The sequence below is a fragment of the Solanum lycopersicum genome, chromosome 5 (genome assembly GCF_036512215.1).
Source record: "Solanum lycopersicum chromosome 5, SLM_r2.1".
In the NCBI taxonomy this organism is placed as follows: Eukaryota; Viridiplantae; Streptophyta; class Magnoliopsida; order Solanales; family Solanaceae; genus Solanum; species Solanum lycopersicum.
Window position 1 is genome coordinate 26678641 of NC_090804.1, and position 72089 is coordinate 26750729.

At 38.4% G+C, this 72089-nt stretch overlaps 1 long non-coding RNA gene across 1 annotated transcript; it reads right to left on the reverse strand.

Moving 5' to 3' along the window:
- Positions 1 to 8223: 8223 nt before the first annotated feature.
- LOC101249917 (uncharacterized) lies at positions 8224 to 26260 on the reverse strand. The gene is made up of 2 exons (XR_741502.4): positions 25764 to 26260; positions 8224 to 8795 (listed from the first exon to the last, which is right to left on the reverse strand). It is a non-coding gene; the product is annotated as an uncharacterized lncRNA (long non-coding RNA).
- Positions 26261 to 72089: the final 45829 nt, after the last annotated feature.

Below are 72089 nucleotides of genomic sequence, written 5' to 3' on the forward strand. Positions count from 1 at the left end.
GCCAAAGACTGCTTTTCGAACGAGGTATGGGCATTACGAATTTGTAGTGATGTCCTTTGGTCTTACGAATGCCCCTGCTGCGTTCATGAGCTTGATGAACGGGATTTTTAAGCCATATTTGGACCTCTTCGTGATCGTATTTATTGATGATATATTGGTATACTCAAAGAGCAAGAAGGAACATGAAGAGCATTTGAGAATGGTATTGGAAATGTTAAGGGAGAAAAAGCTTTATGCCAAGTTCTGTAAGTGTGAGTTTTGGCTAGATGCGGTGTCCTTCTTGGGGCACGTGGTTTCTAAGGATGGAGTGATGGTGGATCCTTCTAAGATTGAGACAGTGAAGAATTGGGTAAGACCCACTAATGTGTCAGAAATAAGGAGCTTTGTTGGGTTAGCTAGCTACTACCGCCGATTTGTCAAGGGATTCTCTTCTATTGCTTCCCAATTGACGAACTTGACTAAGCAGAATGTCCCATTTGTATGGTCGGATGAATGTGAGGAAAGCTTTCAGAAGCTCAAGACTTTGTTGACTACCGCACCTATCCTTACCTTGCCAGTAGAGGGTAAGAACTTCATTGTTTATTGTGATGCATCCTATTCTGGTTTGGGTGCAGTACTAATGCAAGAGAAGAGTGTGATTGCTTATGCTTCAAGACAATTAAAAGTGCATGAACGTAACTATACCACTCATGATTTGGAATTGGCCGCGGTAGTGTTTGCATTAAAACAATGGAGACACTATTTATATGGAGTTAAGTGTGAGATCTATACGGATGATCGTAGCCTTCAGTATGTCTTTACTCAGAAAGATTTGAACTTAAGACAGAGGAGATGGATGGAGTTACTAAAGGACTACGATATCACTATCTTGTATCATCCGGGGAAGGCGAATGTTGTAGCGGATGCTTTAAGTAGAAAGGCGGGAAGCATGGGAAGTCTAGCTCACTTGCAAGCTTCTAGACGCCCATTGGCTAGAGAGGTTCAGACTCTAGCTAATGACTTGATGAGATTAGAAGTAAATGAGAAGGGAGGATTGTTGGCTTCTGTGGAGGCAAGATCTTCCTTTCTTGACAAAATTAAGGGAAGACAGTCTGATGATGAGAAACTGCGCAGAATTCAAGATAAGGTATTGCGAGGAGAGGCTAAGGAAGCACAAATCGATGAGGAAGGTGTTTTGAGGATCAAGGGAAGGGTATGTGTACCCCGCGTCGATGATTTGATCAGCACAATTCTGACAGAGGCTCATAGTTCAAGGTATTCTATACATCCGGGTGCAACCAAGATGTATCGTGACCTAAAACAACACTTTTGGTGGAGTAGAATGAAGCGTGACATTGTGGATTTTATTGCCAAATGTCCAAACTGTCAACAAGTAAAGTATGAACACCAAAGGCCCGGAGGAACACCTCAGACAATGCCCATTCCGGAATGGAAGTGGGAAAGAATTGCAATGGATTTTGTGGTTGGTCTTCCGAAAACAATGGGTAAGTATGACTCCATTTGGGTGATTGTTGATAGGTTAACTAAATCTGCTCATTTCATTCCGGTCAAGGTGACTTACAATGCAGAAAAGTTAGCCAAACTTTACATCTCGGAAGTGGTGCGATTGCATGGGGTTCCACTATCCATCATATCAGATAGAGGTACGCAGTTTACTTCTAAGTTTTGGAAAACATTGCATGCGGAATTGGGTACTAGGTTGGACCTTAGTACTGCGTTCCATCCTCAGACCGATGGTCAGTCTGAGCGAACGATTCAAGTGTTGGAGGATATGCTTCGTGCGTGTGTGATAGAGTTTGGTGGTCATTGGGATAGCTTCTTACCCTTAGCGGAGTTTTCATAAAATAATAGCTATCACTCAAGCATTGATATGGCTCCATTTGAAGCATTGTATGGTAGGAGATGTAGGTCTCCCATTGGTTGGTTTGATGCATTTGAGGTTAGACCTTGGGGCACTGATCTCTTGAGAGATTCGATGGAAAAGTGAGGTCTATTCAAGAAAAGCTTCTAGCGGCGCAAAGTAGACAAAAAGAATATGCAGATCGAAAGGTTAGAGACTTAGAGTTCATGGAAGGTGAACAAGTCTTGTTGAAAGTTTCACCAATGAAAGGGGTGATGCGGTTTGGAAAAAGGGGTAAACTAAGTCCAACGTACATTGAACCATTTGAAGTACTTAAGCGAGTAGGAGAGGTGGCTTATGAGTTAGCCTTGCCTCCAGGGCTGTCCGGAGTACATCCGGTATTCCATGTGTCGATGTTGAAAAGATACCATGGGGATGGAAACTACATTATCCGTTGGGATTCCGTTTTGCTTGATGAGAACTTGTCTTATGAGGAGGAGCCTGTTGCTATTTTAGATAGAGAAGTTCGCAAGTTGAGGTCAAGAGAGATTGCATCCATCAAGGTGCAATGGAAGAATCGACCGGTTGAAGAAGCCACTTGGGAGAAAGAGGCGGATATGCGAGAAAGATACCCACATCTGTTTAAAGATTCCGGTACTCCTTTTCGCCCTTGTTTTCCTTCTTTTGATCGTTCGGGGACGAACGATGGGTAAATTGGTATCTAATGTAACGACCCGTTTAGTCGTTTTGAGCAACAGACTTCAATTCTGGAAAAACTGGCAGAAGCGACGGACCCCACGACGGAACGTCATGGGCACGACGGACCGTCGCAGGGTCTCGTTTCAAAACACTTAGGAAATCTGAAATTGGGTACTGAAAATCGACTCTCTGAACTTTGTGACGGAATGGCAGGACGGACCGTCACAGGCACGACGGCCCGTCACAGGTTGCGCAAATCCCAGGCAGAATCGGATTTCTGGTTAAGTTTTAAGGGACGTTTTTGACTGTTCTTGCCTTAATTATAAAGTTCGTGGGTTTATATTAATAACTCAAATTCTTGGGGGTTAAAAGAGGTAACCCTAAGTTAATTAGTGGGGTATTATTGCCATCTTTTATTCTTAATTATATACTAATTAGGGTAAAAGAAAGAGGGTTTGAATAAGAAAATTGAAAGAACAAGAAGGGAGAGAGAGAAACGATCGAGAAGAGGAGGAAAACACCAAGCTTTGAGGATTAACTTTCTTGATTTCAATTCTTCGGTGGAGGTAGGTTATGGTTTCTCTTATGATATTCGTAGTAAACTCTTAATAGAGAATGATATGTATTGATAATATTGTAAACCCTGCTATATGCTTATTTGTATGCTTGCATGAATATGATTATGTGATTGTGATAAGATAAGCATGATGAAAATATTGAATCCCAAATCTTGAAAAGAAACTTTAATATACATTATTAAGGATGATGCCTTGGTATAGAAGAAGGCTTGATGAATTAAAGCAATGGGATTGATGATGCCTTGGTATAGAAGAAGGCTTGATGAATTAAAGTAATGGGATTGATGATGCCTTGGTATAGAGAAGGCTTGATGATTTACAGAATGATATTAGTGGATCAGAGTGTCACGTACCGACACATGTAGGGGATCGGGTGTCACGAACCAACACGTAGAATTAGGGGATCGGGTGTCATGAACCGACACGTAGAATTAGGGGATCGGGTGTCACGAACCGACATGTAGAATTAGGGGATCGGGTGTCACGAACCGACACGTAGAATTAGGGGATCGGGTGTCACGAACCGACACGTAGAATTAGGGGATCGGGTGTCACGAACCGACACGTAGAATTAGGGGATCGGGTGTCACGAACCGACACGTAGATTTAGGGGATCGGGTGTCACGAACCGACACGTAGATTTAGGGGATCGGAGTGTCACGTACCGACACAAGAGGAATAATGAATATGAGGGATCGGAGTGTCACGTACCGACACAAGAGAATTAAAGATAATGAATCTTGAAAGATGTTAATATACTCAATCTAACGAACATGATTCCCAAATGAGTATGGTATTGGGGCTTGAGTCCTCATGTGTGAACTTGACGGTAATTGTTAATGATATAGTGCTTGTTGTTGCTACATGTTGAGTATCATAGTTGATTTTATGATATTACTTGATATATACTGTTTTCTATTTTGAGTTGGCCGATGATATCTACTCAGTACCCGTGTTTTGTACTGACCCCTAATTTTATGTTTTTCTTCTTGTTATTTGTGGAGTACAGCAAACGTGCCGTCGTCCTCAACTCGACAGTAATTCTAGCCAGTCTTCGTCACACCGGATCTTCAGGGTGAGCTAACGCTTCTAGCTTGGACTGGATCTTCTCCTTCATGTCTTGATGCCTTGAACTTCCGGCACGGACTAGCTTCTTATGTATTTTTAGCTTCTTAGAAACTCTTAGAATTAGTAGATGTTCTTGTGATGATGACTTTCAGGTTTTGGGAATAATAGATGTTGAATATTGATAGTTATTGAATTGGTTTTATTAATGAGTTTAAGTCTTCCGCATTATTTTCTGTTGTTATTACATTGAAATGTTAAGGTTTAGATTGGTTGGTTCGCTCACATAGGAGGGTAAGTGTGGGTGCCAGTCGCAACCCGGTTTGGGTCGTGACATAAAAATAATGGATTATAAAATTTGAAAATTACATCATTCATTCTCTCAAGACATAAATCATTTAGAGAGCCACTAAAAGGATTAAACTCAAAATTGGTAAAATTCATAACATGACTAAGAGGATCTTTGCAATAAAGTTGTGACTGTTTACAACATATACCACTATGTTTATGTTCATTAACATGTGTTCCCTTCATGCCTTCTACTACAAAAACAAGCTTCAACCAAATCTTGGAAACCAACACGGCTTTAAACTGATTCTCTACACCACACCAAATTCATCTCTGACCAGGTATGCTATAATACAACTTCCTCGATGTTTTGTCTTTTTCCCATCACCGTTCCATCACCTTCCCAATAATGACTTTGTATTCTAAACATTAAAATTCTTCAAGTCAATCTTCTAGGTTTCATATTGAGCCTCCAACACTCGCACCAGATCATACATATACACTACTTTCAAAATTCGTTGCCCCTTGGTACATTTAACAATTACTGAGTCCACATATCAGTTTTTCTTTGTTGATGCAACAATTTTTATCCTTCATCTTAAAATATTACAAATAATAACCCACGACCATATTTTTTGGATCAGGTTTCTTTGTTGATGCAACAATTTTTATTCTTCATCTTAAAATATTACAAATAATAACCCACGACCATATTTTTTGGATCAGGTTACTTTAACCATGCTCACTTGTGCAACTTTATGTACATTTCAAGTTGTACAGGACATTAAGAAGTACTTTTTGTAATTTTTTTTATAAGAACTTTACTTTTCCCATGATTGTGTTGAGAATTGATTCAAAAAAAATTCTAAGTTGTTGACTATTTACTGTAGGTTTGAATAGGTCTTTTACTAGAGTTGAAAGAGTCTTTGTTAGGTTGATATTTGGTTGCTATTTTTTTGACACTTTCCTAATTTCTAGTCAAGTGAAAGTCATGGAGAGATTATTTTACTGAGTCTGTAATCCTATAAAAGCAGATATTTCCAGTTAATAAATTAAGCACTTCTACTAAGTATTTCCTTCATCTTCTTTGTGCATATTTAAGTTTTGTAGTTAAGAACCTCTATTTTTTCCTATATTGTGGTATCAGAGCAAGCGTTCGGTCTTTGACTGCGAGATAAAGAGATAAGAAACAATGAGGCAGTGAAATATAAGATGGAAAAAGAAGCTTATGACAACAAATGGTATATCCTCTTCTTCACAACCCCTCATACCCGTCTTCAATGGTGAGAAGTATAACTCTGGAGCATCAAGATGAAGACCTTGTTTAGGTCTCAAGAATTGTGGGACTTAATCGAAGATGTGTTCACTGATGTAGTAGAGTCGGATGCAGAAGATGAAAAAAGATCAAAAGAAATCAGAAAAGGAAGCAAATTCTTTGTTGTTTATTCAACAAGTCGTTCATGAGACAACCTTCTCAAATATTGCAGAATTACTACCTCAAGAGATGCTTGGCTGATTTTGATTACTAAGTTTAAAGATTCTTCAAAGGTAATTATAATCTCTTCATCGTGATTTTGAAACATTGTTCATGAAAAACAATGAATCTGTGCAAGACTTTTTATGACGAGTTAGTGGAATTTTAAGTCAAATAAATTCAAAGGTGAAGAGATAGGTGATAAAATCATAGTTTCAAAAGTTTTATGAAGTTTGCCTCCAAAGTTTGATCATATGATTGAAGCCATAGAGGAATCAAAAGACTTATCTAAGTTTTCGTTTGATGAACTAATCGGCTCTTTGCAATCTCACGAGTCACGGATCAATAAGTCAATAGAGAGAACTGAAGAACAAGCATTTCAAGTGAAGGAAGAACATCTAATTCAAAATAAGAAATAGTTAGGACAAGGAGCACGATGCCTTGGCAGAGGCGGTTTTAGAGGCAGAGGACGTGGTAGAGGGCAGAAGCCAATTAGGGTGGGAAAATAGCCACAAAATTGCAGTGTAGTGTTAAAGTTGTCATAGATTTGGCCATATAGAAGCTAATTGTTGGTATAAAAATGATCAAGCTTGTTATGCCAAAGGAACAGGAAGAAGAAAGTTACTTTTCATGGCTCGCTACCACCATAGATTACAAGACTGATGTTTGGTTTGTGGATAGTGGATTCTCCCACCATCACATGACCGGTTAAAGAAAATGATTTAAATAGTTAGATGAGACGAAAAAAGGCGAATTTGGCTTGGTTATTACAAGGAAATTCAAGTCGAAGGTGAAGGTACTATTGTTGTCCAGACTAGTCAAAGTAAAGTGAAACTTATTCAAAATGTGTTATTTACTCGTAATTTGTCACATAACTTAATAAGTCTTGGTTAATTGTTTAGTTGTGGATTCTTTGTCTTGTCTAATGATGACTCATGTGTTATTAAGAATAAGAAATCTAGTCAAATCTTAGCAAATATTCACATGATAGATAATAAAATGTTTCCATTAAAGTTTCAAAAGTTGAACAAGTCTTGTTTGTTAGTGAGAATAATCTTGATGAATCTAAGTAGTGGCATTTGCGTTATGGACCCTTCAATATGAATAGATTGAAATTGCTAAGTCAAAATAAAATTGTTCATGGTTTACCAAATATAGAATTTGTTGAATATGCATGTGAAGGTTCTATATATTGCAAACAACATAGACATTATTTTCCTGTTGGAAGATCCTTAAGAGCTACTAGTTGTCTTGAAATTGTTCATGCAGTTTCGTGTGGGCCTATGGCCACAGAATCTCTTGCTGGTTCTCAATATTTTTTGTTATTAACTGACGATTACAGTTGGATGTGTTGGGAAAATTTTTTGAAGCTCAAATTAGAAATTTTTTCAAACTTGAAAAAATTCAAGCGTTGATTGAAAACCAAGTTGGTAAAAAAGTCAAGGTTCTGCGTACCGACAGAGGAGGTGAGTTCTTATCACAAGAATTTGAGTTATTTTGTAAAGAAAATGGAATTCACATGGAATTGACTACCCCTTACACTCTGGAGCAAAATGGGATTGCTAAGCGGAAGAATCGAACTATAATGGAGATGGCCAGAAACATGTTAAAGAGTAAAGATCTTTCCAACTAGTTTTAGGCTGAGGCTGTTCATACTACAGTTTATTTGCTTAATATCTCTCCGGCCAAAGCAGTCATGGGTCAGACACCTTTTGATATCTGGAAAGGTAGAAAGTCAAGGATAAGTCATTTGAGAATTTTTTGTTGTATTGTGTATGCTCTAATAAATTCTCAACATCATAAAAAGAAATGCAACTTTTTTAGATATTATTTTGGATCTAAGGTTTTTCAATTGTATAATACCACAAATGGTAAGGTGATTTATCAGGAGCGACGTTTTATCTCATGAAAATACTTGTTAGAAAAAGAGACTTCATGAGGTCTCTTTTCTGCATTTATAAAATATAAAATGTTAAATAGAGACCTTGAGGTCTCTATAATGAAATATCTGAAAAAATTCATGCAAAAAAGAGATCTCATAAGGTCTCTTTTTCTGGAAAAAACTGGCAGCTAATTATTATTTCTGCGGCTTCTCATCACCTGTCATTTTAATTCAGTACCCAAATCAAGCTCAAAGAGCTTCCAAAAATCAATTGAAGCAATACATTTACTAAATCTTCTCTTATCAACTCAATTGCTACTCACTTCAACATAATTATATATTAAACAAAAATCATGATATCCATAAGTTATATAATACATTGCAATGTTATCATGTATTCACAAAACAAATAATTCCCATCACAAAATTATAAAGTTAACAAAATTATCCATAAGTTAACTTAGATTATCTATCACAAGTCTAAACTTCACTAATGTGGTAGTGTGTTTGCACATAATCATCACTACTAGACTCATAGTCATATTTCTTTGTTGACCATACATTGGATATTGAGTAGGTTGAGATTGAGGAGGTCGAGGACGGAAAGTGACATCACCAGAACAAGGGGGAATCCCTCCTGAAGCAAGTAATGCATCGAATTGAGCCTTAAGACCCGCAAACTGTAATTCCAACCGCCTTTCCCTAGCCAGTGATTCTTCGGCTTGCTAGATAGCTCAACAATCTTTTTCTCCATAGCCAAATTTTTCTTCATCGATTCATCATGATTTGAACTATTTAGGCCTTCAAACTCAAAAGAAAATTCACAAAAGGTTTTATGCGGCATTCCATATGCATACCCATATCTACTCGGCCCACAAGTGATGTCTAACCAAACTCTCTCATCCTGTTCTTGAGTAAGTGGCATACCTCTATTTTCTTCTGGCAGAGTTTGTTGTAAATCCTCCAAAGCTTGAAGATATCGATTATAAATTGAATGTTATCATATGAGAATATAAATTTAGAAAAGAAGTAATTATTTTTTAAAATTAAAACGAACTAAACAAATTTATAAGTCTAACTAGTTTAGTTTTGACTTAATTCCAACACTATAGTCACCAATGTAACTTATAAACCAACTTAACAACTTTCTAAGTCTAACTAGCTTATATTTAACTTAATTTCTTATACTATAGTAACAAGTTTAATCTACCAAACAACTTAACAAATTTGTAAGTTTAATTAGTTTAGTTTTACCTTAATACAAACACGATAGTCACAAATTTAACTTATTCACAAACTTAACAAATTACTAAGTCTAATTAGTCTAGTTTTAACTAAATTCTAATACTATAGTAACAAGTTTAACTTATTAAAAAACTTAACAAATTTCTAAATCTAATTAGTTTAGTTTTAACTTAATTAAAACACTATAATCACAAATTTAACTTATTAACCAACTTAACAAATTTTTAAGTCTAATTAGTTTAGTTTTGACTTAATTCCAACACTATAGTAACCAATGTAACTTATTAACCAACTTAGAAACTTTCTAAGTCTAACTAGTTTATTTTTAACTTAATTTCTTATACTATAGTAACAAGTTTAACTTACCAAACAACTTAACAAATTTCTAAGTTTAATTAGTTTAGTTTTACCTTAATACTAACACGATAGATACAAATTTAACTTATTAACCAACTTAACAAATTTCTAAGTCTAATTGGTCTAGTTTTAACTAAATTCTAATACTATTGTAACAAGTTTAACTTATTAACCAACTTAACAAATTTCTAAATCTAATTAGTTTAGTTTTAACTTAATTCTAACACTATAGTCACAAATTTAACTTATTAACCAACTTAACAAATTTTTAAGTCTAATTAGTTTAGTTTTGACTTAATTCCAACACTATAGTAACCAATGTAACTTACTAACCAACTTAACAACTTTCTTAGTCTAACTAGTTTATTTTTAACCTAATTTCTTATACTATAGTAACAAGTTTAACTTACCAAACAACTTAACAAATTTGTAAGATTAATTAGTTTAGTTTTACCTTAATACTAACACGATAGTCATTAATTTAACTTATTAACCAACTTAACAAGTTTCTAAATGTAATTAGTCTAGTTTTAACTAAATTCTAATACTATAGTAACAAGTTTAACTTATTAACCAACTTAATAAATTTCTAAATCTAATTAGTTTAGTAACACTATAGTCACAAATTTAACTTATTAACCAACTTAACAAATTTTTATGTCTAATTAGTTTAGTTTTGACTTAATTCCAACACTATAGTAACCAATGTAACTTATTAACCAACTTAACAACTTTCTAAGTCTAACTAGTTTATTTTTAACTTAATTTCTTATACTATAGTAACAAGTTTAACTTACCAAACAACTTAACAAATTTCTAAGTTTAATTAGTTTAGTTTTACCTTAATACTTACACGATAGTCACAAATTTAACTTATTAACCAACTTAACAAATTTCTATGTGTGTAATTAGTCTAGTTTGAACAAAATTCTAATACTATAGAAACAAGTTTAACTTATTAACCAACTTAACAAATTTCTAAATCTAATTAGTTTAGTTTTAACTTAATTCATACATTATAGTCACAAATTTAACTTATTAACCAACTTAACAAATTTTTAAGTCTAATTAGTTTAGTTTTGACATAATTCCAACACTATAGTAACCAATGTAACTTATTAACCAACTTAACAACTTTCTAAGTCTAACTAGTTTATTTTTAACTTAATTTCTTATACTATAGTAACAAGTCTAACTTACCAAACAACTTAACAAATTTGTAAGTTTAATTAGTTTAGTTTTACCTTAATACTAACACGATAGTCACAAATTGTAACGACCTGTTAAGTCGTTTTGAGCAGCAGATTTTATTTCTGGAAAAACTGTCTTGGTCGACGGATCCCACGACGGACCGTCATGGGCACGACGGACCGTCGAGGGGGTCTCGTTCCAAAACACTTAGAATTCTGAAATTTGGGTACTTAAATCGACTCTCTGAACTTCGTGACGGAATGGCAGGACGGACCGTCACAGGCGTGACGGGCCGTCACAGACCCTTCAAACAATTGAGTCTCTAAACTCTGTGACGGAAGCAGCAGGACAGACCGTCGCAGTCACGACGGCCCGTCACAGACTGCGTAATCCAGGCTGGGTCGGATTTCTGTTAAATATTTTAAGGGGCGTTTTGGACTATTCCTGCTTATAAATATAAATTTAGTGGGTTAATGTTAATAACTTAACTACTTGAGGGTTAAAGGAGATAACCTTAAATTAATTAATGGGTTGATTTATCATCTTTTATACTTAATTATATGCTAATTAGGGTAAAAGAAACAGGGTTTGAATAAGAAAAATAGAAAGAACAAGAGAGGGAGAATCGATCAAGAGAGAGAGAAACGAAGAGGATAGCAAGGCTTGGAAGTAGATTGCTTGATCACCATTCTTCAGCGGAGGTAGGTTATGGTTTTTATGTTATTCGTAGTAGACTCTTAATAGCGAATGATATGTGTAGGGTAGTATTATAAAACCTTCTATATGCTTAATTGTGTGCTTACATGATGTGATTATATAATTGTGATGAATAAGCATGATGAGTCTATTGAATCTCTAATCCTAAATGTTCCTTGTTAATGATGATGCCTTGGTATAAAAGAAGGCTTGATGAACTAAAGTAATGAGATTGATGATGCCTTGGTATAAAAGAAGGCCTGGCCTGATGAACTAAAGTAATGAGATTGATGATGCCTTGGTATAAGAGAACGCTTGATGAATTAATAGAATGAGATTAGTGGAGCGGGTGTCACGAACCGACACGTAGAATTAGGGGATCGGGTGTCACGAACCGACACGTAGAATTAGGGAATCGGGTGTCACGAACCAACATGTAGAATTAGGGGATCGGGTGTCACGAACCGACACGTAGAATTAGGGGATCGGGTGTCACGAACCGACACGTAGAATTAGGGGATCGGAGTGTCACGTTCCGACACATAGTAGTAGGGGAGCGGAGTGTCACGTGCCGACACAAGAGGAATAAAGATAATGAATCTTGAAATTATGTCAATAAATTCGAATGAAAAGAACCTATTTCCCAAATGAGTATGATATGGAGGCTTGAGTTCTCATGAGTGTACTTGACGTTATTTATCAAAGATTCTTGTACATGTTGTTGCTACAGATTGAGTATTGTAGTTGATTTATGATATTATCTGATATATACTGTTTTCTATTTTGAGTTGGCCGATGATACCTACTCAGTACTTGTGTTTGTACTGACCCCTACTTGTATATTTCTTTCTTTGTTATTTGTGGAGTGCAGCAAACGTGCCGTCGTCTTCAACTCAACCGCAACTCTAGCCAGTCTTCATTACACCAGATTTCAGGGTGAGCTAATGCTTCTAGCTTGGACTGGGTCTTCCTCTTCATGTCTTGATGCCTTGAACTTCCGGCATGGACTAGCTTTTATTTATTTTAGCTTCTTAGACATTCTTAGATATAGTAATTTGAGGATAGATGTTCTTGTGGTGATGACTTCTAGATTTTGGGGATAATAATAAGTGTTTGAGTTTTTAGAAGTTATAAATCTATTTTCATTAATGAGTTTTAAGTCTTCCGCATTATATTCTGTTTATTATGTTGAAATGTTGGGGTTTAGATTGGTTGGTTCGCTCACATAGTAGGATAAGTGTGGGTGCCACTCGCGGCTCATTTTAGGTCGTGACAAACTTGGTATCAGAGCATTAGGTTCGTTGGTCTCATCACACAAGAACGAGTCTAGTAGAGTCTTAAGGAACGGTAGGGGGACGCCTTTACTTTTCTTTGAGAGGCTATAAGATTTTAGGAAAATTCCATTCTTTCTTTCTTTCTTTCGTGCTATTACTTGGGTCCAATTGGTATCTAGGTGATACAAATTGGTATCTGACCATCTTCACTCTATTTTGCAGATGGTTAGAACTAGAGCAACGACGGCGCCAACACCAACACCGGCAAGACAAGAAGCGTCTGAGCCAGCCACTAGGGTTGTAGCTCGAAGAGGAGTAGTGGCAAGAGGCCGTGGAAGAGGTCGTGGGAGGACATCCTCTAGAGGAAGAGGACAAGCACCTAGCCCATCTGGTACTAGGGCGGTGACTCCTCCACCGGCTGAGGAAGTAGTAAGAGAGGGGGAGGATGGGGAAAATGAGCAAGTACAGAATGAGGAATTACCACCCCAACCTACCCCAGAGATGATCAATCAGGTTCTTGCTTATCTTAGCGGGTTATCTGATCAAAGCCAGACACCTCCAGTGTTTTCTGCACCAGCACCTCAGGTTCCGGAGGTACAACATGCGGCTACTGTGGCTCCCCGCATGGATGCCTCATTGGAAATAGGCACGTTTCCTTGTCTGACTACAGGGCCTATAATGACAAATGATCAGCATGAACTTTTCAGTAAGTTCTTGAAATTGAAACCTCCAGTCTTCAAGGGTGCTGAATCTGAGGATGCCTACGATTTTCTGGTTGACTGCCATGAGCTACTACACAAGATGGGTATAGTAGACCGGTTTGGTGTTGAGTTTGTGACTTATCAGTTTCAAGGGAACGCCAAAATCTGGTGGCGGTCACATGTTGAGTGTCAACCAACAGAGGCACCACCTATGACTTGGGCATCATTCTCTAGCTTGTTTATGGAGAAGTATATCCCCTGGACTTTGAGGGATAGGAAAAGAGATGAGTTTTTGAGCCTAGAGCAAGGTAGGATGTCGGTTACTACATATGAGGCTAAGTTTCGTGCATTATGCCGGTATGCCACCCAACTTTGTTTCAGTCCACAAGAGCGGATTCGCCGTTTTGTGAAGGGGTTGAGGTCAGAACTGCGGATTTCAGCCTTACAGGTAGCGGCTACGGCAAAATCCTTTCAAGAAGTTGTAGACTTCGTGATAGAGGTGGAAGGAGTGAAGCCAGATGACTTCACCATGGCATCGACATCAAAAAGGTTCCGAAAGGGAGGTGAGTTTAATGGTTCGTACTCTAGAGGCCAGGGTTCAGGAGGTTACTCAGTCCGACCAATTCAGTCTTCACTACAGACGGTAGTTGGAGGTCCACCTCAGACCGGTCAACACTTCTCTGAGAGACCTATGCTTGACTCCAGGGAGTGCTATGGATGTGGGGAGACTGGACATATTAGGAGGAATTGTCCAAAACAGAGTTATAGACCCCCAATAGCTAGAGGTAGAGGTGGTCATGGTAGAGGTCGTTATTCTAGAGGACGTGGTGGCCGAGGTAATGGTGGTCACCAAAACGGCCGGAGTGACGGAAAAATGGGAACTACTGTAGCACAACATGGTAGAGGCAACGGGCAAACAGGTGATACGGCCCATTGTTACGCTTTTCCTAGGCGGTCGGAAGCGGAGACATCATATGCTGTTATCACAGGTAATCTTTTGGTTTATGATTGTATGGCTTCTGTATTATTTGATCCCGGCTCCACATTTTCATATGTATCTTCCTCATTTGCTAATGGTCTTAATTTACATTGTGAATTGCTTGACGTACCTATTCGTGTGTCTACTCCGGTGGGTGAGTTTGTGATAGTTGAAAAAGTGTATAGGTCTTGTTTGGTGACTTTTGTGGGGAGCAATACTTATGTAGACTTGGTTATCTTAGAAATGGTTTATTTTGATGTAATTCTGGGTATGACTTGGCTTTCTCCGAATTTTGCAATCTTGGATTGTAATGCTAAAACTGTGACGTTAGCCAAGCCTGGGACAGATCCGTTATTGTGGGAGGGCGACTACACTTCCACTCCGGTTCGTATCATCTCCTTTCTTCGTGCTAAGAGAATGGTTAGTAAGGGGTGTTTAGCTTTCTTGGCACATCTCGGGGATGACACTACCCAAGTACCTTCAATCGAGTCGGTTTTGATAGTTCGTGAGTTTCTAGATGTGTTTCCCACAGACCTTCCTGGTATGCCACCTGATAGAGATATTGACTTCTGCATCGATCTGGAACCGGGTACTCGCCCCATTTCTATACCCCCTAATAGAATGGCTCCCGCGGAGTTGAGAGAGTTAAAGGCTCAACTTCAAGAATTGTTAGGAAAGGGCTTCATTAGACCAAGTGCATCTCCTTGGGGTGCTCCTGTATTGTTTGTGAAGAAGAAGGATGGAATCTTTCGGATGTGCATAGACTACAGACAACTAAATAAGGTAACAGTTAAGAACAAGTATCTTCTTCCTCGCATCGATGATTTGTTCGATCAGTTACAAGGTGCTTGTACCTTCTCAAAAATCGACTTGAGATCTGGTTACCATCAATTGAAAATATGGGCAATGGATGTGCCCAAGACTGCTTTTTGGACCAGGTATGGGCATTATGAGTTCTTAGTAATGTCTTTTGGTCTTACGAATGCCCCTGCTGCTTTCATGAGCTTGATGAATGGGATTTTTAAGCCATATCTGGATCTCTCTTTGTCATCGTATTCATCGATGATATATTGGTATACTCAAAGAGCAAGAAGGAACATGAGGAGCACTTGAGAATTGTATTGGAAATGTTGAGGGAGAAAAAGCTTTATGCCAAATTCTCCAAGTGTGAGTTTTGGCTAGATTCAGTATCCTTATTGGGACACGTGGTTTCTAAGGATGGAGTGATGGTGGATCCATCTAAGATTGAAACAGTGAGGAATTGGGTAAGACCTACTAATGTGTCAGAAGTAAGGAGCTTTGTTGGTTTAGCTAGCTACTACCGTCGATTTGTCAAGGGATTCTCTTCTATTGCTTCCCAATTGACAAGCTTGACTAAACAGAATGTTCCATTTGTATGGTCGGACGAGTGTGAAGAAAGCTTTCAGAAACTCAAGACCTTGTTGACTACTGCACCAATCCTTACCCTGCCAGTGGAAGGTAAGAATTTTATTATCTATTGTGATGCATCCTATTCGGGTTTAGGTGCAGTGCTAATGGAAGAGAAGAATGTAATTGCTTATGCTTCGAGGCAATTAAAGGTGCATGAACGTAACTATCCGATCCATGATTTGGAGTTGGCTGCGGTAGTGTTTGCATTAAAGCAATGGAGACATTATTTATATGGGGTTAAGTGTGAAGTCTACACGGATCATCGTAGCCTACAGTATGTCTTTACTCAGGAAGATTTGAATTTAAGACAGAGAAGGTGGATGGAACTACTGAAGGATTATGACATCACTATCTTGTATCATCCGGGAAAGGCTAATGTTGTGGCAGATGCCTTAAGTAGAAAGGCAGGGAGCATGGGAAGTCTAGCCCACTTGCAGGTTTCTAGACGTCCATTGGCTAGAGAGGTTCAGACTCTGGCTAATGACTTTATGAGGTTAGAGGTAAATGAGAAAGAAGGATTGTTGGCTTGTATGGAGGCGAGATCTTCTTTTCTTGACAAGATTAAGGGAAAGCATTTTAATGATGAGAAATTGATCCAGATCCGAGATAAAGTGTTGCGAGGAGAGGCTAAAGAAGCAACAATCGATGAGGAAGGCGTTTTGAGAATCAAGGGAAGGGTATGTGTACCCCGCGTTGATGATTTGATCAACACTATTCTGACAGAGGCTCATAGTTCAAGGTATTCTATACATCCTGGTGCAACCAAGATGTACCGTGACCTAAAGCAACACTTTTGGTGGAGTAGAATGAAGCGTGACATTGTGGAGTTTGTTGCCAAACGTCCAAATTGTCAGCAAGTAAAGTATGAACACCAGAGGCCTGGAGGCACACTTCAGAGAATGCCCATTCCTTAGTGGAAGTGGGAAAGAATTGCAATGGACTTCATGGTTGGTCTTCCCAAGACAATGGGTAAGTATGACTCCATTTGGGTAATTGTTGATAGGTTAACTAAGTCTGCTCACTTCATTCCGGTCAAGGTGACTTACAATGCAGAGAAGTTAGCCAAACTTTGCATTTCGGAAGTTGTGTGATTGCATGGAGTTCCACTTTCCATTATATCAGATAGAGGTACGCAGTTTACTTCTAAGTTTTGGAAAACATTGCATGCGGAATTGGGTACTAGGTTGGACCTTAGTACTGCGTTCCATCCTCAGACCGATGGTCAGTCTGAGTGAACGATTCAAGTGTTGGAGGATATGCTTCGTGGATGTGTGATAGACTTTGGTGGCCATTGGGATAACTTCTTACCCTTAGCAGAGTTCTCATACAACAATAGCTATCACTCAAGTATTGATATGGCCCCATTCGAGGCATTGTATGGGAGAAGATGTAGGTCTCCCATTAGGTGGTTTGATGCATTTGAGGTTAGACCTTGGGGTACCGACCTTCTGAGGGAATCCTTAGACAAAGTGAAAAGCATTCAAGAAAAGCTTTTAGCGGCTCAAAGTAGGCAGAAGGAATATGCAGATCGGAAGGTTAGAGACTTGGAGTTTATGGAAGGTGAGCAAGTCTTGCTGAAGGTTTCACCCATGAAGGGGTGATGCGGTTTGGTAAGCGAGGAAAGCTTATTCCGAGGTATATTGGTCCCTTCGAAGTTCTGAAGCGCGTGGGGGAGGTAGCTTATGAATTAGCCTTGCCCCCAGGACCGGAGTGTATCCGGTATTTCATGTGTCTATGTTGAAAAGGTACCATGAGGATGGAAACTACATCATTCGTTGGGATTCAGTTCTGCTTGATTAGAATTTGTCTTATGAGGAGGAACCTGTTGCTATTTTAGATAGAGAAGTCCGCAAGTTGAGGTCGAGGGAAATTGCATCTATCAAAGTACAATGAAAGAATCGGCCGGTTGAAGAATCCACTTGGGAGAAAGAGGCTGATATGCAAGAAAGATACCCACACCTGTTCACAGATTCAGGTACTCCTTTTCGTCCTTGTTTTTCTTCTTGTGATCGTTTGAGGACGAAGCATGGGTAAATTGGTATCTATTGTAACGACCTGTTTAGTCGTTTTGAGCAGCAGATTTTATTTCTGGAAAAACTGTCTTGGTCGACGGATCCCACGACGAACCGTCATGGGCACGACGGACCGTCGAGGGGGTCTCGTTCCAAAACACTAAGAATTCTGAAATTTGGGTACTGAAATCGACTCTCTGAACTTCGTGACGGAATGGCAGGACGGACCGTCACAGGCGTGACGGGCCGTCACAGACCCTTCAAAGAATTGAGTCTCTGAACTCTGTGACGGAAGCAGCAGGACGGACCGTCGCAGTCACGACGGCCCGTCATAGACTGCGTAATCCCAGGCTGGGTCGGATTTCTGTTAAATATTTTAAGGGGCGTTTTGGACTATTCCTGCTTATAACTATATATTTAGTGGGTTAATGTTAATAACTTAACTACTTGAGGGTTAAAGGAGATAACCTTAAATTAATTAATGGGTTGATTTATCATCTTTTATACTTAATTATATGCTAATTAGGGTAAAAGAAACAGGGTTTGAATAAGAAAAATAGAAAGAACAAGAGAGGGAGAATCGATCAAGAGAGAGAGAAACGAAGAGGATAGCAAGGCTTGGAAGTAGATTGCTTGATCACCATTCTTCAGCGGAGGTAGGTTATGGTTTTTATGCTATTCGTAGTAGACTCTTAATAGCGAATGATATGTGTTGGGTAGTATTATAAAACCTTCTACATGCTTAATTGTGTGCTTACATGATGTGATTATATAATTGTGATGAATAAGCATGATGAGTCTATTGAATCTCTAATCCTAAATGTACCTTGTTAAAGATGATGCCTTGGTATAAAAGAATGCTTGATCTACTAAAGTAATGAGATTGATGATGTCTTGGTATAAAAGAAGGCTTGATGAACTAAAGTAATGAGATTGATAATGCCTTCGTATAAGAGAAGGCTTGATGAATTAATAGAATGAGATTAGTGGAGCAAGTGTCACGAACCGACACGTAGAATTAGGGGATCGGGTGTCACGAATCGACACGTATAATTAGGGGATCGGGTGTCACAAACCAACACGTAGAATTAGGGGATCGGGTGTCACGAACCGACACGTAGAATTAGGGAATCGGGTGTCACGAACCGACACGTAGAATTAGGGGAACGGAGTGTCACGTTTCGACACATAGTAGTAGGGGAGCGGAGTGTCACGTGCCGACACAAGAGGAATAAAGATAATGAATCTTGAAATTATGTCAATAAATTCGAATGAAAAGAACCTATTACCCAAATAAGTATGATATGGAGGCTTGAGTTCTCATGAGTGTACTTGACGTTATTTATCAAAGATTCTTGTACATGTTGTTGCTACAGATTGAGTATTGTAGTTGATTTATGATATTATCTAATATATACTGTTTTCTATTTTGAGTTGGCCGATGATACCTACTCAGTACTTGTGTTTGTACTGACCCCTACTTGTATATTTCTTTCTTTGTTATTTGTGGAGTGCAGCAAACGTGCCGTCGTCTTCAACTCAACCGCAACTCTAGCCAGTCTTCATTACGCCGGATTTCAGGGTGAGCTAATGCTTCTAGCTTGGACTGGGTCTTCCTCTTCATGTCTTGATGCCTTGAACTTCCGGCATGGACTAGCCTTTATTTATTTTAGCTTCTTAGACATTCTTAGATATAGTAATTTGAGGATAGATGTTCTTGTGGTGATGACTTCAAGATTTTGGGGATAATAATAAGTGTTTGAGCTTTTAGAAGTTATTAATCTATTTTCATTAATAAGTTTTAAGTCTTCCGCATTATATTCTGTTTATTATGTTGAAATGTTGGGGTTTAGATTGGTTGGTTCGCTCACATAGTAGGATAAGTGTGGGTGCCACTCGCGGCTCGTTTTGGGTCGTGACACAAATTTAACTTATTAACCAACTTAACAAATTTTTAAGTGTAATTAGTCTTGTTTTAACTAAATTCTAATACTATAGTAACAAGTTTAACTTATTAACCAACCTAACAAATTTCTAAATCTAATTAGTTTAGTTTTAACTTAATTCAAACACTATAGTCACAAATTTAACTTATTAACCAACTTAACAAATTTTTAAGTCTAATTAGTTTAGTTTTGACTTAATTCCAACACTATAGTAAGCAATGTAACTTATTAACCAACTTAACAACTTTCTAAGTCTAAATAGTTTATTTTTAACTTAATTTCTTATACTATAGTAACAAGTTTAACTTACCAAACAACTTAACAAATTTTTAAGTTTAATTAGTTTAGTTTTACCTTAATACTAACACGATAGTCACAAATTTAATTTATTAACCAACTTAATAAATTTCTAAGTCTAATTAGTTTAGTTTTAACTAAATTCAAATATTATAGTAACAAGTTTAACTTATTAACCAACTTAACAAATTTCTAAATCTAATTAGTTTAGTTTTAACTTAATTCAAACACTACAGTCACAAATTTAACTTATTGACCGACTTAACAAATTTTTAAGTCTAATAGTTTAGTTTTGACTTAATTTCAACACTATAGTAACCAATGTAACTTATTAACCAATTTAACAACTTTCTAATTTTAACTAGTTTATTTTTAACTTAATTTCTTATACTATTGTAACAAGTTTAACTTACCAAATAACTTAACACATTTCTAAGTTTAATTAGTTTAGCTTTACCTTAATACTAACAGGATAGTTACAAATTTAACAAATAATTATTTCTAAAATTTAAAGCTAAGTGTCAACACTAGATGAACACAGATTGATTTTCTTTGAAAATCAATTTTGTCATCAATAGGATCAACTAGTGTTGGTAATTATGTTTAACAAATAATTATTTCTAAAATTTAAAGCTAAGTGTCAACACTAGATGGACACATATTGATTTTCAAATAAAATCAATTTTGTCATCAATAGGATCAACTAGTGTTGGTTCTTAAGCTTAACAAATAATTATTTCTAAATTTAAAGCTAAGTGTCAACACATATTTAAAGCTAAGTATCAATATTAGATGGGTACAACACATATTATAGAAAACAATTGTACTTCAACTTTATTAAATTTAGAATTACTATACCTTATCTCCTACTTTGATTAAATTAAAGAAGTAGTATAATCTTGTATCAACTTTTTTAGATTTTGAGTTTCCTTAGTGGCCTAGCAAGAAAAAAGGGAAAAAAGTTAACACTAGAAAATAGAGTTTGAACTCCAATGGTGAAAATCAAGTATTTGATCCCATGTACTAACTTATTTTCTAAGAAAATCATGTACCCTATTAAGAGTTACGAAAGCCAACTACTTTTACAAATTATTATTGATTGGGAAACTTTTTCAATATCTATTTGGCACAAATTCTTTTAAAAATTTCAAAGATAATCACATTGGGAATGATTAAATTACTAATACAACAGGGTAACATTCAATCTACTTGCTACTTTTTAATTATTTTAAGCACTTAGAATCACGAAAACCAACTAGTTTGTTCAAAAAATTCACCTGGAGTCAAAGGGTTAGGAACGCCGACTACAGTGCTGCTGCACGATCCGACGGAGATGGAGGCGGCGCGACCTCCACCTGTTGAGGCCCGACTGCAAATGGCGCGCAGAGATGGAGGCGGCTGACTTTCTCCTCAGAAGAAGATGGAGGCACATCTAGAGATGGAGGCACGTCTGGAGATGGAGAAGATGACGGCGGAGAGAGGAGATGGAGAAGTATGGCGGAGAGGAACGATGAGAGAGAGAGGGGCGATGAGAGAGAGAGAGAGAGAGAGGAACGATGAGAAAGACAGAGGGAAGAAAGAGATAGATAAATTTGGCTAGGGTTTTCTTTTGTTTAAGAGACCTCATGAGGTCTCTCATTTTTTAAGTCTTTAATTAAATTAAATTATTATTTTTAATTTAACAAGTACAGACCTCGTGAGATCTCTAATTTTATGAGAATTAGATTGAAAATTTGAAATAAGTCAGGTATAGGAAAAAATAAATTCATTAAATTGACCTCACGAGGTCTCTCCTACATTAAAAAAATTAAAAAAAATTAATTCAAATAGCGACCTCATGAGGTCTCTTATTATAGACCTATTTTTGAGGTCTCCTTTTCTAGGTCTCTTTTTGGCCTTTTTTTAGTAGTGTACAATTTATCAAACTAATTTTTTTGTATAAAAAAGCTATGTCTAAACTCAAACTAGTCAAATATCATTTCAAGTAAGGTTTATACAATAATAATGGTCAATTAAAAGAGCTTCTAAAGTTATAGTCCATACAAAGAGATCAAATTCTCATCACTCAATAGAGTTGGGACTTCTTAACATTCCCCTGTACACCCAGATCTCGATTGAAGCGTGAACACTTTTAAATGGGGCTCAACATTGGTGAACAACAAATTAGGATGGATATGACTTTGATACCATGTAATGAGATTTCAAATTGGCCTAAATCAACCCCAAATTCTAGCTCATGGATACTTCAAGTTTATTTTTTGGGTCTTCTAATGAATGTGTTGAGTTTAAAAAATGATTAAATCAACCAATGCACATGCAATAAGGGTCCCCACATATGACGTCTACTTCCCCAGATAATGGAAAACACTTGCTTTGAAACCCTTGGTCAGAGATCCTTTATGATCTTGGCAACCATCTAAGATTTCTATTGTCTCTTAAGTTTCTTCATTCAACCCTTCCTACATACCTTAAAGTAAAGGTTTGAATTCTTTATTTCCTTTGGGTCTCCATAACAAACTTTTGAAATCTCTTCCACCTCAAAATATTCTCATTAATCATTGTCACCAGATTCCCATCATCATTTGCACCATCATCATGATCTTTCACATTCTCATCTCTTGCATTTTAGCAAGGTGTGTGCTTGTGTACTTGCTTTCAACAAGGAGCAAGATGCACAAAGTTTCTCCCACTTCTTCAAAAGAAATAAGAAATCTTAAGTTGATTCATTTCTTATCTCAGTTTCTAAGTTATTCACTTTTAAGCTACACAAACATATCAATTTAGATGAACATTTCATATATTTATAGATGTAACACTGCAAACACAGCACCCAGGCACAACCCAGTGGACTTTCAACACAACTGGAAGAGAGGTCCATATCTTCTTTTATTGCTTCTGATCATTGACCTCACGACATTAGTGTCACTTGGTTGTATAGAATGCGATTCACTATCAACACATCAAACATCTAATGGTAAGATAATAAACTACGAGAATGAGACCAATTACTTCATGTTCAGTAATAATCAGATTTTGATCTCAAATTTTTCTTGAAATTTAAGCTTAAAATTTGAGGTTATTGTAACAATCATTATTTTGGTTACAAGACAATCAAAAGGGTTGTCATCCTTAATTTCTGAGAAAAATACACGCATATTGTCGATAAACTAATCATGGGCTTTAATTATAGTATCCTTGGCTCTGTATAGCCATTGAGCAATAAAAATACTTCAAATCATTGACAGATTGAAAAAACTCAACAATCTAGCATATATAATAATTTTCAGAATCTGCAGTCTTTACATGTTCATCATCCCCAAGTTTATAAATGTGATTGTTAACCATGCCTAGATAAAATGTCACTTGGCTTGAATTAATTGGTTGGAATATCTTGATTTTGATCTTATAGGTGCACCATTTGCTTTCACCTTATTCTTTATAATGTATCAATGATGTCATTTCTCCTAGTTTCATTATCTACAACACTTTCATCATAATGCACACTCCTACTCCTCATTCACCTACACAAGAATTGTTCTTACCTTCTTCTGATCACATGATTCATCGTTCAAACTATCAAATACAATATTCTCATCTCCAACAAACTCAACATCATCACAACATTCAATAGGAAAAACTTCCGCTACTTCATCCACAACTTGATCATGCTTTTTATTACTAATGCATGTCATTTAGAAGACTCAAATTACTCTCCCAGAGAAGCTTTTCATTTGCTTGACATTTCTGGGTAGGGGGTTTAATATATATTTGTGACATATAAAAATAAGAAAAATACTTGAATTATGTTTTAACATGGTTATACACAAAGCAAAGAAGTTAGTGAGATCTTCTTCCTTTTGATGATTTTCTTTAATATTTGATTTTTCGATTTAAAACTCATCTAACCTGTACTTGCATCATATATGATTCATAAATTATGATGGTAAAACATTATATCAGAAATCAAACTTTGTAATAAAAAATGTGTTATTGAAACAAACAACATAAAATAAAATGTATATTTAGAATTAATTATGATATCATTAATAATTTGATGTGTTACTTATCTACTCGATTATATAGAAACTAATCATAAATAAATGTTATTGTAAAATTGTTTTGTTATATTTTCTATTCATATAAACTAAAACTTATCAAGTTGAATTTTGTGTATAAATAATCTATGCCTAAACTCAAAACTAATCAAATTTTAAATATGAGTAAATTTGTTTGTGTTATCTTTTTTTATTTATTTGAACTACAAATTATTAAACTAAATTTTGTGTATAATAATGTACGCCTAAACCCAAAAGTAATCAAATCTCATTTGAAGTAACACTTGAAAGTATTATAAAATAATAATGGTCAATTAAAAGAGCTTCTAAAATTGTACTCTTCTTTTTTGTGTGTGGTGCAAATTGTAACTACTCCATTTTACTGCATTATAGAAAACAAATATATGAGATTAAAAAATTCAATCACAATTGTTTATATCCCTACTTTATTCTATTCAAATAAGGCGAAACATCGCGGTCACTCGAAAATAATTAATTGATTCACTTTTAAAAAGAATTTAAAGGATAAACGAATTTTAAAAGAGTCGCCACATAATTTTAAGAAAAACTAGAAAACCATTTAAGTTAGCTACGAAACCATTATTCTAGTTAAGGATTCAGATTATTCCGAAGCGAAGATGTTAGGCATCATTCGAAATCCACAAATGTGAATCCCAACTGAATTCATTTTTTAAAAAAAAATGAGAAGGAGATAAAAACAATATAAAAGTACAATTAACATGTAATATGCACAAATAATAAAATAAAATAATAATAATGTAAGTATCAGCCTAAGGTTTGCCTAACGTCAATAATATACACAATAATAAATATAAAACACATTTGAATTTCTTTGGAATAGCTTCGATGAGAAGCAACTTCGGGTAAACACACTTAGTAAAAGAGTTAGTGATAAATAAATATGAAATAAAATAAATGAAACAAATAACATAAAATAAAATTCGTCTCATTAACATGGAATGTCTTAGAAATCAACGGTAATTTTTTCATCGGCCAATTTAACAAATAAATAATATAAACTTAATTAAATTTCTGTCTTCTAAAATGTGGAGGCCTCTAAACCTGACGGAGAAATTTTTCATTGGCCATTTTAACAAAATAAACAATATGAACTTAAACTAAATTTTCGCCTTTTAAAATGGATTGACCAAATTTAACTAATATATATTTTCTAAACGCAAGATCATGTCAAACAAATAACTAAAAAAAGGTATAAGAAAAGTAATTAAAATACTTACAAGATAACTTACTGGAATCTTTTTATAAAACGTATGAACTTAATTCGAATTAATCAACAATGACAACATATTAAATAAAAAAAATAGCAGCAAACTACAAAAGAAACAAATATAAAACGCAAACTTGTTGAGAGAATGACGGAAAACAATAACCCAATTACATATATTATCTATCTAGAAAATAGAATAAAACTAACCCAAATAAAATTTTATATATATATATATATATATATATATATAAAAGAAACAAATTATCATCTATTCACTAAATCCATAAACAAAAATAATGACAACGAATTAATAAGCAATAATAGTTAAGTTCAAACAACTATAATCACAAGAAAATTTATATAACCAACCCAATAGAGCAAGAGTCAACACAATAAAACTATAAATGAAGCAGAATAGTAATGACCATCAAAACATCGCCGGAAGAATTGGTAAAAAATACTTACAAATGAGATCACAACAGAATACAATAGAAAAAGGATTACCGGAGGAAAGCTTTTTTTCAGGCCAGATCTGGCCTACTTCGGTGAAATAGTGGTGGTTGTTAATTTGAAGCTCGTAGCTCGCCGATTTCACCAGCCTATTGACTCACCTGAGCTTCGAACTCATCGAATTTGAAGCTTGTAGCTCGCTAAAATAGCTGCAAAATAAACAAAATCGTAAATGAAAAAGGGAGGGGACTGGGAGCGTTTTCTTTTTTGTTCCGATGGAGGTGTAGGGTCAGTTTTCGGTAGTTTGTGGTGGTGGGTTTGGGGTTGTCGGAGGTCCGGTGATTCAAGCCTCCGTTTCAGGTGGCTTCACCCAAAAAATAATGGAAAAGGAAGGGGAAAACGTTGGGGTTTCAGGTTTCGCCGGAAAGACGAGAAATGGTAGATGGTTAGGTTGCGATGGTGGCTGTTTGGTTGGTTTGAAAGAAGAGTGAAGTAGCTAGTTGTGGCAGTAAAAATAATGAAAAACGAGGGAGTCGTCGGGTGGTGGTTCGTCGGATTCCGGTAGAGCTTTCGCTGGAAAAGATATAGAGACACTCAAAGAATTTTCTAAAACTAAAAATTATTCCCTCCAATATTCACCCTCTATTTTTTTTATCTAATGTTTAAATGATTTTTTAGATTATGAAAAATATAAAAATAAATATTAACAAATATAACGAATAAAATGAATAAAAATATATATATAATAAACGTGACTAATGACATGAATTTAGCAAAAATGATGATTTAATAAAAATAAGAATAAATATTTAAATGTATGTAATCGGCTATGGAGAAACATATAATTAAATTAACTAATAAAAAATTTTAAAATTTGACAGATAAAAATAATTATCGATAAATTTATTTTAAAAATATAAAAGATATATATAAAAATTACGAATTTAAAAAAATGTTAGAATAAAATTGGATCTCAACAACAACAATTGTTTGAAGACAATATGGAGCCATGATTTAATTTTTAGAAGTACTTCGCTGGCACCGCACGGTCATAGCTTCCATCAAGTTACCTTTGTTTTCTGATATACAAAATTCATCCAGAGCTTTATATCTCATAAAACAGAGTTATCTGAAATAAAACTCTATTTTCCGTCTAGATAATTATGTCAAGATACCTTCCAAAGCTTGTCTCACATAAAAAATTAAGAACACTCCTAAATCTCGTCACAGTCCCCTCATTACTTCACAATACACAATATGGTGCCAGATGAGATAAAAATGAATATGTACATGCACTTTAGCTCATGTTCCATATTTGTTGTTAAATTCTTCTTGTTAGTGTCATGTAGACAAACTAAAACTTCATCTCCTAAAATAAATTTCGCTAAGCTTTTAGTTTCAAGTATATTTATTGTATAATCTTGGTTGAGACTTATCAAAAGCTCTCCAATTTCTTCAAAAAAAAATAAAAATAAGTCAAATCTTTCCTTGTTATTCTTTTGTACAACCTCTTCATTAATATTTTAAGTTTAAGTCTCAACAAATCTTGGACCTTTACATACCCATCATTCCTCATATTCAAGTTTAGATCAGAGGATGTGTACTGTTAAATGTGTGTCAATAGTCTACCAAGGACATCAATTTTATCCTTGCCAGAGGCCCGCACCACCACTGCCATGGATGCCTAATATTTCCTTATGATATTGGGTGTCCAATACTCTTCCTATTTGATTAAAATAATCAAACAAAGAGGAGATGAGTAGGATGAAGGTTTGTGAAAACTTGTGTTGTCAATTTCAGTAGGAAAACCACAACACAAAGAAGAATCTTTAAATAGACATCATAACAAACATAAAACATACTCCCTCTCATGAAAGTGACAAAATATATGTAACATATAAATATTAATCTTCTCCATAATATACAATGTATTATATGATATCGTGGTATTTTAATGCATTCAATGCAATAAATTTTTAAAAGATCATGTATGATTGGTAAGATGAAGGAAATACTTTGTAGAAGTGCTTACTTTATTAACTGGAACTATCTACCTTTATAGGCTTACAAACTTAGGAAGATAATCTCTCCATTACTTCCACTTGACTAAAAACTAGGAAAGTGCTTGAAAAATAATAACCAAATAACAACCTAACAAAGACTCTTTCAACTCTAGTAAAAGACTTGTTCAAATTTACAGTAAATAATAGTAACTTATAACTTAGACTATTTTTTTAAATAAATTCTCAACACTCCCCCTTGATTCAATATCACATACGCCAAGGCAAAACACAAAACATAAAGTAATTGTGCTTTACCTGAGGAAGTGCTTGTTTAAGAATATTTGCCACCTGTTCTTCTATGCTACAACTCTTCAACTCAATCACCCTTTCTGCAATCAGATCACGGATCAAAAGATGTCAAATATCTATGTGTTTTAATATTCAATGACAAACACAATTTTTTGCCATTGCAATTGCTGATAAATTATCAATGAAAATTTTGTTGTTCCCTTTTTTCTTGGTGAAGATCAACAAGTAATTTTCTCTGCCACCACACTTGACATGTTGAAGATGTTGTTGCAACATATTCAACCGAAGATAATATTATTGTTGATTGTTTATTTGAGCTCCAAGTAATAGCTGCAAAACTAAGAGCGAAAAGGTTCCTAGAAACACTCTTTCTATCGTTCACATTTCCTGACCAATCACCATCTGAAAAACCATAGAGATCAAATTTAGTACTTTAAAACTACCATAATCCAAATCCAGTAGTTTCAGCAACATAGTGTAAGACTCAGCTGTCCCAAGATGATGCTTTGAAGGCATATGCATAAACCTTGCAATCATTCCAAAAAATGATATATCAGGATAGTTTGCATCAAATAAATTAATCCTTCAACTAAACTTCTAAAATAACTTCCTTCAGCTTTTTCAATATCATCATCAAGTTACAACTTCTCATTTACATTCATAGGAGTAGCCACTGTTTTGCAGTTAAGCATGCTAGATTTTTTTCAGAAGATCAGTGGCATACTTTCTTTGAGATATGACAATTCCATCTTCAACCTGCTTTACTTCGAATCAAAGAAAATAATGCAACACTCTCAAATTCGTCATTTCAAATATTTCATCATAGAAGATTTGAAATCATATACAAGAGAGTATGATGAACCCATATAGATCATATCATCAACATACACACCAACAATAAATTTTTCATATTTATTCACATATAAATTTGGCTCATTCTTACTTCTTTCAAAATCATTTTCTCTGAAATGTGAATCGATTTTTTTTACCATGCACGAAGAACTTTCTTTAACCTATATAGTGCTTTCCTGAACTTGTATACTTTGTTCTTCTTTCCTTTCTCCGCATAACCATCTGGTTGTGTTACAAACACTTCTTCTTCCAAATCACCATTAAGAAAAACATACTTAACATCAAATTGATAAACCTTCCACTTTAATTGTACAAATACATCTAAAAGAGCAATCGCAGAGAAAATTTCGTCAAAGTCAATGCCTTGTTGCTGCGAATATCCTTTTGTGATCAATCTGGCTTTGTGCCTCTGCACACTTCCGTCGACATAATACTTTGTCTTGAATACACATTTTACTTTCGACAACATTTTTCCATCTCGAACGTCCACCAAGTCTCATGTCTCATTTTTCCTTATTCTCATAAGTTTTTCTTCCATTGCACACCTCCATTCCATTTTTGTTAAAGCTTCCTGAAAGCTAGCTGGGTCTGCACCAAATAGAGCAAAGGTATATGTTTTATAAATATTTGAAAGTGATATAAACTTTTATGGAGGAGTTTCACTAGAACGTTCTGAGTCATGCATGGTATGCTCAAATTACACCTCCCTAAAGAAGCATAAGCGAACGTTATCAAGTAAAGAATCCAACTTGTACGTTGGGGCCGATCCCAAGAGAAAAATGGTCTAGACTTAAATTTGACTTACAATTATATTCATTTAATCAACGTGTTCTCGAAAACAAGTAATTAAAGGGGGAATTTGTGGAACGAATTCAAGAAATTATGTAAGTAATAAGTGAGCAAGATTTATACTTTAGTTGGTATCAAGATGAGAAAGTAACTAGGGCATACGTGTTCCCCATAAGCTCATAATGCAGTAATCCTAGTAATAGCTTTCCCTTCCTATTGTATTACATGCAAAGTGATAAATTAGGTATCTCTAAATCCTCGGTCCAATATCTAGATTTTCACCCCGCACCTTGGTCTAACTACGTGTGTATAATTTACTAACCCTTATCTTTACCTCATATTAGACATCACATCGATGTATGACTTAATTTTTACCCACGCACCAATCGATATTAGATTATTAGATAATATCATACTACATCTACGTTGATAATTCTTATCTTATTAACTATCTTCTTGGTTTGACAAGTAGCAACAAGGTGAGTTCTAACACGTGCACTCATTAAAAAGACTTCTAAATAAAATAATTTTCAATGCATGCAACAACACTATATAAGAATTGGTTAATTAATATTCATACTTTGTTAATCGCTCATGGTTCGCACAACCCTAGTTGTGGATTTCTTACCCATATTAGCAAAATCACAATTCATATTTTTACATTAAGAAATCTTGAACTTACGTAATAAGAAGAATAAACCCAAAATTTCAACTTTAATTGCAAAGTCAAATTCTTCAAAAACGTGCTTTAGAAATCAATAACTGCCAAAGTTTTCAAATTAATCTCCAAAGTCAAGAACTAAAGCAAGAATAATTAAGTCTAACAACCAAAAACGAGATTTACATGCCCTATAAATAGAAAAATAAGTCCTAACTAAAAAGGAAACAAAATAAGGAAATAATGTTTCAGCACACGTCTTTGATCTACAACACTGATCTACGGTCAGTAGGTTGATCTATTTTGTAGGTCCTTTCCGTGACTTGGGACTTGGCAAAATTTTCAGTCTTCAAAAACTCAACATCTCTGGTGGAAATGACAGATCAATAGCACGGACCGTAGATTCCCCTTCGTAGCTCCGTACTTAGAATCTTCAAAATCATGTACTGAAAACAACTTTCTGAAGGCAGTCCATAGATCAATCTACGACCCATCAGTCACCTTCGTGGTTCCACAATTGGTCAAGAATTCCTTGATCTCTTTTGATGCCTCGCATGTCCATCTACGTCCACCATCTACGGAGCGTGAATGTACCTACAGTCCGTTATTCACCTCCTTAGATGTCTTTTTCTGCACATTTCAATTGTGTCTCTAACTTTTCGCGTCTGAACATATTTCCTGCAAAACATGGCACAAATACATAAAAACCAATAAAAATGGTTCTAGACAGACACAACTTTAAGTGAAATGTATCAAAAATAACGTTAGATCACAGTACATCAACACCCTCAACTTAAATTTGTTGTTTGTCCTCAAGCAATGCACTAAGACTCTAAACAACACTGGAATAGAAGCAAGCAATTCAAGCTTAAGAAATCACATGGCTCTATATCTCGACTCCCTTCTTTGGTGCAAATCTTTTCTCTCGGACTCAATAAGCTAACTCATGTGGATCAAAATATGACAAAGATTGACTAAGAAACATACAACATTCACTGCTTTACTATTACCAAGGTACCAATTTTTCATCAACTGTAACTAGTGCCCTAAATTCAAATGAAATCACCTTTTTCAAACAATGTCATATGGTTTTGAGTACTATGACATTCAACAATCATACGCAGAAGTAATTTCAAGTATAGTTAGTTAGTGCTCAATATCATTGGTTTGCCCATATTTTCATTGCTTAGACTTTCCATACTAGATTCTAGGATGACATAAGAACTTTCTTGGCTTGTATCGTAGGCTCAGTTAGATGTGGTACATTTGAGTACTTTTAGTGACTTTCCGCCTTCCTTGAAATTAAATTAGGATTTTCGACCTTTTTTGCCTTTTTTATACATCCGACTTTTTTCTCTTGATTCTTTTCAACCATGAATATGACTTTTAGACTTCTTAGCTCTTTATTTTTCACTTTTCTTCTTTTTCTTGCATTTTATTCTTTTCTTTCACTTTGTTACGCCGTAATTTTTACTATTTTTAGAAAATTATTTTCTGAAATGTTCTAAGTATAAAACAATTAGAAAATACTTAGAAAAGAGACGCCTTAATTTTTTAAAGAAATTAAGAAAACTTAATTTTAAAAATTTTTAACAGATGAAATCTATATAAAGTTAGAGAAAATGGGTAAGAGGTTCTTATTTACGCGTCAAGAAGATTTTTAAGTGATTTGTAGTGTCCGCTTACATACGGTATTCTACGAACTAGGTTAAATATCTTTTTGACTATTTTTTAAGAAAATGATTTGATATAATAATATTAATTTAAAATATTTGATTAATTTGAAAAACTAGTTAAAAGAATAAAATTTTAATTTATAAGAAAATTTGTAGATAGTTGACACATTTGAATTGACATGCAAGTGACTAGAATTTAACAAAAACTAAAATTTATTAGAATTTACTTGACTCATTTGTAAAATAATAATTTAAACTAAATTGGTTAATTCGAGAATGATAACCATTTTAAATTAATTGAAAAATAAATAAAAGGTTTGGTTAAATATATTGAATAAAATTGTAAGCGTTGATAAAATTGAATTATATTAAAAAAAACCAACATAAAGAATATAGTTCATCTTTTGGAAATTTAATTACGTTATTTAATAAATCCAAAGTTCGAGTTATTAAAGAATCAAACAATAAATAATCATAATCAAATATTTTAAGAGTAAGGGAGAGAGAGGATTTGGGTCCTTTCTGGGCCTGCTGCAAATTATTTGGGCTTCAGCCCTATTTCTGCCATTGAAAAGTTGTGTATACACCAAGTGTATTCTGTTGTATACAGTGCGTATTTTAGACCTTTTCGTGTATATTAGGCTAAATATCGAAAGTATACAGGGTACTTCAACTCTTACAACCTTTACTTTCGTTTTTAACCGCATATTTTCTGAACTAAGCCTGTATAACAGTGTAAAATGCTGTATAACAGCACATATACAACCCTTTTCTAAGCTTCACAAACTAATTTCCAGCCTCATATTGAGCCTGTTCATCACTTCGCAATTTGGCATGGGGCTGAATCGAGAGGAAACAAAGATTTAGGGGGCCTTTATGGCCCATCCGAAATGCAAGGAGGAGAAGAGTCCATCATAGACTCAAAGCATATTCACATGCAACAGAAAGAAAGACAGACAAGTAAGGACCATTACAATTCGATTACAAAATTACAAGACAGTGGCAACAGACCACTGTTGACATCAACTTCATTACCACATAACTCAATTATTCCAAACAATATCAAATGAAATATCTCAATCTCGGCATAGTAAATAAACTAGGCCAAAAGAAATAAAATAAACAACCCCCTACACATGGAAACCAATAGCAATAAATTCTAGCACAAAGATTTGGAATAGACATTTTTATATCTGTCTAGTAACAACAAATGTAAACAAATTAACCGATGCTAACATAGAACAAAACAATGTTCATAAACAAGCTACCTCTCTAACATATAATAGATCTCATATATTCTAGGTGTTTTGATGATCCTCACAAATGCGGGAACCTGGTTCTTGGCAGAGTGCTCTCGTCCAGATACAAATGGGGTGCAGTCATAAAAGCTGTCATGTCAGGTGGTAGGTGAAAAGTGCAGTATCGTACACCAATAAGAAGAGCGGACGAGATTGTATGTTTCAGTATCTCACAAATGCAGGGACCTGGTACCAGGCAGGGTTTCCTCCATCAGATACATAATTGGTTACAGCTGTAAAGCTGTCACGTCAGAGGTTGGTAAGGCGTCAGTATACTACACCAATCAAAATGGAGGAGGGTGTTTGTCCAACGGATAATAACTCTTTATGTTTGATACTTTTAGCATGACAAACACCATATTATATTCATTCATCCAAAGAAGGAAGTCTGCCAGCAAGCCTTTTCAAGAACTCATATTGAAGTTTGCAAGGGACCTGGTTCCCACAAGCAAGGGACCTGGTACCCGCAAGACTGCGATGTGAAAAGGACGAAAAGACAGCTGTCATCTCTGATGCGGTAGGTGCACAGCTTTTCAACAGCAGGCCTTCAGCCAATGGGATGACTTCAACGAATTTGTGGGAAATTATATTATCTCTTTCCAACAAACACAAATTCAAGACTTGGCAAATTAAACTTGGATTTTCTCTGAAAATTCACAAGCTTGAACAGAAGGCCATCTTCAAGGAAGAACATTGCTCAACTCAACAGAAGGACCTGATAGAGTAAAGAAGATTCTTTGTTGTATTTAGAGCTTTGTGTCTATGTTCTTACATTGTAAATCTGTTCCTAATCTATAAAGGATTCAAATATTTGTTTTGGGTTTGTAAAAGTCTAAATCAGTTAAGGTTAACTGATTTAGTGGGCAACATTTGTTTGTTGTTTATTCGAATTCTAAGTCATCTAGAGTTAGGTGGTTTAGTGGGCGGTGTTGTATCCGCTTAGGCTCTTCAAGTAATAGGTAGATTACTTGATCGTGAGATTAATAATTTTTTTTTCACATTGATTGTAACCGGTTTTCACTTTTTCTTGAGAAGATTAGTGAAGACGGTTGTTAATCCTGTGCAACAGGTCGTGGGTTTACCCCCTTGAGCAAGGAGGTTTCCACCTAAACTGCTTGTGTTGTGTTCTTCATATTGTTTAATCTTCCGCACTGTTCTTGTTGTGTCAAGGGACCTGGTCCGTTGAGTGGTTGTGAACGCACATATTCTAACAAGATCAAAAATAGTTAAAAGAAGATGATCATTATTGGAAAAATAAAATTAATAAACTTTGAATGAGATAAGATAGCTACTGCCAACCAGCTATTCAATCACATCAGCACAAAAGTTGAAACAATGTGAAACAACCACAGTTAATCCTGAAATTCCATATGAACAGATCACCAAGAATCAAATGGCTAAAATTGAGACTAGGTTGTATTAGGTAAGCTTTAAACATGAACAAAGAAGCAAAAGAAAAAAAACAATAGGCAAAACGGATTCTACGAATAGCTGACTAACAAACCAAAAATAAGAACTTGTTATTGCAATCCAACAACAAATATAGAATAAAACACTCTTAGCATTCCGACCATAACAAGACGTACAACAATTTATTAATCAACACATGACATCCTAAGAGAAGGACTAATAGAACAGAACAAAGTCAACTACATATCGATTAAGAGGAAACGAAACATAAGACCAATGATATTACCTTTTCTGGTGAAGCGAATGGGACGAACGAGCAAAGGAACGCTACAATTCTTCCACCACAAAATTCGAATACGAACAGCAAACCAAGAAAATCTGGCGACGACCTTCTAGGAACTTAAAACCAGAGAGCTTAATATCAAAATCTTAACTGTAAAACATCTATTGCCAAGGAACCAAACTCAAAATCCTCTTCCTATGCTCGCTGCCCTCCTTTTTACTGATAGGTAAGAGTGACTAATATAGAGGAAAACTAAGGCCAATTGGGGGGGAAGCGGGTGAAATTTTTGAATTTGAAATTCAAACTCGACAACAGTAGAAGGATTTGAGAATCCCTGAAAATGGGAGAAAAGGGGACAAGGATGTGATCGTTTAGGATCATAGGGTATGGGTCTCGCCGGATTTTGATCAAATAGACTGATCAATTTTCATCGTTTATAGATATTGAAATGAACGGTGACTCAACGTAATTGGGGGCCTAAAGCGAAATTTCTATTCGCAATCTAAAATATAAATATACTTTATTTACGTATTTATTTAAAAAATTATACTATAAAGATGAAAATTATTAATACTTAATATTATTTTTTCAGTTACTAGTTTTAAGTAAGATTTTATCAAACTCAACATTGAAATTTTTTTAAGTGAGACTATTATTATATATATTGTTAACACAAAGATACAAGTAATAAATTGATAAATATGAAATAAAGATATAAGTTAGAACCACAGAATTTGACTCAAAAAGTTGATGACTTGGTATAACCTCATTTAATATGCTTAGAGCAATGTTTGAAACTAAAATTTGAAAAAAAAAAGAAATTATAATTCACTTTGTAAAACTTTTCACTGTTAATTCTCATTTTTTTAACAAAGTACAAAAGATGTTAAAGTGGATAAAATAATTTGTTTTTAAATAAATTATACTTTTTATCATAAATAACTATTTTTTTTGTAACGACCTATTTAGTCGTTTCGAGCAGTAAATTATTTTTGATAAAAACTGATTGGGTCGACGGATCACACGACGGACCGTCATGGTAACGACGGACCGTCATGGACTCCGTCATCCCGTACTTGTGTAATTCTCCTGTTGCTTTCCTTCATTACCCTTGACGACAAGTAGGACGAACCGTCATAGGCACAACGGTTCGTCGAGCGTGTTCGTGCCAAAACACTTAAACTCTAAAATCTGGGTACTGGATCAACTCTCTGAACTCCGCGACGGAATTGCAGCACGGACCGTCGTAGACACGACGGACCGTCACAAACATCTTCGCTAAAATTGACTCTCTGAACTTTGTGACGGACCTGCAGGACGGACCGTCGCAGGGACGACGGGCCGTCACGAGCTGCGTAACCTCGACTGGGTCGGATTTCTGCTAAAGTTTTAAAGGGGTGTTTTGGACTATTTATGACAAACTGTATGAAATTAGTGGGTAAGTTTAATAACTTATTTACTTGGGGGTTAAAGGAGATAACTTTGAAATAAATAATGGGTTACTTTTATCATAATGAATTATATGATAATTAGGGTAAAAAGAAAAAGAGAAAGAAGAGAGGGAAGAACAAGCGAGAGAGGGAGAAGCGAAGAGGAAATCAAAGACTTTGAGAAGTAGCTTGCTTGATCACGATTCTTCGGTGGAGGTAGGTTATGATTTATGCTAGTTCATAGTAAACTCTTAATGGTGATTGATATGTATTGGGTGATATTGTAAAGTCTTCTATATGCTTAATTGTGTGGTTGCATGATGTGATTATGAAATTGTGATGGATTAGAATGATGAGGCTGTTGAATATTAAACCTTAAATCTTCTCTATTAAGATGATGTATTGACATAAAAGAGGCTTCATGAACTAAAGCAATGAGATTAGGGGATCGGAGTGTCACGTTCCAACACGTAGTATTAGGGGATCGAGTGTCACGTTCCGACACGTAGTATTAGGGGATCAGAGTGTCACGTTCCGACACGTAGTATCAGGGGATCGGAGTGTCACGTTCTGACACGTAGTATTAGGGGATCGGAGTGTCACGTTCTGACAGGTAGTATTAGGGGATCGGAGTGTCACGTTCCGACACGGTAATGATAAGGGGTTGAATTTGGAATTATGTTAATATGCTCAAGTTAAAGAACCTTATTCCCAAATGAGTATGGTGTGGAGGCTTGAGTCCTCATAGGTGTGCTTGATATTGTTGCAAATGGTTCTTATACTTTGGTTGACACCTGTTAAGTATTGTGGTTGATTTTATATTGTTATTCAATATATATTGCTTTCTATTTTGAGTTGGCCAATGATACCTACTCAGTACGTGTTCCTTGTACTGACCCCTACTTGTATTTTTCTTTTTGTTAGTTGTGGAGTGCAACAAACGTGCCATCGACTTCGACTCGTTCGCAACTCTAGTCAGTCTTCAGTATATCAGAATTCAGGGTGAGCTACTGTTTCTAGCTCGGACTGGACTCTCTCCTTCACGTCTTGATGTCTTGAAGTTCGGACATGGACCATCCCTTTTACTTATTTTAGTTTCTTGAATACTCTTAGACTTAGAAATTTGAGGATAGATGTTCTTGGTGTGATGACTTCCAGATTTTGGGGATAATGGTTGATAAACTTTAGAATGTTTGTTTATTAGTTATATTAATAAGATTTTGAGTCTTCCGCATTATATTCTGTTTATTATGGTTGAAATGTTGGGGTTTAGATTTGTTGGTTCGCTCACATAGTAGGATAAGTGTGGGTGCCACTCGCGGCTCGTTTTGGGTCGTGACAAACTTGGTATCAGAGCGTTAGGTTCGTTGGTCTCATCACACAAGAACGAGTCTAGTAGAGTCTTGGAGAACGGTAGGGGGACACCTTTACTTTTCTTTGAGAGGCTATAGGACTTTAGGAAAATTCCATTCTTTCTTTCTTTCGTGCTATTACTTGGATCCAATTGGTATCTAGGTGATACAAATTGGTATCTAACCATCTTCACCCTATTTTGCAGATGGTTAGAACTAGAACAACAACTGTGCCAACACCAACACCGGCAAGACAGGGTGCGTCTTAGCCAGCCACTGGGGCTGTAGATCGAAGAGGAGCAGTGGCAAGAGGCCGTGGTAGAGGTCGCGGGAGGACGTCCTCTAGAGGTAGAGGACAAACACCTGGTCCAGCTAGTACTAGGGCGGTGACTCCTCCACCGACTGATGAGGTAGTAGGAGAGGGTGAGGAATGGGAAAATGAGCAAGTGCAAGATGAGGAATTACCACCCCAACCTACCCCAGAGATGATTAACCAGGTTCTTGCTTATCTTAGCGGGTTATCTGATCAAGGCCAGACACCTCCAGTGTTTTCTGCGCCAGCACCTCAGGTTCCGGGAGTACAACATGCAGCTGCTGTGGCTCCCCGCATGGATGCCTCATTGGGAGTAGGCACGTTTCCTCGATTTACTACAGGGCCTATAATGACGAGTGATCAGCATGAACTTTTCACTAAATTCTTGAAGTTGAAACCTCCAGTCTTCAAGGGTTCCGAATCTGAGGATGCCTATGATTTTCTGGTTGATTGTCATGAGCTGCTACATAAGATGGACATAGTGGAACGATTCGGTGTTGAGTTTGTGACCTATCAGTTTCAGGGAAATGCCAAAATGTGGTGGCAGTCGTATGTTGAGTGTCAACCGACACAGGCACCACCTATGACTTGGGCATCATTCTCTAGCCTATTTATGGAGAAGTATATACCCCAGACTTTGAGGGATAGGAGAAGAGATGAGTTCCTGAGCCTAGAGCAAGGCAGGATGTCAGTTATTGCTTATGAGGCTAAGTTTCGTGCATTATCCAGGTATGCCACCTAGCTTTGCTTCAGTCCACAAGAGCGGATTCGCCATTTTGTAAAGGGATTGAGGTCAGATTTGCAGATTCCAGCCTTAAAAGTAGCTGCTGCAGCAAAATCCTTTTAGGAGGTGGTAGATTTTGTGATAGAAGTGGAGGGGGTGAAGCCAGACGACTTCACCATGGCATCGACATCTAAGAAGTTTCGTAAGGGAGGTGAGTTTAGTGGTTCTTACTCCAGGGGGCAGAGTTCAGGAGGTTACCCAGCCCGACCTATTCAGTCTTCACTGTGGGCTGTAGTTGGGGGTCCAACGCAAACCGGTCAGCATTTTTCTGAGTTTGGAGGTTATCCCCAGACTTCGTCGTTCTCACAGAGGCCTATGCTTGACTCCAGAGAGTGTTATGGATGTGGAGAGACTGGACATATTAGGAGGTTTTGTCCAAAACAGAGTTACAGACCCCCAATAGTTAGAGGTAGAGGTGGTCATGGGAGAGGCCGCCATTCTGGAGGACGTGGTGGACAAGGTAATGGTGGTCACCAAATCAGCCGGGGTGGCGGGCAAGCTGGAGCTACTGCATCACAACATGGTAGGGGCAACGGGCAGACAGGTAATAGGGCCCATTGTTATGCTTTCCCCGGGAGGTCTGAAGCAGAGACATCTGATGCTGTTATCACAGGTAATCTTTTGGTTTGTGATTGCATGACTTCTGTTTTATTTGATCCCGGATCCACATTTTCATATGTATCTTCCTCATTTGCTACTGGTCTTGATTTACATTGTGATTTGCTTGACATGCCTATTCGTGTCTCTACTCCTGTGGGTGAGTCTGTGATAGTTGAGAAGGTGTATAGGTCTTGTCTTGTGACTTTTGTGGGGAGCAATACTCATGTAGACTTGATTATCCTAGAAATGGTTGATTTCGATGTAATTCTGGGTATGACTTGGCTTTCTCCAAATTTTGCAATTTAGATTGTAATGCTAAAACTGTCACGTTGGCCAAGCCTGGGACAGATCCGTTAGTGTGGGAGGGTGACTACACTTTCACTCCAGTTCGTATCATCTCCTTTGTTCGTGCTAAGAGAATGGTTAGTAAAGGGTGTTTAGATTTCTTGGCACATCTCAGGGATGATACTTCGCAAGTACCTTCGATTGAGTCTGTTTCGATAGTCCGTGAGTTTCTGGATGTGTTTCCTGTAGACCTTCCTGGTATGCCACCGGATAGAGATATTGATTTCTGTATTGATCTGGAGCCGGGTACTCGCCCCATTTCCATACCCCCTTATAGAATGGCTCCCGCTGAGTTAAGGGAGTTAAAGGCCCAACTTCAAGAGTTGTTAGGTAAAGGCTTTATTAGACCAAGTGCATCCCCTTGGAGTTCTCCTGTTTTGTTTGTAAAGAAGAAGGATGGAAGTTTTCAGATGCGCATAGACTACATGCAACTGAATAAGGTAACTATTAAGAACAAGTATCCTCTTCCTCGCATTGATGATTTGTTCGATCAGTTACAAGGTGCTTGTACCTTCTCAAAAATCGATTTGAGATCTGGTTATCGTCAATTGAAAATACGGGCAACAGATGTGCCAAAGACTGCTTTTCGGACCTAGTATGGGCATTATGAGTTCTTAGTAATGTCTTTTGGGCTTACGAATGCCCCTGCTGCTTTCATGAGCTTGATGAACGGGATTTTTAAGCCATATTCGGATCTCTTTGTCATTGTATTCATTGATGATATACTGGTATACTCAAAGAGCAGGAAAGAACATGAGGAGCACTTGAGAATTGTATTGGAAATGTTGAGGGAGAAAAAGCTTTATGCCAAATTCTCCAAGTGCGAGTTTTGGATAGATTCAGTGTCCTTCTTGGGGCACATAGTTTCTAAGGATGGAGTGATGGTGGATCCTTCGAAGATTGAAGCAGTGAAGAGTTGGGTAAGACCTACTAATGTTACAGAGGTAAGGAGCTTTGTTGGTTTAGCTAGCTACTACTGTCGATTTGTCAAGGGATTTTCTTCGGTTTCTTCCCAACTGACAAATTTAACCAAGCAGAGTGTTCCATTTGTATGGTCGGACGAATCTGAAGAAAGCTTTCAGAAACTCAAGACCTTGTTGACTACTGCACCAATTCTTACCCTGCCAGTGGAAGGTAAGAATTTCATTGTTTATTGTGATGCATCCTATTCTAGTCTGGGTGCAGTGCTAATGCAAGAGAAGAATGTAATTGCTTATGGTTCGAGGCAATTAAAGGTGCATGAACGTAATTATCCGACCCATGATTTGGAGTTGGCTGCAGTAGTGTTTGCATTAAAGCAATGGAGACATTATCTATATGGGGTTAAGTGTGAAGTCTATACGGATCATCGTAGTTTACAGTATGTCTTTACTCAGAAAGATTTGAATTTGAGACAAAGGAGGTGGATGGAACTACTGAAGGACTATGATATTACTATCTTGTATCACCCAGGAAAAGCTAATGCTGTGGCAGATGCTTTAAGTAGAAAAACAGGGAGCATGGGAAGTCTAGCTCACTTGCAGGTTTCTAGAAGCCCATTGGCTAGAGAAGTTCAGACTATGGCTAATGACTTTATGAGGCTGGAAGTATTAGAGAAGGGAGGATTTTTGGCCTGTGTGGAGGCAAGGTCTTCCTTTCTTGATAAAATTAAGGGAAAGCAGTTTACTGATGAGAAACTGATCCGGATTCGAGATAAGGTATGGCGAGAAGAGGCTAAAGAAGCAAAAATTGATGAGGGAGACGTTTTGAGAATTAAGGAAAGGGTATGTGTGCCCCGCATCGATGATTTGATTCACACTATTCTTACAGAGGCTCATAGTTCAAGGTATTCCATACATCCTGGTGCAACCAAGATGTATCTTGACCTAAAGCAACATTTTTGGTGGAGTAGGATGAAGCGTGACATTGTTGATTTTGTTGCTCAATGCCCGAATTGTTAGCAGGTAAAGTATGAACACCAGAGGCCTAGAGGGACACTTCAGAGAATGCCCATTCCTAAGTGGAAGTGGGAGAGAATTGCAATGGACTTCGTGGTTGGTCTTCCAAAGACATTGGGTAAGTATGACTCCATTTGGGTAATTGTTGACAGATTAACGAAGTCTGCTCACTTCATTCCGGTCAAGGTGACTTACAATGCAGAGAAGTTAGCCAAACTTTATATCTCAGAAATTGTTCGATTGCATGGATGTCCACTTTCCATCATATCAGATAGAGGTACGCAGTTTACTTCTAATGTTTTGGAAAACATTGCATGCTGAATTAGGTACTAGGTTGGATCTTAGTACTGCATTTCACCCTCAGACCGATGGTCAGTCTGAGTGAACGCTTCGTGCATGTGTGATAGAATTTGGTGGTCATTGGGATAACTTCTTACCCTTAGCAGAGTTCTCATACAATAATAGCTATCACTCAAGTATTGATATGGCCCCATTTGAGGCACTGTATGAGAGATGTAGGTCTCCCATTGGTTGGTTTGATGCATTTGAGGTGAGACCATGGGGTACCGATCTTTTGAGGGAATCGTTAAATAAAGTAAAATTCATTCAGGAGAAGCTTCTGGCAGCTCAGAACAGGCAGAAAGAATATGCAGATCGAAAGGTTAGGGACTTGGATTTTATGGAGGGTGAGCAAGTCTTGCTGAAGGTTTCACCCATGAAAGGGGTGATGCGGTTTGGTAAGCGAGGTCAGCTTAGTACAAGGTATATTGGTCCATTTGAGGTTCTGAAGCGCGTGGGGGAGGTGGCTTACGAATTGGCATTGCCTCCAGGACTCTCAGGAGTGCACCCGGTATTTCATGTGTCTATGCTGAAAAGCTATCATGGAGATGGAAACTACATCATTCGTTGGGATTCAGTCCTTCTTGATTAGAATTCGTCTTATGAGGAGGAGCCTGTTGCTATTTTAGATAGAGAAGTCCGCAAGTTGAGATCAAGGGAGATTGCATCCATCAAGGTTAAATGGAAGAATCGGCCAGTTGAAGAGTCCACTTGGGAGAAGGAGGCTGATATGCAAGAAAGATATCCACATCTTTTTACAGATTCAGGTACTCTTTCTCGCCCTTGGCTTTCTTTTTGTGATCATTCGGGGACGAACGATGGGTAAATTGGTATCTATTTTAACGACATGTTTAGTCATTTCGAGCAGTAGATTATTTTTGATAAAAACTGATTGGGTCGACGGATCACACGACGGACCGTCATGGTAACGACGAACCGTCATGGTAACGACGGACCGTCATGGACTCCGTCGTCCCGTACTTGTGTAATTCTCCTGTTGCTTTCGTTCATTACCCTCGATGACAAGTAGGACGAACCGTCATAGGCACAACGGTCCGTCGAGCGTGTTCGTGCCAAAACACTTAAACTCTAAAATCTGGGTACTGGGATCAACTCTCTGAACTCCGCGACGGAATTGCAGCATGGACCGTCGTAGACACGACGGACCGTCACAAACATCTTCGCTAAAATTGACTCTCTGAACTTTGTGACGGACCTGCAGGACGGAACGTCGCAGGGACGACGGACCGTCACGAGTTGCGTAACATCGACTGGGTCAGATTTCTGCTAAAGTTTTAAAGGGGTGTTTTGGACTATTTATGACAAACTGTATGAAATTAGTGGGTAAGTTTAATAACTTATTTACTTGGGGGTTAAAGGAGATAACTTTGAAATAAATAATGGGTTACTTTTATCATAATGAATTATATGATAATTAGGGTAAAAAGAAAAAGAGAAAGAAGAGAGGGAAGAACGAGCGAGAGAGGGAGAAGCAAAGAGGAAAGCAAAGACTTTGAGAAGTAGCTTGCTTGATCACGATTTTTTGGTGGAGGTAGGTTATGGTTTATGCTAGTTCATAGTAAACTCTTAATAGTGATTGATATGTATTGGGTGATATTGTAAAGTCTTCTATATGCTTAATTGTGTGGTTGCATGATGTGATTATGAAATTGTGATGGATTAGAATGATGAGGCTGTTGAATATTAAACCTTAAATCCTCTCTATTAAGATGATGTATTGACATAAAAGAGGCTTGATGAACTAAAGCAATGAGATTAGGGGATCGGAGTGTCACGTTCCGACACGTAGTATTAGGGGATCGGGTGTCACGTTCCGACATGTAGTATTAGGGGATCGGAGTGTCACGTTCCGACACGTAGTATTAGGGGATTGAAGTGTCACGTTCCGACACGTAGTATTAGGGGATCGGGTGTCACGTTCCGACACGTAGTATTAGGGGATCGGAGTGTCACGTTCCGACACGTAGTATTAGGGAATCGGAGTGTTACATTCCGACACGTAGTATTAGGGGATCGGAGTGTCACGTTCCGACACGTAGTATTAGGAGATCGGAGTGTCACGTTCCGACACGGTAATGATAAGGGGTTGAATGTGGAATTAGGTTAATATGCTCAAGTTAAGGAACCTTATTCCCAAATGAGTATGGTGTGGAGGCTTGAGTCCTCATAGGTGTGCTTGATGTTGTTGCAAATGGTTCTTATACTTGTGGTTGACACCTGATAAGTATTGTGGTTGATTTTATATTGTTATTTGATATATATTGCTTTCTATTTTGAGTTGGCCAATGATACCTACTCAGTACGTGTTCCTTGTACTGACACCTACTTGTATTTTTCTTTTTGTTATTTGTGGAGTGCATCAAACGTGCCATCGACTTCGACTCGTCCGCAACTCTAGCCAGTCTTCAGTATATCATAATTCAGGGTGAGCCACTGTTTCTAGCTCGGATTGGACTCTCTCCTTCACGTCTTGATGTCTTGAAGTTCGGACATGGACCATCCCTTTTACTTATTTTAGTTTCTTGAATACTCTTAGACTTAGAAATTTGAGGATAGATGTTCTTGGTGTGATGACTTCCAGATTTTGGGGATAATAGTTGATAAACTTTAGAATGTTTATTAGTTATATTAATAAGATTTTGAGTCTTCCGCATTATATTCTGTTTATTATGGTTGAAATGTTGGGGTTTAGATTTGTTGGTTCGCTCACATAGTAGGATAAGTGTGGGTGCCACTCGCGGCTCGTTTTGGATCGTGACATTTTTATAAAAATTTTAACACATAATTTTTTCTTGACAAAAATTTAAGGCCCTCAAAGTTTGAAGTCCTAAGGCGAAGGCCTTATTATTTAATGCATAGAGCCGGCTCTGGCCGGATTGGCTGGGATTTTCTGAGTTTGCATGTTGGAGCTTCGATTTGGCTATGGGAAGAAGAAGAAAACGGGGTCGGGTCAATTTTGGTATTTTTGTACGTATCGTGTTTTGTTGGATGGGCTGTTAATGGGTTATGTATAAAAAATGGGTTGGGTGAATTGGAAAACAAAAGGAGACTGCTGATAAAAGGAAATGGGGTGGAAAAATTCGGTCCACCTTTGGGTCTTGGAATTGTTGCTTGAATTGGTGGGCTCCTGATAGAGTTGTAATGGGCTATGAATTAAACTGAAATTAGGCCCAAATTAAGGTTGATAATTAGTTAAGAAGGGGAGTGAAAAGATTGACAATTGAATTTAAGAAAAACAACTTACAAAAATGACTATATTTATAAAATTATTGAAGTTCAATACCTATAAATATGATATTTACTAGAAATTACTATACTTTATGTCAATTTCTAGCTACACGTTTGTATTAAATTTTATTTTATTTTTTTCTCGTTGTATTTTTGCATATGTTTTTTATTTTTTATTTTTTATTATTTATACACTAATACAGTTGTAATTACAATAACTAAATAAGGAAAATGTATTACTTGTACAATTAGCATATGAATACTTTGAATTCAAATTGTTATTTCTATTTATAAAACTTAAAGTATTAATATATCAAGGATACAAGTATTTATAAAAATTTATTTTATTAATACATCAAACAAGGTAAAGTAGTACAATTTTTGCATATGAATATAACAATTTGAAAAATGGATACACTATTGTTAACCAAAAAACGAATACACCAATATAATATAATGTGAATTAACTGTTGTTAAACAAGAAAATGAAAAAAAAAATAGAGTGTGTATGTATCAAAGTGTGTAAGTATTCGACTATATCGAAAAATTAAAAAAATCAACAAAACGTCGATCTATTTTTTGTAAAGTTTTCTATAATAATTGAGGCTTGAGGTTAACTTAGGTATTTATTTATAAAAATATAGTATTGATGTACCCAATTATACTTCTATTGCCTAATCAAATTGAATAAATTACTTATGTATCCAAATATATTTGTATTCATAAATCACCATTTTATTAATATTACAATATAATTATCTATGTATATTAATATTATTAAATATAAACATTTGATATTTGATTGAACAACAAATATAAGTATAAATATAAGTATAATGAATTGAACCACAAAAAAACTCCTACAATCATACAAAAGAATCTTGGAATTGGGGGGTAAATACAAAAAATCTGTAATATAAGGATATTGATGAAAGAGAAGGTATGAATACATAATTAATTATGAGTTTAATAGTAATTTTCCTATTTATTATTTGTTTATATTAAACATATAAAAATTGATTATTGATAAACAATTAAATTTGCTATTTATTGTATAGTTATAGTCATATAACATAAAAAATTTGAACTATAGCTATATTATTTAAATATATATTGAAGTTTTCCATATTATGTAGTTTTCCATTTAAGAAACTAACCAAATTGAGATGATTTGAAAATTAGATTTAATGTTTGGATAATCCGAATTAATATGTTTAACTAACGAGCTTCTAAACCTTAACAAAATAAAATAATCAATTTACATATAAACCAAATGACTTAGAATTATAATTATAATTTAAACTAAACTAATTTAATAGAATATTCCATTAAAATAAAATCCTTTTTTTTGGATAATTTTTGAATATTTATAAATTATATAAAACACATATATTATTTTAAAAAATTATAAAAACGATACAACTATTTAAAGTATCTTGATAACTATATTATTATTATTTATAAAACTAATTATATTAAATCATTTGAAATTGAAGAAGCTCGATGATTAATATACGCTTTGGAGGTCCAAAGTTGGATTTCAACTGTTGCCCCTCATTTGACTTGGAAAATGAAATTGACGAATCCAATTTCGGCAAACCACATTTTCATCTTTAGGAAAAGGATTTTGGCACAGACTTGAGAAATTATAGTCAAACCCAGAAAATGGAATTCCTTTATATCTCAGGCTATATTAGAATTCAGGTCACTTATAGTTTGATACGCTTGATTTGATGCACAATTATGAAAGAATTCGAAAGCTATTCTGATATCGAAGTATAAAGAGACCGGAATGCTCAAAATAAGATTTTAGAGAGGATGTCAAATACAACAGAATTTTTAACATTAAGACCGCTTACATATCCCTCGACTTAGAGAATTAGGGTGCTTGTAATTCAACTCGGTTGGTTGAACAGGAAATCTAGTATGTATGATAACATTTGGGTTGGGAAGAGTGACAATATATCGAGTATGAAAAAGAGGCTTGTAACCTCTTAGTCATGAATGTGATGCACTTCACACCCATAATTAAGAACTCACACTGACATAATTTTCAAAACTCTTGGTGCAATGTCACTCGGATTGGAAAATTGTCTCCGGTGAGAGTTGAATTTTTCTTGATGTGAAACTGAAATCGAAATCGATAAACAGAGAGAAAAACCCACATGCCTTTGGATATGGATTGCAATAGAAGTTTCTCATCAACTCGCGTCCAAGATTTTGATATTCCTCTTTGGACTATGTCTCAGTTCGTTGCTAAGAAAAAATTTCACGTTGTGTTGCATCCTATTTTGATGAAGTCCACTTCTTGTGTTGCAAAATCTGGAGAACATTGTTAGTAGAAAATGTAATATAAATACAAATATGATTTGAGCAAAACCTGGTTTAACATGTTATATTGAAGGAGATGGCAATCCAGTTTCAAGTGTATTTCTCTTGAAGGAAGTGGTGATCCAAAGTGATGTTTCAATTTGGACGAGGAGATGATTCAATAATATAATGTGTCTTTTTTTAGGGAGGTGACTTCCCAATATGATTTAACCTTGTATTTAAAGTAGATAATGTCCGACTGTAATAATAATGTGTCTCTTTGAGGGAAGTGGCTGTTCAATATAATATAACGTGTCACGTTGAAGGAAGTGATACTCCAATGATATAATATGTCAAGTTGAAGGAAGTCAATCTCCAATAGTATAATATGTCTTGTTGAAAAAGAAGTGACACTCCAATATTATAATATGACATGTTGAAGGAAGTGACGCTTCAATAATATAATATGTCATGTTGAAGGAAGTGACGCTCCAATATAACATGTCATGTTAAAGGAAGTGATGCTCCAATAATATAACATGTCACGTTGAAGGAAGTGACACTCCAATAATAATTTAACATGTCACATTGAAAGAAGTGACGCTCCAATAATAATTTAATGTGTCATGTTGAAGGAAGTGACACTCCAATAATTTAACGTGTCACATTGAAGGAAGTGAATCTCCAATAATATATTAATGTTCCTTATTGAAGGAAGTGACGCTCCATTATAATATCCTACGATAAATAACAAATCTCATAATAGGGATAACATGGTAACTTGATTAAATTCCGCTAGTTTGCAAAGTTGTAATGTTTCGGGTTGTGATTAAAACTTTGTCGTCCCTGTGATCATAGAAAATTTGTTAGATAAGAACAGAAAAATTGATAAAATGTCAAGACTTTTGAAATTGGTAGCCTTAGAGAACACGGGAATCTAGAAGAACGATTTGAGAACTTTAGATGTTGAAAAAGGCACTAATGGCCGATTAGGGATATCACATAAAAAAATTCCCTCTTTTTAGTCTGGAATCTCTTATTAAAGAGAGAATTTCTTGAAAAAAATATCTGAAACTTGAAATTGAAAGGAGATTTTGAGAACTTTGAACTATTTCGAAAAGTTGCCCCTGTTTTCGGTCCAAGATTACTTAGCTGAAATAATTTGCCAGAAATGAAGAATGACTGATTCAAAAACATGCCCAGTTTCCTATGAAGTGTATAGTTTGAAACAGTAGGATAACTGAATCCTTATATAGGATTGCCTACGTATCTTCTTGGAACAAGAAATTAGGTTTGACGTAGTTCGAACCTAAAACTTAACGGAATTTAAAGAGAAGAAAATATTTTCAAAGAAAAGACAAGAGACTAGAAATAACAGAGGGCAGAACTCGTCAACGTAAAAATAACGGATGAGAGTGAGCTTGTTCGTCTGGATCCTCAGTGTCAAGAATCCTTTATAATGAGATTTGAAAAAAATTTGGCTCCAGCAATTTTTCTGGTGAATATTTGATTTGATTATTCAAAGCTTCAGAAGATCTTTTTAATTTTGACTTCAGTTCTGGTAATGATACCTACAAAAAATCAGTCGTGAGTTAGTAAGAAAATAAAATTATCAAAATAAATGATATAACAAAATATAAGTTAAGGATAAAATATTTCAACTTATATTGGCCTGGATAAGGTCTTATGGTCTTCGCCATTATGATAAGTTATTCCATCTGTAAAATTGAGAATGTGTAAGTCACAATAAAGTAAGAAAAATTTTAGTGAATGAGTAAAAGTAGAAATCATCTGAGTTATGATGAGGCCATTGTTTGTATAACGATCCCCTAGTAACTTTGTAGTTCTTGCATTCAAATAAAATTTATTAGTTTTGAAAAATGGATTCATGTTGGTTTTGTCTTGCCATCTTGATGCTCCTTTTCCTTCTAGATTACAAGCTTTTTTGATCTTGAAATGTTGCTTGATGAAATTTTTGAAGGCCCTCTTCATAAAATTCTGCCCCGGTTTAAAACATAATAAAACTTTTGAACTTTTGTAGTTTCTAGTTGAATTTTTTAGTAAATCTAAAAAATTATGCCCCGTTGCAACTTTGAAGTGGTCATTTATTTTGGCTTGTTGGAAAATTCCTTTTCTAACGAATTTTGAGATCCTCTCAAAATTCTGCCCCAATTTTCATTATAAAGAGAAGTGAAAAACTTACGGAAAATGTGCACAATTCTTCATATCTCACACTTTGGCTACTACCGAACCCACAAGACCTCTCAGAGAATTCTCTAAGATTTTCATTTTCCTACTCATTATTTCAGCGTCAATCGACTTAGCATCACTTTCAGTTTCAACATAGTTATTTACATCTTGGTGGTGAAACTCCTGAGCCTTAGTAACAGGTGGAGTAGTGACATGTGTACACAGGCGTTGCATAATGTGTTACCGTTGGAGCTTTTGCAGGTGCAAATGGGTAGATAAGAGGAGTATCCTGAGTTGAATGAGTGAGCGAAGCACTTTGAGTTTGTTGAAAGGTAGTGAAATGATCTCCTTGATTGAACTCACTGGAAGTTGGAAATGAAGGTGGCATGGGTCCTTTTTGGCGAGCATCAGGTGGTAGATTCTGAAAAGCAGGTTGGTAATAAGTTACCAAGAGATTCTATTCACCAATTTGTCGCTCTAGACGAGCAATGATTTCCATAGATGATTCTGTTGCTACCAAGGAACTAGGATTAGCCGCAATAGATGAAATGGAGATCATTTCGGACGAAGCAAATGTGTTGACAGTGGAATTCATTTTTGAACGAGTCCTCTTAGTAGTCTAAGTAAGAAATGAAGAGTCTGTAAAAATTTTCTTGACCTTAGGCCGTGTAAAATATGGATGTTATGTGATACGCTCAAACTTACTTCTCGAATAAGAAGTAAAGCGGTCGTGTCAAGTAAATAACCCAACTAGTGAGGTTGGGATTGTTCCCACGAGGAAAATAGTCTAGACTTAACTTCAACTTGTTATTACTATTGTTTGGTCAATGACTTCTTTGGAAAGTAAAAACAATAAAGGGGGGTTTCTATTTCTAAATGAGTGAAAATAAATAACGAACTTGAAAGAGACACTTAACAGCTTTGAATGTTGGGTTTTAATCAATAATCAAAGTAACTAGGGTTTATGTGTTCCCCACAGGTTCATAACTTGATAATTCTAACTATAGCAATTCTTTCCTAGTATCTTGCATGAAAAGTGAAAAGTTATGTATTTCTAAATCCTTGGTCCGGCATCTAGAAAATCTCACTCCGCACCTTGTCCGGCTACGTGTGTTGCTATCCTAACCCTTATTCTTACCTCATATTAAGCATCGTATTCGATATTTGACTAAGTTATTACCTCGTACCAATCAATACTAGCCTATTTGATAGTATACACTAAATCTATGTTAATAATTCTTTTCCTATTATCTACCTCCTTGGTCCGGCAAGTAGCATTAAGGCGAGTTCTAACGTTGGCCATCCGTTAAAAAGACTTCTAAACGAAAGAATTATTAATACATGCAAGACACTATTCTAGAATTGTTATTTTAGTTAGGGTTTATCTCATTATTTGCCTATGGTTCCCACAACCCTAGTTATAGAGTTTAGGTACTCATAGCCATAAACACAATATTCAAATATATTAAATATGAATTCATGTACTTACTTCAATGAGAAAGAATAAAATCCAAAGTTTGCTTGATTAATCTCCAAAAATCAATTTCAAGAATCTGAAAATCCAACACTAATACACAAAGTCTAATAATACGGATTCTAACTATCTGGTGTCTAACCTCAAAACCGAGGTTTTTCGAACTATTTATAAAAAAATAAAAACCTAATTAAACAAGGATTCTAATTGCTGGAAATCTGCCAAAACGTGGCTTGGTCGACGGACCTCGCGACGGACCGTCGTGGTTACAACGGACCATCGTGGACTCCGTCGTCCCATACTTGTGCAATTTCTTCTGCTGATCTCTTCATTCCCCTCTACGTCAAGCATGACGAACCGTCATAGGCACAACGGTCCGTCGAGGGTCTTCGTTCTAAAACACTTCAACTCTTGGAATCTAGGTACTAGGATCACTTCTCTGAACTTCACGACGAACCTGCAGGACGGACCGTCAAAGACACGACGGACCGTCACAAGCTTCGTAATCCCACACTTGGTCAGACTTCCCCATATTCCTTCAGCAGCTGCACTACGCTGCAACCTACAGACCGTCACAAGCACGACAAACCGTCATAAGCTCCGTAGGTGGTCTCTTCTGCAGTTCTTTGCTCAAAATCTCCGCACTCAGCTTTGGACAGATTTCCTGCAAAACAAAGAGAAACTTATATAAAAATTAGCACAAAAAGGCTTTTGGACAAACTAAACTAAAGGAAAAAGTATTAATAATACCGTGAAACCACGTTATATCAACACCCTCAACTTAAATTCGTTGTTTGTCCTCAAGCGACGCACTGTGACTCACTACACAATCTTTGTACAATAGTATCCATGTTTTATCCTTTGCAATCATTTGCCTATCAATCCCGATTAATATCATCACATCTACGCATAATATCACTATTAGGCTTGAATTTTGTGGGATCAGAACATGACACAGACTCACCACGCACTAACACTTATCCTCTTCAATTTCTCACCGGGGTGCTAACAATTCTGGTATTGCAACTAGTGTCCTCACTTTAAAACAAAATCCTCTTTTTTCACACAATGCTTTCAGTTTGAGTATAAGGATTACTTTTCAACACTCACTCTCAGAACAAAGTCACACTCATTCATACCTTTTGCCATAAGCTTGCCCTTATTTTCAGTGCCTTAAGTTCGCTATACAACCCTTAGGATCACGATAGGACTTTTTTTTAGCTAGTAACATAGGCTCGGGGTCAGGTAAGGTATATTTTGGTATACTTTAGTGACTTTGTGCCCTCCTTGACATATCGGCTAAACCTTCCACTGTCTCTCATTTTATCTCGCCCAGTTTCTCATATTCTTTCACCTTGCTATTTTCTCTTCTTTCTTCATTTGTATAAGTGACTCTCTTCTTTTCTTGCTTGTATTTATTGTGTATTTTTCTTTTTATTTACTTTTATTTTCAACTAATTCTTGAGTCACTTCACTTTTGTTCTTTCTCTCTCTTTGTTTTTTCAACCCCACTTTCCAGAGCATTCCTCATAGTAGCCACCCTCAACTCATGGCTTTGCAATGAGTCAAGGTACACAATACCCAAAGTTGGGTCAGGGTCATAACAAAGGTTGTTTATGCATTAGCCACCCTCAACTTATGCTTTTGGCATAAGCTGAGGTGCACATGTCCAAGGAGGGACCAGAGCCAACACATTGTTCCCAGAAAAGATTAGTTCGAGTGAAAAAGAAAGGTCAAATTTTAAGCTCAGATTATTTGGATCAAAGAAGGATAAATTTCATTTGGTTTATTTTCTTTGGGCTAGAAATGCGCTATATTGAATAAGGGCCTATGATCCTTTCCTAATTGTCTATTACGACTTACTTTTAGCAGGACTAACCAGGCAAGTTCTAGCTCCGTACCAATAGTGGACTATTCAAATTTCCTCACACTCACTTGACATCTCATCACTATACAAGATTATCAGACACCTAGTTCGAATTTAAGACTTAGGGTAACGCAATGGTGTAACTCTATTTCATGCTTAGAGCCACACAATTATCAGTTACTATGCCTAGTCATTCATTATTTTCCAGTTTATCAGGAAATCATTTTGGCCATCATGCTTCATACTTAAACTATGTACAAAAGATATAAACATGTCGGTTCAACAGAAAAAGTAATCAGTCTTTTGGGGAAAAAGAACAGAGACAAGAAAACCCCAAAAGAGAATAGTGAATTGGGCTACTCAGACTTCACCCTAACACTCACTATCCATTTACCCCACCCCCAACAAAAAAGCATGCAATTGTCCCCAATGCATAAAAATCTAAATACAAGAGTGGTAGGTGAAGCAAACTTGTGGCGCAAAGCGCCGGCGATCAGCAAGATGGTGGGTTCGGTTCCTCGGAACCAACGTCCTCTGCAATCTGGACACCCTTAGTGGCGTCCTCAGCAACAACTGCACCATCACTAGTGCCTCCAGCTATCTCCACAATGCGGGAGCTAGACGCCCCAACCGCTAACTCAGATGCTCTCATTCGGTTCGCCTCCTCCTCAGCAAGGGAGGCTCTCCTCACAGCCTCTATATCTCGGCGCTCCTTCTTCCGTGCTCGCACCTCGTCCTCTGCTCGACCCCTACGCCTCTTGGCACTCTCTCGAGGCGGAGGTGGTGGAATGTCAGAAGTCGCAAAAAAGGCCGCTAACACGGTGTCCTCAGTAGGCTCGGCTGAAGGGGCCTCAGGCTCCAGCACCCTAGCCTCTAAAATCGTGTCGATGTTTGCATGAAGACTGTCGACTGCAGCCTGAAGAGTCGACACATCCACCGGAGGGGCTGGTCTGGCTAGCACTCTCAACTCAAAGGCGTCTAGGTGCTGGTTAACCTCAACGATCTTCCGCTCTGTAAACTGCATCATCTTCCTCTCTAGACGCTCTTCGGACTCATTAATCGACTTCTGCATCCACTGCTGGATATGATGCAGAAGAGTGGCCATTTGTGCCTCTAGTTTTTGGACCCTTTCAAGCGGGACCAGTGCCGGTAGAGGGGCTGTGCGAGAGGAGCTCGGGGCTGTGCTACTACCTGGGATAGACTCGACCGGGGTAGTGTCAGTGGATGCCTGTGCAGCTGTGCGGGCCTGGGCTACCGTATCAGCAAGATCATCAGCAAGTGGGGGCAGCTCTGGACGGGGCCCTCTGCGTGAAGCCAACTCATTGGCCACGTCTCTGATGAGGCCGACGTCTACAGTGCCCTACGGGGTCTTAAGCTGATCTACGTGCCATATGGGCACACCTGCGGACCTGCAAAGGGCAAAGATCATGCATGGGAAGGGGTAGGTAGTAGTGACCTTGAATGCCCTCTCGTGCATGACTGCCTAGAGAAGCCATGCGAAATCCACCTCGAATCCGTCTATCATTGCCACCATCAACACTGCTCAATCCCAGGTAACAATGTTATCAGCAGCTGTGGGGGAAAGGCAGTGACGGACAAGCAGCCACAAGAACATTGCTGTGAACGTGAGGTTGGCCTTCTTGATGGCCCCCTTCGGCTCAGTCACCCAATCGGCACCCTCTCCATCTACTGACAGGTGCAGGGCCATCCACCTCTTGGTGGTCTCTCTCAGTGCTGGCTCGCACAAGAACAGGCCATCCTTGACTATCTGCCAGCGGTAGTCAAACTCAGCAGTGAGGGGGGTCCTAGTAGCATCAATACTCTCGCCGTATAGAAACCGGCGGATGGCTGGCAGGAAATGTCAACCTGCACACCCCGGACTCGAACCTGCGCCAGTGGGGCCTGTTTAGCAGGGGCAGCCCGCCTATCGATCTATGATCGGAGAGTCTCTACGTAGGATGCGTAGAAATCTCAGACCATTTTCTCGTTGTATCATCCCAACGGACGTGCTGTCCACTCCAAGTGATGCCTGGTGAAGAGGTTGTGGATCTCCGGTATCGTTGAGAGACTCCCTGTAAGTACCCGCCGCTCTAAAGTGAGTGTTCGAGTCATCACTCCTTTATCAGTCAGGAACTTGGCGTCGGAGTAGACTTGAAACTGCCCATCGACACACCACTAGTTGGGCTGGCCAGTGGCTGGAGTGGGGACCTGAGCTGGTGAGCCGGATGTAGAGTCTGAACTGTCAGCCTCATCAGACGAGGCCGACGCTGCAGCAGTGGCGGGTGCTGGAACCTCAGCAGAGCCAGAGGCTTCCTCGGACCAGGATACTCCTAAGGAGCCAGACGATCCTTCCTCATTTGTGGCTGACCTAGAGGGTGGGTCGGTCAGTGTGCGCTCGTCATCAGACTGGGAGGCAGTGACTACGCCAGACACCACCTTTTTGGGTGTGGCTCTGGGAGCTCGTGTAGTACGGGAAGGTGTGGAAGTTCCTGGGGGCACATACTCAGGGTCCCGCTCATCATCAGAGTCGATGATCATGCGTGCAGACGGGGCGATAGACTTTGATCACCCGCGTGCGTAGATTTGGTCTTGCTTGGGTGCCATAGTAGATAGTACCTGCAAAGGATCAATATTAGTACGAGTAGTGGGAAACAAGACAAGCGAAACCATACGAAATAAAACATTAAAAATAGTATGTCATTGTTGTAGAAGCAGTGACACACGATGGGCCTGGTGACGGCTCGTCGTGACTATGACGGACCGTCGTATTTTACTTAGACTATGTATATATAGAGAACCCTGAAGGAGAGTCTCTGACTAGCATGACGGTATGTGTAGGACGGACCGTCACAGGTACGACGATCCGTCGTAGGACACTTGAGAAAAAAATGGAGACCCTTAGGAGAGGGGTCTCTGACCGTCATGATGGTCATGCAGGACAGACCGTCGTGGGTACGACGGTCCGTCACATGCGTCCGTTGAAGGACACTTGGAAAAAAATGAGAGACCGTTAGAAACAGGGTCTCTGACAACCACAAGGGTTGTGCAGGACGGACCGTTGTGAAGACGACGCTCTGTCACATGTGTCCGTTGGGGAACACTTGGGAAAAAAATGAGAGACCCTTAGAAACAGGGTCTCTGTCTAACATGACGGTTGTGCAGGACGGACCGTCGTGAGTACGACATCTGTCACATGTGTCCGTTGGTACAGGGGTGCTAGTGCTTTTGCAACGGACCCTACGATGGTCCGTCATCGGGGTCTCGTTCTGAATGACAGTGACAGAACTAAGGGTACCCTAAGCATCCCCGATGAACCCACATCAACCTTGTAATATTTTGGACCTGCATGTGTCTAACCCAACTACCTAGGAAACTATCAATGCAAAAGCACCTATGTCTAGGGTGGTAAACATGGCAATTTCGAATATTTGAAACCTAGTTTAGAGAGAATAAACTAAAGTAAACAACATATGAAGAGGAACTAAGCATAATACTAACTAGTAAACAAAAAGGCAAGATAAATGAGTATAAATTTAGAGACACATATGATACGCTCAAACTTACTTCTCAAATGAGAAGTAAAGCGGTCGTGTCAAGTAAATAACCCAACTAGTGAGGTTGGGATCGTTCCCACGAGGAAAATAGTCTAGACTTAACCTCAACCTATTATTACTATCGTTTGGTCAATAACTTCCTTGGAAAGTAAAAATATAAAAAGGGGGTTCTATCTCTAAATAAGTGAAAATGAACAACGAACTTTAAAGAGACACTTAACAACTTTTAATGTTGGGTTTTAATAAATTAACCAAAGTAACTAGGGTTTACGTGTTCTCCACAGGTTCATAAATTGATAACTCTAATTATAACAATTCTTTCCTAGTATCTTGCATGAAAAGTGATAAGTTATGTATTTCTAAATCCTTGGTCCGGCATCTAGAAAATCTCACTCCGCACCTTGGTCCGGCTACGTGTGTTGCTATCCTAACCCTTATCCTTACCTCATATTAAGCATCGTATTCAATATTTGACTAAGTTATTACCTCGTACCAATTAATACTAGCCTATTAGATAGTATACACTAAATCTATGTTAATAATTCTTTTCCTATTATCTACCTCCTTTGTCCGGCAAGTAGCATTAAGGCGAGTTCTAACGTTGGCCATCCGTTAAAAAGACTTCTAAACGAAAGAATTATTAATACATGCAAGACACTATTCTAGAATTGTTCTTTTAATTAGGGTTTATCTCATTATTTGCCTATGGTTCCCACAACCCTAGTTATGGAGTTTAGTTACTCATAGCCATAAACACAATATTTAAATATATCAAATAAGAATTCATGTACTTACTTCAATGAGAAAGAATAAAGTCCGAAAGTTTTCTAGATTAATCACCGAAAATCACTTGTAAGAATATCCCAATCAAAACACTAATACACAGAGTCTAACCTCAAAAACGAGGTTTTTCAAACTATTTATAAAAAAATAAAAACCTAATTAAACAAGGATTCTAATTGTTGGAAATCTGCCAAAACGCGGCTGGCTCGACGGACCTCGCGACGGACCGTCGTGGTCACGATGGACCGTCATGGTCACGACAGACCGTCATGGACTCCGTCGTCCCATACTTAGCAATTTCTTCTGCTGCTCTCTTCATTCCCCTCAATGGCAAGTATGACGGACCGTCATAGGCACAACGGTCCGTCGGGGATCTTCGTTTCAAAACACTTCAACTATTGGAATCTGGGTACTGGGATCACTTCTCTGAACTTCATGACGAACCTGCAGGACTGACCATCATAGCCACAACGGACCGTCACAAGCTACGTAACCCCACACTTGGTCAGTCTTCCCCATCTTCCTTCAGCAGCTTCTCTACGCTGCTACCTACGGACCGTCACAAGCACGACGGACCGTCATAAGCTCCGTAGGTGGTCTCTTATGCATTTCTTCGCTCAAAATCTCCGCATTCAACTTTGGACAGATTTCCTGCAAAACAAAGAAAAACTCATATAAAAACTAGCACAAAAAGACTTTCGAACACACTAAACTTAAGGAAAAAGTATTAATTATACCGTGAAACCACGTATATCAACACCCTAAACTTAAATTCGTTGTCTGTCCTCAAGCGACACACTATGACTCAGTACACAATCTTTGTACAATAGTATTCATGTTTTATCCTTTGCAATCATTTGGCTATCAATCCCGATTAATCTCATCAAATCTATGCATGCTATCACTAATAGGCTTGAATTTTGTGGGATTAGAACATGACACAGACTCACCATGAACTAACACCTATCCTCTTCAATTTCTCACCGAGGTGCTAACAATTTTGGTATTGCAACTAGTGTCCTCACTTCAAAACAAAGTCCTCCCTTTTCACACAATGCTTTCAGTTTGAGTATAATGATTACTTTTCAACACTCGCTCTCAGAACAAAGTCACACTCATTCATACCTATTGCCATAAGCTTGCCCTTATTTTCACTGCCTTAAGTTCGCTATACAACCCTTAGGATCACGATAGGACTTTCTTAACTTGTAACATAGGCTCAGAGTCAGGTAGAGTATATTTAGGTATACTTTAGTACTTTTTGCCCTCCTTGACATATCGGCTAAACCTTCCACTTTCTATCACTTTATCTCGCCCAGTTTCTCCCATTCTTTCACCTTGCTATTATTCCTTCTTTCTTCATTTGTGTAAGTGACTCTTTTCCTTTTTTTTACTGTTTTCTTTTTTTTTTATTTTTTTCAACGAGTTCTTGAGTCACTTTATTTTTGTTCTTTCTCTCTCTTTGTTCTTTCAACCCCACTTTCTAGAGCATTCCTCAAAACAGCCACCCTCAACTCATGGCTTTGCCATTAGTCAAGGTACACAATACCCAAAGTTGGTTCAGGGCCATAACGAAGGTTGTTTATGCATTAGTCACCCTCAACTTATGCTTTTGGCATAAGCTGAGGTGCACATGTCCAAGGAGGAACCAGGGCCAACATATTGTTCCCAGAAAAGATCAGTTGGGGTGAAAAAGAAAGGTCTAATTTTAAGCTCAGATTATTTGGATCAAAGAAGGATAACTTTCATTTGGTTTCTTTTATTTAGTCTAGAAATGGGCTATCTTGAATAAGGGCCTATGATCCTTTCCTAATTGCCTGTTACAGCTTACTTTTAGCAGGACTAACCAGGCAAGTTCTAGCTCAGTACCAATAGTGGACTATTCAAATTTCCTCACACTCACTTGACATCTCATCACTATACAAGATTATTAGACACCTAGTTCGAATTTAAGACTTAGGGTAATGCAATGGTGTAATTGTATTTAATGCTTACAGCCACACAATTATCAGTTACTATGCCTCGTCATGCAACATTTTCCAGTTTTATCAGGATATCATTTTAGCCATGATGCTTCAGAGTTAAACTATGTACAAAAGATATAAACATGCCGGTTCAAAAGAAAAAGTAATCAGTCTTTTGGGGAAAAAGAACATAGGCAAGAAAACCCCAAAAGAGGATAGTGAGTTGGGATACTCAGACTTCACCCTAACACTCACTTTTCATTTACCCCACCCCCAACTAAAAGCATGCAATTGTCCCCAATGCATAAAAAGTCTATATATTAGAGTGGTAGGTGAAGCAAACCTGTGGCGCAAAGCGCCGTCGATCAGCAAGCTGGTGGGTCCGTTTCCCCAGAACCCACGTCCTTTGTAATCTGGACACCCTCAGTGGTGTCCTCAGCAACAACCGCACCATCAGTAGTGCCTCCTGCTGTCTCTACAGTGCGGGAGCTAGACGCCCCAGCCGCTAACTGTGATGCTCTGATCTGGTGCGCCTCCTCCTCAGCAAGTGAGGCTCTCCTCGCAGCCTCCATCTGTCGGCGCTCCTTCTTCCTTGCTCGCTCCTCATCCTCTGCTCGACCCCTACGCCTCTTGGCACTCTCTCGAGGGGAGGTGGTGGAATTTCAGAAGTAGTAAATAGGGCTGCCAGCACGGTGTCCTCAGCAGGCTCGACAGAAGGGGCCTCAGACTCCGGCACCCTCGCCTCTAGGATCGTGTCGATGTCTGCACGAAGACTATGGACTGCAGCCTGAAAAGTTGACACATCCACCGAAGGGGCTGGTAAGGTTAACACTCTCAACTCAAAGGCGTCCAGGCGCTGGTTGACCTCAGCAATATTCCGCTCTGTAAACTGCTGCATCATCCTTTCTAAACGTGTTTCAGATTCAGTAATCGACTTCTGCATCCACGGCTGGATATGATGCAGAAGAGTGGCCATTTATGCCTCTAGTTTTTTTACCCTAGCAAGCGGGACCAGTACCGGTAGAGGGGCTGTGCGAGAGGAGCTCGGGCCAGTGCTACTACCCGGGATAGGCTCGACCAGGGTAGTGTCAGTGGACGCCTGTGTAGCTGTGCGGGCCTGGGCTACCATATCCGCAAGATCATCAGCAAGTGGGGGCAGCTCTGGTCGGGGCCCTCGGCGTGGAGCCAACTCATTGGCCTCGTCTCTGATGAGGACGACGTCTACAGTGCCCTGCGGGGTCTTATGCTGATCTACGTGCCATATGGGCACACCTGCGGACCTGCAAAGGGCAAAGATCATACACGGGAAGGGGTAGGTAGTAGTGATCTTGAATGCCCTCTCGTGCATGACTACCTGGAGAAGCCAAGCGAAGTCCACCTCGAATCCGGCTATCATCGCCGCCATCAACACTGCTCGATCCCAGGTAACGATGTTATTAGCAGCTGTGGGTGAAAGGCAGTGACGGACAAGCAGCCACAGGAACTTTGCTGTGGACGTGAGGTTGGCCTTCTTGATGGCCCACTTCGGCTCAGTGACCCAATCGTCACCCTCTCCATCTACTGACAGGTGCAGGGCCATCCACCTCTTGGTGGTCTCTCTCAATGCTGGCTCGCGCAAGAACTGTGCATCCTTTACTATCTGCCAGCGGTAGTCAAACTCGGCAGTGATGGGGGTCCAAGTAGCATCTGCACTCTCGCCGTATATAAACTGGCGGATGGCTGGCAGAGAAATGTCAACCTGCACGCCCCAGACTAGAACCTGCTCCAGTGGGGCCTGTTTAGCGGGAGCAGCCCGCCTATTGATCTGTGATCGGAGAGTCGCAACGTAGGATTCGTAGAACTCTCGGACCATCTCCTCGCTGTATCGTCCCAACGGACGTGCTGTCCACTCTAAGCGATGCCTGGTGAAGAGGTTGTGGATCTACGGCATCGTTGGGAGACTCCCTGTAAGTACCCGCCGCCTCAAGGTGAGTGTCCGAGTCATTACTCCTTTATCAGTCAGGAACTTGGCGTTGGAGTAAACTTGAAACTGGCCGTCGACACACCACCGGTTTTGCTGGTCAGAGGCTGGGGTAGGGACCTGAGCTGGTGCGCCAGATATAGAGTCTGAATTGTCAGCCTCATCAGACGAGGCCGATGCTGCAGCAGTGGCGGGTGCGGGAACCTCAGCAGATCCTGAAGCTTCCTCGGACCATGATACTCCTAAGGAGCCAGACGCTCCTTCCTCATTTGTGGCTGACCCAGAGGGTGTGCCGGTCAGTGTGCGCTCCTCATCAGACTGGGAGGCAGTGACTACGCCGGACGCCACCGTCTTGGGTGTGTCTCTGGGAGCACGTGCAGCACGGGAAGGTGCGGAAGTGCCTGGGGGCACATACTCAGGGTCCTGCTCATCATCAGAGCCGATGATCAAGCGTGCAGACGGGGCAACAGGCTTTGATTGCCCGCGTGCGTAGGCTCGGTCTTGCTTGGGTGCCATAGTATATAGTACCTTAGAAATGGAGAAAAACAGATGCAAAAGTACTCGGTGGCAATGTAGACACTCACAGCAGCAGTTTCCACTTATCTAGGGCTTTGGAGAATTGTGAGAGGGCAATGATGGTGGGACGGAATGGGGAAGTTGAAAAGAGAGAGTAATGGGAGAAATAAGAGAGTAATGGGGTGAAATATGGAGGGGTGGGGAGTTTAAACGGTCTGATTTTGGAAAAAGGGTCCAGCCGGGTCGGGTTGGGTGTACCTCATTAATCACGCGATGGTTCCCCGATGACGGTCTGTCACAGTTGTGACGACCCGTCGTTGGGTCGATCATGTGTGCCCTAATTTCATAATGACAGAAAAACGTACCTGGTACGACGGATGCATACGAAGGTCCGTCGCAGGCGCAACGGTCCGTCGATATGTCTGTCAATGACTGCTGCAGACTAATTTTCTGCTAAATTTCCTGGTGATGTGCCTGCAAATTTAAAACCCATTAGTAGAAAAAATGCTACCATTACTAAAAAGATGATAAGTATTGGGTTACCTCCCAACAAGGGCCTGATTTAATGTCGCGGCACGACTGGGGACCCTTGATTACTCAGACTTCATCAAGATTGTATGCCTTGATCACTTCATTCCCCGATGCTTTATGTTTAAAACAGAGTTTAATTCTATCTCTATTCCTCTGAAACTGCATTCCATCCTTGGCTTTCAACTCAATTGCTCCATGAGGGAATACTTGGGTAATCAGGTAAGGGCCAGTCCATTTGGACTTGAGCTTGCCCGGAAGACAAGGCACCCCTGAACTGTCTACAAGCACCAAATCCCCAACAATAAACTCTTGTTTTGCATTTTTCTGTTCAGTCTCCTTCTTCATCTTTTCTTTGTGGGATATGGCAGATACCGATTGGAGCTCACCACTCTGCCTCATGGTCCTACAAATGTTGAAGGTTGTTTCTTCATTATTCAATCGAAATGTCATCTGTCCCTTCTCCAAATCAACTAAGGATCTACCTGTAGCAAGGAATGGCATCCCAAGAATAATGGGCACCTCAAAATCGACTTCGCAATCAAGAATAACAAAATCTTCTGGAAAGATGAATGACTCCACTTTTACTAGCACATCATGGCGTATCCCAATGGGCCTTTTCACTGTCCGATCGTCCATCAATAGCCGCATCGCAGTGGGTTTTGGATCCCCCAAATCCAACTTCTTATAAATTGAGAGGGGCATTAGATTTATGCTTGCCCCCAGATCACATAATGCTTTCACAAAATGTAATGACTCAACTGTACAAGGAATAGTGAACGCACCCGGATCTTCTTTCTTTTGTACTAGGCATCTTGTAGCAATAGCACTACAATGCTGCAATCTATCATCATCCTCAAAAGTGACCGATCTTTTCTTGGTGACCAGATCTTTCATAAATTTGGCATAACCGGGCATTTGTTCTAGAGCTTCTACCAAAGGGACATTGATAGAGAGTTGCTTCAACATTGTTATGAAGCGCCGGTATTTACCATCCTCAGTCTTTTTCACTAATCTCTGAGGGAAGGGTAGTGGTGGCCTAGGCATGGGAATTACCTTGATAGGTACTTCTGCATCTTTTCCATTACTTCCCTTTGCTTCACTACTACCCTTTACCACATTATCATTATCCTTTCTCACATTTTCCTCAGTAGATGGCATAGGTGGGTCAATGGTTTACCTACCACCCCGTGTAGTGATTGCCATGTAGTGCACATCATTCTTTGGATTTTGGACAGTGTTATTAGGAAGAGTGCCCGGTTGTCGTGTGTTCACTGTCGCGGATAATTGGGCCACTTGCAATTCGATCTGTTTAATCGAAATTGCATGTGTATCAATTTTTTGCCCAATACTAGCTAAATCACACCTCAACTCTTTAATGTGTCCATCACTATGTCGAACCTCCTCATCATTTTGTGCAACATATCCTCAACTCGCGCCATACTATCTCCACCATCCCTTGGAGTAACTTCACGATTTTGAGGAGGGACATAGGTTCCATTCCTTTCGCTTCTATTAGCATAGTTACCCTTGTTAAAGTTGTTGTCGCGGTTGTAGTCTCCATCTCGGACAGAATGACCCTCACGGTTGTAGTTACCATAGTTCCGACCTTGGTTCCCATGACCTTGGCGCCAATTATCCTGATTTGGTCCTTGGGCGCTTGGTCGGAAACCCCTTGTCTGCTCATTTACTGCATAAGTGTCCTCCGCATAATAGCACTCATCATTAGGAGGTGGTGGCTTAGACAAGTAGCTGACTGCATTTATCTTTTCTGCACCTCCTGTGACATGTTTTAGTACCAACCCAAGCTCAATTCTCATTTGAGCCATTTCTTCCCGAATCTCATCTGTGGCTGGGTTGTGAGTGGATTGTACTGCAAAGGTGTTTCTCCCTGTATTAGACTTCCTATTACTCCAAGCTTTGTTGTTTCGGGAGATTTTCTCTAATTTCTCAGCATAAGGGCATTCTCCATAAGATCACCTGCTATAGTGTCCAACACCGCTTTATTGTTATCATCCTGTCCCCGATAGAAGTATTCCTTCAGTGACTCATCATCTATATGGTGATTTGGAACACTTCTCAAGAATAAGGTGAATCTATCCGAAGAACTACTAACTGACTCTCCTGGTAGTGCCACAAAGTTGTTCACCGTGTCTTTGTGGTTTAATTTCTTGGAGACCGGATAGTAGCGTGCTAAGAAGACATCCCGTAGTTGGTTCCAAGTGAAGATGGAGTTGTATGGGAGCTCAGTGAACCACATAGCGGCCTCACCCGTAGTGAGAGAGGAAACACTCTGAGACCTATTACATCAAGATCCAAATTAGGCCTCCCCACACAACTTTTACACACTGCCCTTACCTTAGCTATATGGGCATGTGGATCCTCAGAAGGTATCCCTGAAAACAAACCTCTGGCAGTGAGCATTTGCATCAGGCTACTAGTTACTACAAAAGTGTGGCCTGTGGGTAGAGGGGGCAAGACAAGTGGCCCATCCGAGTCTGCTATGTTATCATACCCTCTGTAGAATGCTTGGGGCCGTGCAACAGGATTTTGTCCCCTCTGTTGATGTTCACCCGGAGCATCGGGTAACATCTGACCATGAACATCCACTGGATCTGGGATGTTCTGGTTTGGATCCTCATCATTTATTCCCAAGTTTCGATTCATATTGCGTAGTGTACGCTCTAGCTCGTGATCGTAAGGAAACAAGGGTTCTCTTTCTCTCCGTGTATTTGGCATACAAGGAGGATACTTCTGAAAGGAAATCAAATACAATAAAACAAAGTAAAATCAAGAAAATATCAACTAAACTATAGTAATAAGTTCAAGTTAATATAAAAGCTAAATTCCCCGGCAGCGGCGCCAAAATTTGATACGCTCAAACTTACTTCTCAAATAAGAAGTAAAACGGTCGTGTCAAGTAAATAACCCAACTAGTGAGGTTGGGATCGTTCCCACGAGGAAAAGATTCTAGACTTAACCTCAATCTATTATTACTATCGTTTGGTCAATAACTTTCTTTGGAAAGTAGAAATATAAAAATGGGGGTTCTATCTCTAAATAAGTGAAAATGAACAACGAAATTGAAAGAGACACTGAAAAGCTTCTAATGTTGGGTTTTAATCAATTAATAAAAGTAACTAGGGTTTACGTGTTCCCCACAGGTTCATAAATTGATAACTCTAATTATAACAATTCTTTCCTAGTATCTTGCATGCAAAGTGATAAGTTATGTAGTTCTAAATCCTTGGTCCGGCATCTAGAAAATCTCACTCCGCACCTTGGTCCGGCTATGTGTATTGCTATCCTAACCCTTATCCTTACCTCATATTAAGCATCGTATTCGATATTTGACTAAGTTATTACCTCGTACCAATCAATACTAGCCTATTAGATAGTATACACTAAATCTATGTTAATAATTCTTTTCCTATTATCTACCTCCTTGGTCCGGCAAGTAGCATTAAGGCGAGTTCTAATGTTGTCCATCCGTTAAAAAGACTTCTAAACGAAAGAATTATTAATACATGCAAGACACTATTCTAGAATTGTTCTTTTAATTAGGGTTTATCTCATTATTTGCCTATGGTTCCCACAACCCTAGTTATGGAGTTTAGTTACTCATAGCCATCAACACAATATTCAAGTATATCAAATAAGAATTCATGTACTTAATTCAATGAGAAAGAATAAAGTTCGAAAGTTTTCTTGATTAATCACCAAAAATCACTTGTAAGAATCTCCCAATCAAAACACTAATACACAGAGTCTAATAATATGATGTCTAATCTAGCAGTGTCTAACCTCAAAAACGAGGTTTTTCGAACTATTTATAAAAAAATAAAAACGTAATTAAACAAGGATTCTAATTGCTGGAAATCTGCCAAAACGCGGCTGGGTCGACGGACCTCGCGAAGGACCGTCGTGGTCACGACGGACCGTCATGGACTCCGTCGTCCCATACTTAGCAATTTCTTCTACTGCTCTCTTCATTCCCCTCAACGGGAAGTATGAAGGACCGTCATAGGCACAACGGTCCGTCAAAGGTCTTCGTTTCAAAACACTTCAACTCTTGGAATATGGGTACTGGGATCACTTCTCTGAACTTCATGACGAACATGCAGGACGGACCGTCATAGCCACGACGGACCGTCACAAGCTACGTAACCCCACACTTGGTCAGTCTTCCCCATCTTCCTTCAGCAGCTTCTCTACGCTGCCACCTACGGACCGTCACAAGCATGACGGACCGTCATCAGCTCCGTAGGTGGTCTCTTCTGCATTTCTTCGCTCAAAATCTCCGCATTCAACTTTGGACAGATTTCCTGCAAAACAAAGAAAAACTCATATAAAAACTAGCACAAAAAGACTTTCGGACACACTAAACTTAAGGAAAAAGTATTAATTATACCGTGAAACCACGGTATATCAACATACCTAAGAAATGGAGAAAAACAAATGCACTAGTACTCGGTGGCAAGGTAGACACTCAAACCAGCAGTTTCCACTAGTAGATAACACTTTAGAGCTTTGGAGAATTGTGAGAGGGCAATGATCGGTGGTTGAGAGAGGAACAGATTGTGGAAGTTTAGAAGGGAAGAGTAATGGGAGAAATAATGAAGTAATGGGGGTGAAATGAGGGGTTGGGGAGTTTAAACGTTCTGATTTGAAAAAGGGTTCAGCCGGGTTGGGTCGAGTATACCTCATTAATCACGCGACGGTTCCCCGACGACGGTCCGTCGCAGTTGTGACAACCCGTCATTTGTTCCGTCGCGTGTGCCCTAGTTTCAAAATGACAGAAAAACGTACCTGGTACGACGGATGCATACGACGATCCATCGCAAGCGCAACGGTCCGTCGATGTGTCCGTCAATGACTGCTGCAGAGTAATTTTCTGCAAAATTTCCTGGTGGTGTGCCTGCAAATTTAAAACCCATTAGTAGAAAAATTCTACCATTACTAAAAAGATGATAAGTATTGGGTTGCCTCCCAACAAGCGCCTGATTTAATGTCGCGGCACGACTGGGGACCCTTGATTACTCAGACTTCATCAAGATTGTATGCCTTGATCACTTCATTCCCCGATGCTTTATGTTTAAAATAGAGTTTAATTCTATCTCTATTCCTCTGAAACTGCATTCCATCCTTGGCTTTCAACTCAATTGCTCCATGAGGGAATACTTGGGTAATCAGGTAAGGGCCAGTCCATTTGGACTTGAGCTTGCCCGGAAGACAAGGCACCCCTGAACTGTCTACAAGCACCAAATCCCCAACGACAAACTCTTGTTTTGCATTTTTCTGTTCAGTCTCCTTCTTCATCTTTTCTTTGTGGGATATGGCAGATACCGATTGGAGCTCACCACTCTGCCTCATGGCCCTACAAATGTTGAAGGTCGCTTCTTCATTATGCAACCGAAATGTCATCTGTCCCTTCTCCATATCAACTAATGCTCTACCTATAGCAAGGAATGGCCTCCCAAGAATAATAGGCACTTCAAAATCGACTACGCAATCAAGAATAACAAAATCTGTTGGAAAGATGAATGACTCCACTTTTACTAGTACATCATGGAGTATCCCTATGGGCCTTTTCACTGTCCGATCGGCCATCAGTAGCCGCATCACAGTGGGTTTTGGATCCCCCAAACCCAACTTCTTGTAAATTGAGAGGGGCATGAGATTTATGCTTGCCCCCAGATCACATAATGCTTTCGCAAAATGTAATGACCCAACTTTACAAGGAATAGTGAACGCACCCGGACCTTCTTTTCTTTTGTACTAGGGATCTTGTAGCAATATCACTACAATGCTGCAATCTATCATCATCCTCAAAAGTGACCGATCTTTTCTTGGTGACCAGATCTTTCATAAATTTGGCATAACCGGGCATTTGTTCTAGAGCTTCTACCAAAGGGACATTGATAAAGAGCTGCTTCAACATTGTTATGAAGCGCCGGTATTTACCATCCTCGGTATTTTTCACTAATCTCTAAGGGAAGGGTGGTGGTGGCCTAGGCATGGGAATTACCTTGATAGGTACTTCTGCATCTTTTCCATTACTTCCCTCTGCTTCACCACTACCCTTTACCACATTATCATTATCCTTTTTAACATTTTCCTCAGTAGATGGCATAGGTGGGTCAATGGTTTGCCTAACACCCCGAGTAGTGATTGCCATACAGTGCGCATCATTCTTTGGATTTTGGACAATGTTGCTAGGAAGAGTGCTTGGTTGTCGTGTGTTCGCTGTCGCAGATAATTGGGCCACTTGCAATTCGATCTGTTTAATCGAAATCGCATGCGTATCAACTTTTTGCCCAATACTAGCTAAATCACACCTCAACTCTTTAATGTGTTCATCACTAGTGTCAAACCTCCTCATCATTTTATGCAACATATCCTCAACTCACGCCATACTATTTTCATCATCCCTAGGAGTAACTTCACAATTTTAAGGAGGGACATAGGGCCCATTCCTGTCGTTTCTATTAGCATAGTTACCCCTGTTAAAGTTGTCGTCGCGGTTGTAGTTTCTATCTCGTACATAATGACCCTCACGGTTGTAGTCACCATAGTTTCAACCTTGGTTCCCTTGACCTTGGCGCCAATTATCCTGATTTGAGCCTTGGGCGCTTGGTCAGAAACCCCCCGTCTGCTCATTTACTGCATAAGTGTCCTCCGCATAATAGCACTCATCGTTTTGAGGTGGTGGTTTAGCCAAGTAGTTGACTGCATTTATCTTTTCGGCACCCCTAGTAACATGTTTTAGTACCAACCCAAGCTCAGTTCTCATCTGAGCCATTTCTTCACGAATCTCATCTGTGGCTGGGTTGTGAGTGGACTGCACTGCGAAGGTGTTTCTTCCAGTATCGAACTTCCTAGTACTCCAAGCTTTGTTATTTCGGGAGATTTTTTCTAGTTTTTCAGCAATCTCAGCATAAGGGCATTCTCCATAAGATCCACCTGCTATAGTGTCTAACACCGTTTTGTTGTTATCATCCTATCCCCGTTAGAAGTATTTCTTCAATGACTCATCATCTATACAGTGATTTGGAACACTTCTGAAGAATGAGGTGAATCTATCCCAAGAACTACTAACTGACTCTCCTGGTAGTGCCACAAAGTTGTTCACTCTGTCTTTGTGGTTTAGTTTTTTGGAGACCGGATAGTAGCGTGCCAAGAAAACATCCCTTAATTGGTTCCAAGTGAAGATTGAGTTGTATGGTAGCTCATTGAACCATATAGCAGCCTCTCCCGTCAGTGAGAGAGGGGACACTTTGAGCCCTACTACATCTAGATCCAAATCAGGCCTTCCCACACAACTTTTACACACTGCCCTTACCTTAGCTATATGGGCATGTGGATCCTCAGAAGGTAGCCCTGAAAACAAACCTCTGGCAGTGAGCATTTGCATCAGGCTACTAGTTACCACAAAAGTGTGGCCTGTGGGTAGAGGGGGCAAGACAAGTGGCCCATCCGAGTCTGCTATGTTATCATACCCTCTGTAGTATGCTTGGGGCCGTGGAGCGGGGTGTTGTCCCCTCTGTTGATGTTCACCCAGAGCATCAGGTAACATCTGACCATGAATATCAACCGGAGCTGGGATGTTCTGGTTCGGATCCTCATCATTTATTCCCAAGTTTCGATTCATATTGCGCAGTGTACACTTTAGCTCTTGATCGTAGGGAAACAAGGGTTCTCTTCCTCTCCGTGTATTTGACATACAAGGAGGATAATTCTGAAAAGAAATCAAAAACAATAAAACAAAGTAAAATCAAGAAAATATCAACTAAACTATAGTAATAAGTTTAAGTTAATCTAAAAGCTAAAATCCCCGGCAGCGGTGCCAAAATTTGATACGCTCAAACTTATTTCTCGAATAAGAAGTAAAGCGGTCGTGTCAAAGTAAATAACCCAACTAGTGAGGTTAGGATTGTTCCCACGAGGAAAATAGTCTAGATGTAACTTCAACTTGTTATTACTATTGTTTGGTCAATGACTTCCTTGGAAAGTAAAAACAATAAAGGGGGGTTTCTATTTCTAAATGAGTGAAAATAAATAACAAACTTGAAAGAGACACTTAACAGCTTTGAATCTTGGGTTTTAATCAATTAATCAAAGTAACTAGGGTTTATGTGTTCCCCACAGGTTCATAACTTGATAATTCTAACTATAACAATTCTTTCATAGTATCTTGCATGCAAAGTGATAAGTTATGTATTTCTAAATCCTTGGTCCGGCATCTAAAAAATCTCACTCCGCACCTTGGTCCGTCTACGTGTGTTGCTATCCTAACCCTTATCCTTACCTTATATTAAGCATCGTATTCGATATTTGACTAAGTTATTACCTCGTACCAATCAATACTAGCCTATTAGATAGCATACACTAAATCTATGTTAATAATAATTTTCCTATTATCTACCTCCTTGGTCCGGCAAGTAGCATTTAGGCGAGTTCTAAGGTTGTCCATCCGTTAAAAAGACTTCTAAACGAAAGAATTATTAATACATGCAAGACACTATTCTAGAATTGTTATTTTAGTTAGGGTTTATCTCATTATTTGCCTATGGTTCCCACAACCCTAGTTATAGAGTTTAGTTACTCATAGCCATAAACACAATATTCAAATATATTAAATAAAAGTTCATGTACTTACTTCAATGAGAAAGAATAAAATCCAAAGTTTGCTTGATTAATCTCCAAAAATCAATTTCAAGAATCTGAAAATCCAACACTAATACACAAAGTCTAATAATACGGAGTCTAACTATCTGGTGTCTAACTATCTGGTGTCTAACCTCAAAAACGAGGTTTTTCGAACTATTTATAAAAAAACAAAAACCTAATTAAACAAGGATTCTAATTGCTGGAAATCTGCCAAAACGCGGCTGGGTCGACGGACCTCGCGACGGACCGTCGTGGTTACAACGGACTGTCGTGGACTCCGTCATCCCATACTTGTGCAATTTCTTCTGCTGCTCTCTTCGTTCCCCTCGACAACAAGTATGACGGACCTTCATAGGCACAACGGTCCGTCGTGGGTCTTCGTTCTAAAACACTTCAACTCTTGGAATCTGGGTACTGGGATCACTTCTCTGAACTTCACGATGAACCTGCAGGACGGACCGCCAGAGACACGACAGACCGTCACAAGCTTCGTAATCCCACACTTAGTCAGACTTCCCCATCTTTCTTCAGCAGTTGCACTATGCTGCCACCTACCGACCGTCACAAGCACGACGGACCGTCATAAGCTCCGTAGGTGGTCTCTTCTTCAATTCTTCGCTCAAAATCTCTGCATTCAGCTTTGGACAGATTTCCTGCAAAACAAAGAGAAACTTATATAAAAATTAGCACAAAAAGGCTTTTGGACACACTAAACTTAAGGAAAAAGTATTAATAATACCGTGGAACCACGGTATATCATTATGCAACGAGTACTTTAGTGAAGCGAACAAGTTTGATTACCAACACAAATCAGTCTCTCCTTCCAAAACTACTCAAAAAATAGGAGCGTTGTTTATTAGAAATAATAATCAACCAAAGCAACATATAATTCAAATGACATTTGTTTTACTTAAAACAAAGTAGTTCAAAATTCGAG